The 72,089-nt window shown below is 36.3% G+C and overlaps 1 protein-coding gene across 1 annotated transcript; it reads left to right on the top strand.

Annotated features, from left to right (window-relative positions):
* The first annotated feature begins 15,547 nt into the window (after positions 1-15,547).
* CCDC102B (coiled-coil domain containing 102B) lies at positions 15,548-55,958 on the top strand. The gene is given in 6 exon segments (XM_052788593.1): positions 15,548-15,612; positions 16,597-17,125; positions 17,128-17,174; positions 19,088-19,302; positions 24,688-24,796; positions 55,110-55,958. Coding segments are annotated over 5 exon segments (1,086 nt in total). The 5' UTR covers positions 15,548-15,612; positions 16,597-16,608; the 3' UTR covers positions 55,308-55,958.
* The last annotated feature ends 16,131 nt before the right edge of the window (positions 55,959-72,089 follow it).

The raw sequence follows: 72,089 nt of genomic DNA, 5'->3' as shown, positions 1-72,089 counted from the left end.
CAAACTGCATTTGGAAGCAGCAGGTTTAGGGGAAGTCCTATGGAAAACAGATAAGTACTTTATTTGCATTTGTATTAAAATATATTTTAGTAAAATGGAGAAAAGGGAAGAAAGAATAACAACAAATCTTTGAGTAATATCGAAATCCTCAATTTAATTTTCTGTTTTTTGTTTTCCTAATGCGGATTGATGTATAACTTGTTTTCTTAGAAATTCTCTGTGTCCATCCTCTTTAATGACTGTCTGTTCTTTAGCTTCCTTGTTTCTACTTTTCACTTCTTTCTCAGCTTTGAGTCTTCCACTGTACTTAACTCAGTAAGTTACAATGGTAACTGAAAACTGAACATTAATCTCACAATTTTGTAAGGGCTGCTTTAATGTACAAGATTTTTCCTGCATTCCCAAAATAGGAGGTCTTTATTGCAGTTACAATTATGTCTGGTAACTATATAACTGATAAAATAGGTAAATTGGCTTCTAAACAACACTTTTATTGTTATTAATAGTCCATTCCATTTGTAGGGACCCTTACTGGGCTTTTCTTTTCTAAGCTGTTAGAAAACCCTTCCCATCCGCCCCCCCCCCGTGTCTTTCAATAAGGTATTAACAGGATTGTACAACAGAGATTTACTTTTTGTTTAACTGACATCACATGAAGGTGTCTCTATATATATAAACTGCATTATCTTGGTATTAATTTCTTGTTAAGGCTGCCAGAAACCATATTCTGCATTCCTTTGGAAAAGCAGGTTTCTAATCAAAGGACACTTTTGCTCCTATTCCCTTTGTAGTCTGTACAATAATCTTTCATTGACTGGTTTATTGTGAAAATGATCTTCCCTGAACAGCTTGATTATCTGCTCATGCTGATTTGAGTAATCTAGGTCTGATTTACACTGGGTTAAATGGGACAGGTTTTATGTCAAATCCATTCTTATTTAATGTCAATCACATTACTGGAGGAATACCAGGGAGGAAGTTCCATAAAAGCTCTTATTTTGATTTTTTTTTTTTAATATATTTTCAGTTGACTTGAAGGTTTCTCCATAAATTTTTTAGGTATCCATGTTGGAAAAAGAATGCCAACTTCCCTTTTGTCTGAAGGACAATATTCAAAAGAATGTATGCTGAGTAACCATTACTTATACAATTAATTTCTTATCTTCTGGTGGGACTACTCATTGGCCTACTGTGGGCATTGAGAGAATAAATAGAGGTGCTTCTCTATGCATTTAAGTGACAGCTAGGATGCAAAACATGGTACTTTGTGGATTATTTTGTGACAACTCTAGTAACTGTAGAACCATGGCTTATGTGACAATATGAATTTTTTCTTAAGTACATTTGCCTCAAAGAAGACTCAATGGAGTTGAAGTCATCACAGGACACTATCTTACAGCATTAAATCCCACAAAGGACTCCTTGAACAGTTGAAAGACATAAGATGGTGTTTAAATACTAAAATGGTTAAGGACAAGTAAGAATAATTACATATAAATGTCCAAAAAGTAATTTTTTTTTTTAAAGAATATTCTTTAAAGACTTAATTATAGAAGAAATGGCTTCTAAAACTATTCTGATAAAACTGAGTGCATCTCTGCAAAGCAGAGTTGTTAATTCGGATACTATATCTGATAACTATATCAAAGTAGTTGAACAAGCTAAAGGGACAGGCTCTGACCCAAAGAAAACAAAATATTCATGAGCATTCTTACTTGTCTACTTATGTGGGTGGGAAAAATCACTTGTTTCCAGATTAACTCTGAGTAGTGTTTTCAAGAAAAATTGTTTTGTGTCCTAATAAGCATTGGAATGTTTTACACCTTGGTGTGAAACAATGCATCGGATACCTGTGATTAATTTTCCCCATTCCCAGTGTTATGAAATTGCTTGTGAAAGTAGGTCATGTTTTGAATAGAAAAAGATCATAAATGATTTCAACTATAACAACAATATCTCGTATCCTAAAGCATACGATTTTAAGATATTGTCAAGAATTTAAAAAAATTGAACAATCTCTCAGACTATATGCAGGGATTAAAAACTTAACTTTTTCAGGGATATACCTTTACATCTTCACATACTGAAAACAAACAAAAAAAGAAACCCCCTCAGTGTTGTTTTGTTAGTGAGCAAAACCAGCCTGTAAATGAAAGTGAAGCTAACCAGTTTAAAGTCACTTTCCACCTGAGTAACACAAAAAGTTGTTAGAAATGTGGTATAAACTATAGAAGATAAACCTGTGATGATACTATACATTTAAGTGACCTCTACTGCTTGGATGGACAGGTTTTAGCATTGTGTCTGACCTAATTAGTGTTCAGTAAAGTGCTCTTCAGAATGGTTAAAGAAGTCCATCTTCAGTTGCCTTTTTCAACTTCCTTTTAAAATTGGAAGGAGCCCAGCTGGCCTAATCTATAGCCCGATCTGAAAAATGGAGGTGGGGGGAACCACAAACCCAAACAAAAACACAGATCTTTGAAGTCCACAGTGCCATTTGGGAGTAGCTGAACATCTTAAATTTTGGCTGTATCCAATAAGAACTCTACAGAGGTGCTCACAAAGAGATTAATCTGGCTTTAAAAATAAATAAATAAATAAAACATTAAATACTAGTAGAATGCTAATGTTAGCAATGGCTGGGAAAGGAACCTAACCATTGAGAACCTGACATGATACAATGGTCTTTGGTCTGAATAGTGTACTGTAAGCTTATTTGCAAGTAAGCTTTAAATATATATATATATATGTTTCAGATATCTTAGACTGATTAACAAACAGCCTGGATGAAAATGAACAGCTGAATGAAATGTTTTCAGTTTTCTTTTCTTCGACTTTAATTTACAACTGGCTTTAATGCTTGCAAATTTTAAGACTTCTAAAACCAATTATGACTGACATACTCAAAGGCAGATCTAACCTTGTGGATGATGTATGTCATGGTTATTATTCCCATACATTTTTGGAGTCTTCCCTCTTTCTGGAAAGTTCAGAGCAAAGCCATGAAAGATATTTTTTGTCATGTCAAAGGGCTGTCTGTCAGTATAAGCAAAATAGTGCATGTGTGTACTGGCTGAGCTGTGTGTCCTGTATTAACACACTGACAACTCTGATTGTGTGGAGTCTTTTGAGATTCTCTGTTATTGACTGACAACTGGTTCTGTCACAACTGAGCTGAGCAACCTGCTACCTGCTTAGCCTACTCATCTCCAGTAAAGGGGCTGTGACACCTTTAGCAATGCTGTTCATTTCAATGTGGGGTAAAAAATGTTTGTCACATTAAATACTCACTGAAACTAACTTACTCTGCTTTCTGTGCAAACAGAAGAGGAAGACTTATGCACTTGATTATTCTTTGCCTCAGCTGTGGAACTGCTGAAAAAAAAATCAGAAACCATTTTAATGGGATTAAGAGCAAATATCGTTGTGTCTGAAGAACAAGATGCCTATATGTTTTCATAAATTGCACAAAGTGTTCATTTGCATCTTTAGCCATAATTGACTGAACCAATATTAACTAACGTGAACCCTATTACTCCGAAACAATTACCTGCTTCAAGTTTGAGAACAGATTACTATTGTTCTAAAAAAATCTCTCTATGCTATTCAGGAGATGCCTATTAGATCAGACTGTTAACTGTTATGAATTAATTTGTATGAATTACCCTTGCTTAGTTTAAATACATGCTGAATTTGGCATGAATTGAAGTTATTATTCAGATTATTATTCATAGCCTGTCTTTCCTAACAGTCATACAGAGCATCATTCAGACAATAAAGGTATTCCATGGTAGATTACCAATCTCCACATAGAATCAGAATAGAGATCAGATTAGAACTCTGGTGAGTCAGCTACTTACTTAGTCTAGAAGTTCACACTGGGTTTTGTAGAACTGTTTGTAAGTATGTTACCCTGAAAAGATCTAAAACTTTGACAGTTCGCTTACCCTAATTACCTAGGAAGTTGACTTTGCCTCTTTTCTTCTTGATCATATCCTAATAAAAAGTGATAGGCAACGTCAAAGGAGAGCTAGCCAAGCAAACTTGTGTTTCAAAAGCTACAGTTAGTTAGTTAAATTGGGTTAAGCTTGTCTTGGCTTCTGCTTAATACTTAGTTCTGTTGGAGATTGTCTGGGAAAGTTGTACATTTCACACTTGCTCCCCCCGCCCCGCATGATCTGATTAAATAACTTATTTTTTCAAGTGCAGTGGCTGAGAAATGAGTATCAGTTCTACAGACTCAAATGTATTAAAAACTATGGTTGATATATTGTGAAGGTTTGTAATCAAAACATTCTTGGGGAAATGAAGTTACTGTAAATTATATTTAAAACAGTACTTCAGAGCTGCTTTTGGCCTTATGGGTTGTAAATGACAACATCTGTATGTACAAATATTTATGTTACCTATATTTAACCCCAAGGATTTGAATACAGCTTCAAATACATGTGAAGAAACATCAGCTTGTCAGTGTAAAAGATCTTGGAAGATACTGCAATGATATGTAATAACTTGTGTTAACAGTTAGACCTAAATCGCAATGAGTATATAATACTGATTCTTATCTTGAAGAAGTAGTATTCAAACTGCTTAGGGTTTATTGAAAGTGGCAGCCAAAAAAGGAGAAGAATGAAAAAAAAAAAAAAAAAAAAGAGTAGAATGTTTAGTCTTTAAATTTATTGTAATCTGTGACTACCTTCCAAGTTGTCTTCTTTATGAATGTGTATGTGTACAGTATGTATATAACCTGTATAATATTATATAAAATATATTCATGTGTTTAAAAAGAAATTGAAACAGGGAAGAGGATTTTACTTTAAAATGGAGATTTAGACATGGGGAGAAAATGGTAAAAGGAAAAACAGTATGTAGGACCACAGAGAAGTGGACCAAGTTCTCTTCTGGTGCACCCTTTCACAAACAGAATTACAGCATTTCATTTTGAGCAGGAACTTCTAAGACCACAACTGGCAACAACAATGTAAGATATGCTGTGAAAGAATTCTTGTCCTTAGTTACTGCTTTTAATTGTTGGCACCTTATGTCTTACTGTAACTTAAAAGACCAAAATCTCTTTTACCTAGGGGTGCTTTTATTCTGTGGAAAGAAAAAAAAAAATGCTCTGTTCTTAAAAGCTTTTAGCCATGCTGGTTTGACTGCTGCTGTGGTCAAATTCTCCTATTGGCACAGAAAATTTCCACTGTAGTTTACAGAAGCTATTCACACATTGAGAGAAATATATTATCTCATGGTTACAGGAATCACAGTAAAGTTAATAGTTTCAATACAAGCATCAGTCCAAATGTGAAATTTTGTGGAACTTTATGGAGTATTAAATATTTCCTGCAAGTTGCTAATTGTTGCTGTTACAGATATATCTGTTTCTGGATTATTTCCACCTGTGCTTAGAATTGACTTTCAGCCTGGGAAGTATCTGGGAATGCTTGATTTCCTCATGCACCACTTTTTTCACACACAGTGATCTGCATAGTCACGGCTTCTGTTGGCAGAACAGGTTTATGGGGATAAAGTCAAGGTTTATACACATTCTTCTTTTTTCTTTTTTCTTGTGCCTTACAGCTGTGCCATTCCACATTGCTGTATCAGTGCCCACCCCATAGTGGAAATAAGACTATTAGTTTGCTTCTAATTCAATTAGCTTAGAAAGTGAGGAAGAGAGACAGAAGAAAATTGTGTGGCATCTTATCTCTATAAGAAGCCAAGTGCATCCCTGAGAATAGTAAGTATTAGGCATGCACCATAGATCTTTTCTCAGAAAGGAAGAGAAATATCTAAAGATGAAAAAGGGTAATCTTTCATAGGGATTTGTCTTCCAGATTTTAACAATCTGGGTACCCCTCCACCACAAGAAAAAGTAAGCTATGTGAAATGTAATGTAACAGTCCTTATTTTGAGTAGTTTTGTACTGTGGTATTTATTTGGATTTAACTTTCTTAAAATTTTTCTCATACTTAACTAATTAAATCTCTGGTTTTGCATATATCCAGTGTTTGTCTTGCTAGGTGCTGCTTGGTTCTAAATTAGCCAAGTATTAAATTATTCCAAACTTCAAATACTTAAACTCATTTACAGATTCAAGCATTGTCTGGTGTGTGAGGAGTAGATGTACTTTTGAGTGTCTCTTGCTTTCTGCAAACTTATTTTAAGAACAAACCTTTTCTTTGTATATCAGCATTTCTATTCTATCTCCTGGAAACAAGAAGCAGAGACTTGCGATAAATCAAGTAGAACAGTTACCCAGCTGAATTGTATGTTGTTAATATGCAATCAGGTTTCATATCTCAAGATATTTTAAAACTGCATTTCTTTCTAGAATATTTGTGTTTGATGCATGGATGAGAGTGTGTAGACCGTGGTATCTATTACAGAAGCAATATAAATATAATCCCATAAAATGATCCAGTTCTTAGCAAATTAGAGATTTTCAAGAGTGGATTGTAGCAGTCTTAAATATGTAAGCGTTAACTGTAGCATGCTTTGTGGCTTTTTTTTTATTTCATTTTGTGTTGGTTTTTAGTTTGGAATGGAAGCAAGAAAATTCCAAGAAAACACATTACTCCCCTTGAACCATAAATTGGCAGGTGTTTTGAAGCAGATAGTCTGGGTTTACCTTTCAATCGTTATAGTGAAAATGGATTAAATGGGAATGTAGTTAAGAGAAAATCTTTCCCATATGTTACTGAATTCTTAAGGAGACACAATGTGTTTATTTTTTCTGTAACTGTGTGAGGGAATTCTGATGCTAACATGTATAATAGAATATCAAGATTTTGCTATTTAGAAGTATGTAAATAACAAATCATTACTTATAATATGCAATATTGAAAACAAAATGCCTTCCCCCCCCCCCCCCCCCCCAATCTGCTGGTGTTTTTAAAAAGTTCAAGAATAAAGTTGGTTAGAACAAAGTTCTGGAGCATGAATATGTTCACATGAAAATCAATAACTCAAGGTATTCCTATATTCTTCCTATTAAATGTTATTTACATTCTAAAATTACTTGACTTTTAAAAAGAAATTACCTGGAAGAGTTGCAGAAGTAAAAAAATGTGGATATACCATACGGTTCTTGACAACAATGCAGAACTGCTGCTTCTAAGGCAGTGTTTGTCACAAAATGGGCCTATGATGACAGTTCTCTCTACTTTACATGGTGTTTTGTGAACCATTTGGCTAAAAGTTACATATTCAGAGGTTCAAAATTTGTGGTCTTGGTTCCCCCCCCCCCCGTTTCCTGGCTGTTATGGTAATGTTATTAAAACTGGGAGAAGCAGGCAAGCACAGCTCCTCAGAAATCGCACTGCTCAGAGAATGATGGAATGGCTGAGGTTAGAGTGGACCTCTAGAGATCATAGAAATCCAGCCCCCCTACTCAGAGCAGATTACTCAGGACTTCTGTATAGCATGCCTTTGTTTCAAAAGAACTGCTGTTAGACTAGAGATTTTATTTTCTCTAAAATGGGCAGGGACCACTTCCACTTGGAATTGTAAATCTTATTTCAAAGGATTGGAGTAGGTTATGGGGAAAGATAGCAAATGAGGATAAACTGGCAATGTGACTGGTGTGGCCAGCCTGAGGGCCACTCAGGGCTACTTAATGTTTCTTTTCATGAAGTTACAAATTATATATATATATATAAAAAATATATATATACACACATATAAAATTTTTAACCCTATATATTTTCATGTGAATGCTGAAAACCTTCAGGAGAAGCAAGCTACTATTAACAATAGAAAGAATTCCTCCTCTCAAGTCAGAGAATTTTTTGTTTCTTGCTATGAATACTGGAATATTGAGGAGGCAGTATACTTTATATTGTTGTACAGTGTAAAATGCTTATTTCAGCGTTACAGTGATTGCTTTATTTTCCTTTGGTTTTTGGATAATCCTGTCTTGCTTCTGACTAAATCAGAAAAAGATTCAGCTATTTCGCAAAGTACTCCTTTCACTTAAATCCCTCTGTGGTTTATAGCCTTTCAGTCACTATCTTTAATGTGCTTGCCCTTTAACTTTTCTCCTGGGAATTTAGCTATACATGGACTGCTAACATAATAATACACTTTCTGAGGGTACTTCAGAAACGCCTTGTCTGTCACAATTATTTTATATGGTAGTAAAATGCAATTTTCCCTGCAGAGCTACCATTTTCCTGAAGTTACTTTCTGGTTTTGAACTTTTTTAGTCTTGATAGAGTAGTTTAAAATTGTTTCTGGTTTTTTTTCAGTAGAAGGCCAAGCTGAAACTTGGGTCTCTTTTTTTTTTTTTTTTTTGCCTTTTCTCTCTCTGTCATATTATTACCTCTCGTCATCTAGTGGTGATCAACTTGGAAGTGGGATCTGACTCCAGTTTTGCACAGTTTCTACTAACAAGTACGTACTTTATACTTGGTCCTACTCCTTTTACTGCATCTGGAATTTTTTTAACCTCTCCTGAGATTAATTTTATCAATTTATTTTCAAGGCAAAGGTGTTTATACCATAAGGAAGTAATGAGGAAAATAGTGATATTCAGTTTTCCGAAGACTTTATATTTGGCCAGACCTATAGGAAATGTATGAGACTTTACTCAGTACTTCTGTCTTTACTCCTTCTCAGCCAGTCTAAATATTTTGGGTATATTTTTCCCTCAGTTTTATCTTTTAGGGTTGATTTTGGGGGGGTTTTGGTTGTGGGTTTTTTGGGGGGGGGGGGGCGGGGGGGGCGGGTGATAAAACATTGAGTTTTAATCCTGTCCTTCAAGAACTTAAAAAATTAAGGAACTTTGAAATTAAGGTTTAGGCCTGACATTGTCTTATACTTCTAAAGTTTAGGCTGAGGGTAGGTTACAGAAGGAAGATGAGGTTGCATAATTTTTATCTTATGTGTCAGGACATTAATGAATTGTGTCTGTGATTTCATTTGATCTCAAAGACATGCTTAACAAACCATACTTTCTAAATTGATGCTGTGAGAAAACCTGTTTCTTTCAGGTACTTTACGGATTTTGTAACTGGACAAAAAAAAACCCCAACAAACTTACAACCCAGAAACGTTTCTCTTTGTGAAGAGAAACATAACTTTATATTTTATGGCTTTCATAGCATAAGTGCTTTTAGTTACTGGACATAAGTAGTAAATAAAGCAGGTTTTTGGAAATAAATTAGATTTGTATTGATATTTTGATATTAGAAGGAATGTAGCTAGAGAAGTGTAAGCATGGAAGAAAATGATAATGTAACTCCTAACAGGAAGTAAATAATTTGCATTGTTTGTCTCTTCAGGACATTTTTTGGCTGATTTTTTAGCGATGACACATGTAAGGAATATAATGTTTGGAAACAACATAAACAACTTAAAAATATACCATATGGTTTAAATATTGTTGTGTTTTATAGCTGTAGAAAAAAAACCCAGAATGCTCATTGGCTGTGCACTGAAAAGTCTTGAAATCACCATTCTTCTAATTTTCAGTTCTAAAATGCCAATTTTCTTGACTTGCTAACAGAGATCATGATCAGACCCAGACTGTGGAAGTATGATAATCTACATATGTTGTTATGGTCTGTTTGGATCTCTCAAATTTACAGCACAATGCACTCTGTAAATTAAACTTTATTTTATGATCTCGTTTAAAAAAATAAATAAATAAATAAAAAACCACCCAAAAAACCCTCCCCTCCAAAAAATCCTGCCCCCCCAAACATATAAAGACATCAAAACAATGGCTGAATCATCTTTATACAGACTAGTCCAACATGTGAATTCACTAATTCATTATTTCATTAGTTCATGAACTCTCTAACTCACAAGTTCTCTAATTTGTAACTTGTCTGAGCAAAATAGTTACCAAGCTGTTGGGTGAGTGTGGTCATTCTTTATCCTCCAACATGGTGTGGGTGACCCCTGTATCACACTGGCAAGCACGAAAGCCTCAGCAGTCTGGCTGCTGTTGGATCTGCTTCAAAAAACTTTAGGGGTAAACTGAGGTATTTAAACTTTTCAGCTCAGAAGTTTGGCCTATAGCATTTCCATGAGTGAGCAGATTCTGAAGAAACTGCCAGGCAGTTACTTTGCAAAGATGCAGAAGGTGATGGCTGCAGGTGACATCAGTCCCTATCTCTGCCTGTCCACTCTGTCCTATGTACGTGTTGCTCTCGCTTTGACCTAATGGTGCTGCTCCTAGCATACATCAGGCTTTAGCATGAGCTGTGTGTTCGTTGTTATCGTATTTTTACTTCTCTTTCCTCTAAACATTTTCCAGGTCATTCTGGTTACCCCTAGCTTCAGTTTCTCCTAATACTGACAACTTGTTTGCTAGGGTTTCAGTATCAAATTAATTCAATTCTTATACCAATTTCACCCCAAAAGAGTTTGAACAATATCTTTTTTAGTTCTATGTCCTATTAGTCTATAACTTTGTAGCCACGAGTCATAGGGATGGTCACTATAATCAGTACAAGTCTTATTCCATGCAGGAGTGTATATATCAGTTAAGTTCGAAAGTACATTCATTGTCATTAATTTTGAAGCTATAATCATAGGCTCTTGTCCATCATGCAATTGCATTAATTGAAGGGTACTTTTATTAAGAAGTTGTCTGGATTGTTTTTTTAAGATACACAATCAGGAACAAATGGGTATCTTAATTTTGTCCTTTTACTTGCCCAGTGATTATTAGGAGTGTTTATGAAAAAATTGCCATGTGTTATTTTCTCATTGTGTACAGTTAGTGTAAGTATTGTGGGCCACTAGTGTATGACTAGCTGCCTTACATGTCTGTAGTACCCATTTCACTCTGTCACAACCATGTACAGCTTCACATCTAGTGACACCACATATAGTTAAATTCAGGTTAACTTTAGATCTTAGGGTTAATGTAACATTATCACCTAATGTCAGTACTTGTCCTTGTGGTATTACAGATGGCATTAGGGCCTGTAACTAGTTTTAAAGGTGGGTGATGACTGATCTGCAATAATTGAGTTGTTCCATGGGCGATGTTAAAAGGCAGAACCCGTTAGGGACAAGTTTTGGGTATGTGTTCCAGTTATCAGTGTTGCTACGGTGATGTGGTAAGGCCACATATTCTGCAAAAAGAAGACACTCAGGTCTTCGACATAATCCAAACCTCAGTTATTGTTAACTCATTCCCCTTAGTGTCTACAGCATCCTGTACTCCTTTTTTCATTGTAAAAGGAGAGTCACCCAGATCACCCCTGAGGTGGATGTTTAACTGCAATCTCATTTTATGGACTTCAGGAGCGTTTTTACTTCCATTTTAGCAGGGATTTGGGCAGCTACTCATGAATCCCTTATCTTTGGTACTTCCCATGGGGGTTTGTCATTTGTGTAGCCAACCTTGCAAGTTCTCACAGATAGGATCCCCACTTACAGTATTAATAGATTCACTCGTGTGTAGCTGCTGGTTTAGTAATCTATTCCATCAGTCTACCGTTCCTTTAACTTTGAGGTTGATACAGTGGGTGGAAAATCCATTGTACAACATTTGAACCACACCAAGCTTGTACTACTTTATTCTTAAAATTTTATCCATTATAAGATTGTATTTCTCTGGGTAAGGGAAAAGTAGCAAACCACTGGCTTAAAGCAGCAACAGTTGTGAGACCAGTAGTAGCTTAGACAGGGTGCGCATTCCCTATACCACTATTTCTACTCCTGTAAGGATGTCTTTCCACTCTCCAGGTGTGCGTTCTAAGGGATCAGTATAATCTACATGCAAAGCTTCCCAAATTAGTTTACCTTCCCTGAAGTTGGTAAAATGATGGTGATGTGCTGTACCATGGTTTGTCAAAAATGGCATGAATCTACCATGTGTTTTGCCAGAGCTTTTGCCACCGTGGCATCCTCTCCTCACAGCCTGTTGAAATAAATCATATGTTCCAGTGTGTCCACGCCATCCCTGTAACCAGGTACTCATTCTGCCTCAGAGTTTTGTGCTACTTTTATTCTAGCCAAATGATCAGCTACCTGACTCTGTGTTGCCTCAGGATTTTTAGGGTTTTTGGTGACTAGATACATGTTCTGTGGATGTGTTCTTAGATTGAGCTATATCATAAATCATTTTCCAGTGTGGTGGTTTTTCCCCCATGCGTTTCTACTATTTACTTGCCAATATTTTTTCCTGATTCTCTAGCCACCAGGTGGAACCCCTAAGGGTAATGGCTTACTAGTTAAAATCAGTTTTACAATAGAAATAGGCACCCATAATTTGATGTCCTTTTCTCCACTTGATGGCTTGGTTAGTTAGCAGCCCCTTGTAAACAGTCTTCAGCGAGCTTTCAGTAAAGAGTTTTCAGGGAGTGGCAGTCAGTCATCTTCCCATAATGTGCTCATCACCCCTGCCCATCTTCGCTAAGCCTTCTTCCTTTATAGGATGTTTTGGGGTTGTGTGGCGGGGTTTTGGTAGCGGGGGAGGGGCTGCGGGGAGTGGCTCCTGTGAGAAGCTGCTGGAAGCTTCCCCGGCTCCAAGTCGGACCCGCCGCTGGCCCAGGCCGAGCCCGTCAGCGACGGCGGTAGCGCCTCTGGGAGAACAGATTTCAGGAGGGGAACCTGCAGTGAGTGGGGGGAGTGGGATGTGAGAGGAACCCCTCTGCAGATACCGGAGGTCAGTGAGGAAGGAGGGGGAGGATGGAGCGGGGAAGGAGGGGATGCCCCTGCAGCCCATGGAGGTGAGCGGGGGAGCAGATGCCCACCTGCAGTCTGTGGAGGACCCCACACCAGAGCAGGTGAATGCCCCCGAAGATGGCTGTGACTCCTTGAGAAAGCCCACGCTGGAGCAGCCTTTGACTGAAGGACTGCAGCCCATGGAAAGCACCCATGCCGGAGAAGTTCATGAAGGGACTGTCTCCTGTGGGAGGGACCCCACGCTGGAGCAGGGGATGAGCGAGGAGTCCTCCCCCTGAGGAGGAAGGAGCGGCAGAGACAACATGTGGGCATGGATGATGGTTGCACTCAATGATCTTGAAGGTCTTTTTGCACCTAAATGATTCTATGATTCTATGTGAACTGACCCCACAACCCCCATTCCCCGTCACCCTGCACTGCTGGGGGGGAGGAGGGGAGAGAAAACTGGGAGTGGAGTTGAGCTGGGAAGGAGGGAGGGGTGGGGGGGAAGAGGTTTTTTAATATTTGATTTTATTTCTCATTAACCTACTCTGATTTGATTGGCAATAAATTAAATTATTTTTTTTCCCTAAGCTGAGCCTGTCTTTTACCCATGACCATAAGCAGTGAGTGATCCCCTCCCTGTCCTTGTTTCGACCCATGAGCATTTCTTTATATTTTCTCCTCCCCATCCCACCGGGGGGGAGCAGTGAGCGGGGAGGCTTTGTGGTACTTTGTTACCAGCTGGGCTTAAACCAGGACATAGGGGTTTGCTGATTGAAGAAGTAGCTGCAGCAATATGGGAAGTTCTGACTTTCCAGTAGCACTTACAAAAGTGCTTACCAAAAAATTGTTCATTTTGTCCTATTACATTGGTAGATTATACAAAAGAAGAATTAACTGGCTTAATCTGAAGCAGACATTTTTCTGTAAAGACATAGAATCCCTTTAAAAAAAAAAAAAGTTTGGGGCTGAGGTCCTCATAATTAAGAGGCATGTAAGTAAGGATTAAGTCATGCAATTAGTAAAAGGGTGTTGAAATATTATGCTCAAGTTGCTGACCTAGCTACCGAACTCACTGAAAAAACTGAGTTCAGTCAGCAGGTATGAACATGGGGGAATGTAGTAATTCTCTCCTGGTGATTTTGTTAATTGTGCCAGCAAGGGTTAATACATTTCTCTTTGCCCACAACAACTATAGCCTGCAATAATAAATCAAGAGCTTTTCTTTTTCTTACTAGTGTTTGTGACCATTAAGTAAATAAGTAAATGTTATGATGTAATGAAATGTGGTTCAGACCTATATTCCTTGTAGTGTTTGCCAAATGTTTGCACCTGTTTTTTTTTTCTCTGAGAACTGTCCAATTCTCTCTCTCATATTGTCTCCACCTGCCTCACGATACAATGAATATTGCTTCCTATATTTTGTGCATAATTACTTTAGATTATTCAGTTAAGAAAAGCTACTCTTAAAGAGATTCTGTGTTCGTTCTCATTCCTGAATTGTAAAGAGTGGAACTGTCGGAAGGTTTCACTGGACAGAAAATCCCCACTTTCATCCAGTTTTCTAACTTTATCTTATCTTTCCTTCCAATTATCTATTAGGTAATTATGCTCACAGAGCTCCATATGCTGTGAAAGCTAGTCTGCTGCTGCAAACTCAAGCTAGCAAGTTTAAAACTAGCTGCAGACAGTGGGGTTTTTTTGTCAATTCTCAGACTTGTGAAATTTCTGTTGTTTAGAGGTCTGTGTCGAACAATATTAACACATAGCTTTCTTCTCTTAGTTATCTTTGACATACACCTTAGAAATTATTCTTATTCCCCCCTGGAACAGATTGGCAATGCTTTATAGATGAGAGTTTTCAAATTTCAGTGTAGATCTGTGACGTTTTACAGTGAATTACTTTTCTATGTCTAGCTGGGAATGCTGCATCTGTTTAATCTGGTTATTTCACTAGTTTTACTAAGAGGTAAAACTAACTAGTCAAGAACATGCAGATGCATGTGTGAGAAAGGAGAGGCTATCTTTTCAGCAGCAGTGGATTTGTGCTGGGTTACACTGGTCATAAAAATACAGCAATGGTGCAAAGCAGAAAATCCTGCTTTCATTAATGCCAATGGGAAAACACCCTTTTACTTCAGTTAAACCAGGGCTGTATGCAGAAGACCTGTGTATGTTTCACTACAAAATGAAATGGAAATTCAACAAAGTAAAAACAGTAGTGTGATTAATGTTTTTCTTGAGGTTGTTATTAAATTAATAAAATCAGCATAAGTCATGAATCATGCTTCCCACATTCTACATACTCATGTTGTCTCTTGTGTTAAAAGTAATGTTAAATTATAAGGTATTTATAGTGAGCACCTTGCTCACTAAACAAAAAAAAAAATCTAAAAGACTTCAAAGAAACAACATTTTTGTATACTTCACTTGTTTTTAGTAAGTGATAAAACTGTTAAGATAAATTGCATGGAAAAAAATCCCATGGATGAAGTAGAGCTCTGAAAAGCCTTCAGTGAATCATGGGCTCACTTAGCTTTCGTTCTTGTTATTTTTGAGAATTTGGATTCACCACTTCCTTTGTGCTTCCATGCTATTTGATTATCTGCATTGTGTACAAAGGGGACAGGGTGACACAATCTGGCTGCAAGCAATGAAATTTTTGTGCATATAGCAGGGTGAAAACAGACTACCTGACCAAAGAAAGTTTGCATGAATTTCTACATAGTGGAACACCCAGATATTTCAAAGATGTATTTTCAGTACAACAATTATGGATTCAGGTGTGAACCCTTCAGTGCTGTCCTTCTATTTGAAAAGAAAACCATTTGCACACCTAGCAGTAACAACATTTCATTCTTTGAGCAGTGCTTCTCAATAACTGTTTCAAACAGTAAATTATCCTCATTTTACAGGTGGAAATGTAAGCATGTATTGATGACTTGCTGTTTAGCTTCTGCTAAAGAGGAGACCAAAGACAAGGTCTGTTGTGCTTGTCATTAACCTACTGTATCTACTTCATCAATGTTTAAGATTATTCATGGTCAGATATCAGTTAAATGATATTTTTTACCAATATAAATATAATGTGTGTTTGTAGGTATCAGTTTGTCTTCAAGAAGTTACACTAGCTGCTGAACAAAAGTGCTGCTCAGTGGTGCTGTTCTAGCTGCTTTCCTTAAGGTTTTTTGTTGTTGTTTTGTTTGGTTGGTTTTTTTGTTTATTTTGCTTTGGTTCATTTTGGGATTTTTGTTCTTCTTTTTTTTTTTCCTCCTAAGACATTATCCCACAGACTTGACAAGAATGTTCTCAGTTTATTCCTGTTCTACAAGTCCCTATTTATTTGACTTACATTTTAAGCACTAATAAGAAAAATTACAGGGATGATTCTACAAACCAGATCTTGAATGGTTTTACAGGTTTTTATCATTTTGCAATTTGGTGGGGTTTTCTTCTTTTCAAATTAAGCAATTATATTAAAAAAAAAAAAATCCTCTTTGCTGAAGACCTTACTTGAAGGTTAAGGAACAAATAATTCTTCAATAGTAAAAAAATCTCCTTTGACTATCTTCCAGTTTAAAAATGTCCTCTTTTCACCTGAAATAAGTTTAATTTAGAGGTCTATGCAAAAATCAAAACCTTGGGCAAGCATAATGTGTGTTATTAGGTGACATCTATAGTACTTTGTTGAAAGAAGTGTGTTTCAAAAATTTTTGAGAGCACTATGACTATTTAATGATACTTAACAATTCCTATCAAGTAATAGGTACGTCTGTTTATGCTGTACTTAAAGTATTACATAAAATATATTTTAATAGCTATTTCTTGTTGATGAATCACATTTCTAAAACATCGACAGCCTTATTAAGATTATCTCATTATTATAGCAGTAGAATAAACTACTGTTTGAGGTTATTCATATAATTTAATTGAGGGAAGATAAATTATTGTCTCTGTCTTTTTTAGGATTGAAATTAGATGATGAATCAAAACATGAATTTAGGCTCTGTTCAGAAACTAATGGAAGAGATGCAGCTTTTTGGGACCCAACCAAGACAACCTTATAAATCAGCTGGAGATTGTCAACCAGGTGGCCATCTCTGTGATTTAAATCTGCCATCTCAAAGTTTCTACCCATATTCATCTCATTATCCATATATGCATATGAATTACAGCAGCGACTGGGAAATTTTTGAAGCAGTAAAAATTCGGGAACTGGAAGAAGTCAAAGACAGAGCAGCCCAAATGGAGAAGACCATGCGCTGGTGGTCTGATTGTACCGCTAACTGGAGGGAGAAATGGAGCAAAGTTAGAGGAGAAAGAAATAAAGCCCTAGAGGAAGCAAGACAATTGAGAATCAAATTAGACAGTGTTGTAAAAGAACTGAGTATGCTTAAAAAAATAAATCAAGATTTAGTGAGTGAGAAGGAAAACTTGGAAAATGTACCTGCTTGGAAAACAGAATTCAGTTGCTCAGAAATATCTTCTATTAAAAAAAACTGAGCAAACCCAAGAAGATTCCTGGGGCAGAAGATATAAAGAAGGTAAAGAATGGGGAATTTGTTTTAGTTCATGAAAAAGTGGGAAATTATGCATGTATATCTAGAAATGAGATTTTTCAAGGATTTTGACCAAAACACTACCTGATCCATTCAATAGCAAACCCACTTTTTTCACCCATCTAATATTCCTAATATAGAGAAATACAGAAAACAATTCATATCCTTCAACTATGGCTAAACATTTAAGTAACAGAGGCAGACTATTATATCCAATAACTTGGAGTATTGTTCTGACTCTGTCATATTTTAAGGTAACAGATTACCTCTGTTATCTGAATTCTCCATGTTTTGTATACTACTTTTTTTTTTTTTTTTTTTTCCCCCCACCTCCAAAAAAGCAACGTAGGTTCTTCGCTTCTAAAATAAAATAATTTAATTCTCCCTTAATGCAACTTCTAAGATCTGGGAAAAGGTAAGGCAAATTCTTCAGCAAAGTCGCAAGGGTTTTTTGTTGGTAAGAAAAGCAATTAAGCTGTTACACAGAAATAAACAATCCAGTATGGACATGGTTTAAAACAGCTCCTAGTTCTATACAAAATAACTAGTTACATTGATCAAAATGGAACTATTTCCTCATGTTTTACCAGTTTTAATTCTGTGCCTTGGCATGCATTAAATAGTCTTCATAGACAGCACCATGTAAAAACTATACTTGTTATTTGTCTGATAGATAGCAGTCATTGTAGATGTAGGAAATGTTTTTCTACATTGTAGGAAAACATGTAGGAAATTTTTTACTTCAGTTCAATGGAAATTCTCAGGATCTGAAGTCTGAATGTATTATGTTTAAAATTTTCACTCACTCTGTAATGCACATATATTACATTATATTCCTGTGAATTCTGAAAAAAAAAAAAAGCAGCCACAGTGTTAGTATTAAGAATAAATTTGCCCCCAAAATGCATGCCTTTCATATTTTTGGGCAGAGAAATGGGCCATAGGAAGGCAATGACACAAAATATATTTTAACTGTTTCTCTTTCTCCTTAGTATAAAATAATGCACTACTTGAAAACTGAAACTTTATATGTGAATGGCAAACAGTCTTACCTTCTCAGAAGCTTCTAGTATTTTCTGATGTAGATTTCAGGCATTCTTTTAAAAACTTGAACAGAGTAGTATGAAATAGGACTGCTGGTAATCTGCTAAAATGAGATTAGCTTTTAAACACAATTTGTCAGAAGTGATAAAACTTAAATGCATTTCTAAAGGAAACTATGGTTTATAAGAGATGTTCAGTCTTCCTAATAAATACATATTTTATTTTTTAATTATTTTTTTCTAATTGTTATTAGTTTTGCTTATGTTTTGTATGCAAAACTTGTATCTTCAAAATAGATATTATAGTGCTTTTAGTTTCTGAATGGGATCCAGACTGATATGTTATGCAGGTAACTTTGCTCCTTATAGAAAGGGAGCTGCTCCTTATAAGTCCATCACTTGCTTCAATGATTTACATTAGAAGTTTAAGAGTTCTTAATGTAGAGTTTCTCAATATATTATTTGTATGCATAAATTGCATTCCTGGTTTTGTTAGTTCCAGCATTCTGTCTTCACCATAGTCATAGCCAACTAATGATAACTGGAATCTATTTCTTTAGTAAAGATACATTAGAAATATTTTGGATATGAAACTTGTCATAACGGAAGGTGTGACACATCACAAAATGACAGTGATCCAATGTCGTGGTTTAACCAGGACATCCAACTACAATGACTTTTTTTTGCACATTTTATCCATATACGGTGCAACTCTATAAGATGTTACTTGTTCCTTTTTTCTCTTACATGACTTAAATGTCTGGAAGAAAGAGGCTTGATATGCCCTGCAGAAGTTATGTTAGACTTTTCCCTTCATTTATGTTTTTCTCGGATGTCATATTTTTGTTTTCTTAGGATGTAGAGATAATCAAACGCCGAAGTAATTACAATAAAAAAATCACTCCAAAGCCTCCTGATTCCTTTCCCCATGGAGTTCGCAGCATCTGTTTGGAGGAACCTAAAAAAAGTTTGGACAGTAAAACTAAGACAACAGAGAATGATTTAATACATGTTTCGGTCTTGCATTTGCATTTGGCTGAGATGCAGAAAATCTTGCAGAAGGAAAGAGAGTAAGTGCAAAATACATCCTACTGGGGAAATCTCTATTAAAAATTGAGGGGTTTAAGGCACTTTCTAAAATAAATATGGTGATATTTGCATTTATAGCTCATATGTTCTCATTTCTAAGCTTTATGAATTGCTATTTACAAGGCTTTGATAAGAATTTAGAGAGACAATTCAGCATAGCGTGTTTATTGTTTTCCTTGGCTTGTCTGTCACTTAAGTGCTTTATACAGAACAGTTTAGAATGTACAGTTAACTAAAAAATTATACTTACTAGCAATTTGGTATCAATGTAGTGGTATCTACATTATGCTCAGTTATTGGAGTGCTTTGTGCATAATAACAAATTTTCAAATACACTACCAGCAGACTTTGAAAGGGTCCAACTGCAGAATGACTAAGGCTGGTTTTGAATTAAAAGTACATGAATACAGCTGCAAAATGTTGTTAATCTTAACCTCTTCACTTCTAGTAAGGTCTATGTTAAAAGCAGATAACAGAGAGAGAATAACACACTTAGTGTATGCTTATTTTGTCATATTAAATTTACCTCGCATAAATACTAAGTGTGAGTCTGTGTTGGTAGGAATTCCTTGATGTTTTGTATAGATAATCAGTACTGAGCAAGATTGAATCACACTAAAAAAGGCTTTCCAAGGATACATGCAGTATGTGATGTATGATGGATGTAGTAGGAGACTTCAGGCACTATGTGACTGTAACTTCAAAATCAGGTGAAATTCATTAAAAAATAAAAAGAAAGAAAATTTCGCCTCCATTGCAAATACATTCAACGGTTTCAGTTCAGAGAGTCTATGATGGTAAGCTATGATGAAGAATTTCTTTCCTGTCACATTTGTTTTTTTTTTTTTTTTCCACAATTGTCCTGTAGATAGTACAGGTCTGAGTTTTAAAAAAAAAATTTAAAAAAATCAATGTAAATAAATCCTTTAAATTCCTTACTACTACTTACTGTGTTTTGTTATATGAATTACCTGTAGAAGACAGGTAATAAAGTATTATGTATTTGAATCATATTGCAGCAGATGACCAGAAGCATGTTCTATCTCATTAAAAGGATTTAGGGTTTTTGTGGAAACAAAAATACAAGAATGCCTAACTATTCCAGCTTGTCATGATATTTATATATGTGACTTGAGACTGATGCCTCACATATGCCTTTACTTCTGGTTGAATTATTTAGGGTCCTAGGTACTTAATTTTTCAACAGCAATCACAGTATACATGCATGCATATATAAAACTTCCCTTTTACAAAGGGGATAATTTTTCAACTCTTATTTTTTACTCACTTCTTAGACAAAATTTCAATAAACACTGGTTCTACCTCCTGGTTTTGGCTTGTTTGTTCACATGCCTCTCTACCTAATTTGTAACTGTACTTCAGAGAGAGATTTTGCCATTTATGCCTGGATATATACTGACTATGGTATACAGTAATAAATCTACTGGCATGCAGTAAGAACTGGGGAATGTCTACACCATGCAACGTATGGCAGTGCCAACCTCAGGCAGCAAATGCTCACAGAGGAGCGATTTTCACATAACAGTGGGCATTGGTGTAACAACTCCCTCTCTAGGTCACTTCGGGCAACATTTCCTGTGTGCAAAGATGTTCTGTAAGCAGAATATATAAAGCTTAGAAGTATGAAACAATTATTTTTGGCAATGCACACAATAAATAGCTAGGAATAATGTTACTAGGATAAGTATTAACATAGTCACCAGTCTCTTGAGACACCCTATGAGTCTTTGCTGGGCAGGCTGTCATCTGCCAGCTCAGAAAGGGTTGGTCTGCACTGCTTAGTGGAATTGGCTGATTTTGCTGAGTTTCCATCTTCAGATTTCCAGTTTTTCCTCTTAGGTTTTATACTTGTTCATGTCAGTATTTTTGCTCCTGGATCCTGGAGCTGCTAATAATGACTATCTTAACAATCTCATCCCTATTTGCATTTTTACTTTTTCTTATCTTGCATGTCTCTAGCTTAAGTACTTTCTCACAGCTTCCTCCTCACAACTTAGCAATTTTCTCAGTAAACTTGAGCCAAGGACTTACAGCTGTGCTGCATCAAAAGCAAGCTTGGATCTCAGACAGCTTGAACCCCAAGGCCAAAGGTTACCTTGGCAGTCAGTATGATCTTACTCATACAGCACAGGACTTCTCAGCAGAGTTTTCTGATTTACATGCAGTACTCCCAAACTGTGGCTGCATTCTTTCCAGAGTCAAGTTTGCTCATGCAGATCCAGTGTTTGGACCTGCCCCTAGTTACCTGACTAATCTCTCCATAAAATGTTTTGCTGCTTCACCCTGAGAGGACCTATGCTTCTTGCATTCTGTTTAGAGTCGTCTTCAGTAATGCCAATATACTCTTAAGCCATGGATTAGACTTTGCAAAATATAAAAAGAAAAGAACTCTAAAACAAAAACAATAAGTACAAAAAATAGAGCTCAAAGTTTATGTTTTGACTTTCAAAGAACTTCAGTGTTGAGTTTACAACGTAAAATCACATACCAAAATCCTCTACTAGGCACTGTGGCTCATATCAAATACACATTTGAGGTCCCATTGGCATGAGTAGGAATTAAAGACCATATGAGTTGTTCAGCACTTTAAAGAATCATTTGCCTAAAATAGCTGTCTTTAGTCATCTTTTGGATCAGTCCATTTTGAACTTAAAAGTGTTTCTTTGTTCTAAAACCAAAAGCCCACCAACTACGCTGGTAGTTGATAATGCTGAAAAGGAATTGCTTAGAGCTGGATGGGTAGACTTAGGCAATGGACACAGGAGGCTTTGTCTGAGCATCAAGCAACACATTTTTTTCTGTGAGGGTGACCAAACCCTGGCACAGGTTGCCCAGAGAGGTTACTGAGTCTGCATTCTTGGAGACATTCAAAAGCCATCTGGACATGGTCCTGAGCAGCCAGCTCTACGTGACCCTGCTTGAGCAGCAAGGTTGGACCAGATGACCTCCAGAAGTCCCTTCCAACCTCAACCATTCTGTGTAATTCTGTGATATTTTTTTTCTATGAAAAAAAAAAAAAGGTGATTACAAGATCCATTGAAAATGCTCTGATCTTGATCTTTTGTTTAAGTAATAGTAAGCTGCTTTACCCATCTCTGCTATATTCTTTCTTCCACTGTTTTCTTTATCTAAATAGTAAGCTTTATGTAGTTAGGATCATCTGTTTCATTTAGTAGCATCAGAGGGACCTGGCATCACTTAAGAGGTACTGTAACACAAAATAAAAATAGTATCTAGTAACAGTAATTTCTAGTAATAGTATCTAGTAACAACATACTGGACATTCCTCTTTTACTTTTCAGATTAGCCCATTTCTGAGGGCTTTCAATGCATTCAGTACAGTCAATAGGCTATTATTCAAGTATTAAACTGTTATCTTTCATGCTTTCACTTTCTAATGTATTAAGCCTCCTTCTTAATAATTCTTTTAGTTCCCTAATTAAGCCATGATACTGTTCCAATGAGATATCCCGTTACTTTAGAAGAAAAACTATTCAGTTGAAATACATGTCTCTAGGTTCTTTACATGTGATAGAAGTCATCTTGCTCCACTTTGCTTTGTGAGTGATGGTGTTTAGTTTATTACTATAATGTTATAGGAGCTGTAGGTGCTTACTAAGATAAGCTGTGCTGTGTGCTGTATCAATGCAGAAAAAGGAGATCCCTGGTTCAAGAACATTAGGTTTAGTTGTAAAAGAAGAGAGAACAAGAAGGTACTTCACTCAAGTGGATTGCTTCATTAATGTAGCTAACATTGCTTCCAGTACGTGAGCCAGACCAGTCAGTGGTAGCTCTTGCTACCTCTGTGCAAGCCTGCAGTATGCTGCACAGAAATGCCCCAGACAAATCACATCCATACACTTTGCTTTAATTTCTTAAAGTTAACAGTGCTGTTGTGGAAGATTAATTTTATACCAAATATTCTCAGAATGTAGTTATAGTCAGCCTGGCAATAATATCTTTAGTAAAAAGGTTGACAAACTCCATTAGCCTCAGAATAGAAAGTAACTACTCTGGCATACAACAGTTTCTTTTATTGCCAGTAATAGAATTTTCTTTTCAACTATTTCAATATTTTTCTCTTTTCTGGTATAGTAGTCCTTCATTCCTCTATTTTCACAGAATTTACATAACATAAAATTTTCATCTCCCAACATAATGACACTTGTGGTTTTACTGTTTTTTGGATTTTAGATTGCTTCAGCATCCTGACTTTATAGGCTTTATTCCTATATTGATGTTTATAGCCAATGGAATATTCCAGAATTTTAAACTGTGATTTTATTTCATAGAAATATTAGAAATATAATCTGAAAGCTTTTATTTGTAATTAAGAATTTTTTCTTTCACTTTTACTTATGTTCCAAATTCTATTTTGTTAAAAAATTGCAAAATGACACATACGCATTACACAAATATGAAATTATGAAGGAATTTAATAAAATGAAATTATGAGAAGTTCATTCTTGGCTTTGGAACTTGGATAATAGCGTTTCCTGTGAACACAGAAATGAGTTTTTAGTTGGTCTCAAAGACAAGAACATCTGTAGTGCCTCTGCTGCTTTCTGTGTCTTTCATTATTTCCTGAAAGACTGAAAATATTGTACTTGGTTAGAAGAGGGGTAAAAATAAATATCAAAGTTCGTTGTTTCAGTAATACAGTACCTTTCTCCAAGGAATCGTCATTTGCTCTTTGTGAATTGTGTATCCTAAATAATTTTCCTGAATGTAGTAATGGACTTATGCTCAAATAACATTCCAGAGGCAAACGCTTAGTGAGGGTGTAGTACCTCTGAGCTAAATAATACATTTTCCTAAAATTCTTCTAGTATTTTCTTTTAAGAGCAACTATTTTTTGAAACATGAAATATACATATTTTAATAATTTTTTTAACATCTAAAGTAGATCATCTTTCATTTCAGCACTGTCTGCATACTGTACATATTCCCCTGTATATGTGTGTTTAAAATAATCTTCTGTCTATACCCAAATAAAAGTGATACAGTATCTTTTCTCTAAGGATTTTTACTAACTCTCCATGTATTAGGTGACCTGTATCACTAACTGAAGTCTATTTCCAAATTGTCTTCAGTTTATCCTGAAATTTTATTTCATTTAGAATTTTAATTCTGTACTGCTGGATTTCCTTGTTCTCTTTGGCTATTATTCTTGATAAACCTCTTGGAATAATTATGTGATGATAATATAGGTTTTCAATAAGAATCAGGTATACAGTTGACAAAGGCAGCAAAATATAACTCAAACTATGAAAAGGAAATTCAAAGTAATTGTCTGTTGTCAACTTCAAAAAGATGTAATGCTGACTTTTAAAATATTGTTTCAGAATGAATGTATTTCTGGAAAAAGAAATGGAAAAGATAGAAAATGAATTATTTCTTTGGAAATGGAAATATGAAGAACTGAGACAAACCAAGCTGGAAAGCCTGAAACAGGTATGTTAGCAGTACATTGTTGTCACACAGAGTAAGACACAGAATCGAGACTTCTGATTTCCTGTGTCGTTCATGAGAGTAAAATCATATCTAGGGTTTATGATTGTGATAAATCAACCCTTTATCAACAATTTATCCCCGTAGCCTGGCGGGGAGGGACCTGCCGGGGGTGTGTGGAGAAGCCCAGCCCTGCGCTGTGATGGCGGCACCAGTGCTGGGGAGCTACGAGGGCAGCACTAGGGTGACCCTGTAGTCTGACAGGAAGGGACTGGCCAGAGGAGGCAGGTGCTGGTGCCCTTCTCCCCGTGTGTGGTGAGGGTGGGTGGCCCTGATGTACAGCAAGCCATGGTCGGGGTCCAGCTGGGCTTATGTTTGGGCAGAAGGAGCCCATGTGAGCTAAGGGGGTGCGTGGGGAAGCCCCGCCACCATGAGGATGTTGCCCCCGGGTTACCAAGTGGGTATAGTGGGGGTAGCAACCTGGCAAGGAGGGGGGCTGTGGCATCCTCAGAGGTGGCGGGGACATCCCAAGATCTAGTCTTTGGCCAAGGAAGGTAACTCCTGGTTAGGCAGAGCTGAGTGCCCATTCAGGTGGCACCGGGAGAGAGCTGTGTAACTGCCAGGCCCAGCGCACAGGTCCCAGGCTGAGTCTGTGGGGACCGGTGGCTTGACCGGTGGCTTGTCCAGCAGCTTGCTTGTGGGAAAGGGCTGGAAACGTGCTGATGGCAGCACGAGGTGCATCAGCAACAGTAGCGGCACACCCTGGGGCATGGTCCCCAGCACCTGCCGCTGCCACAGTAGAGACCTCGGCTCAGAGTTGCTGAGGGAGGTTGTAGGTCCCCAGGCCTTGGGCTGCAGGCAGTGCCTGGTACCTTCCCTTGAGGCTGGGGCAGTGGAAAGGAGTGCCCATGCCTACAAGAGGTGTACGCTGGTTGAGGAAATGTATTGCCCCTTTTGAGCTGCAGGAGGAAGTGAGCAGGCTGGGCAGGCTCAGAGAAGGCAAAGAGGAGATTAACAGGATCTTCACAGGGTCCCCAGAGGTAAGAAAGTCTGAATCACACAGGAGAGGCAGCCAGAGACTGCGATCAGTTGTGAGGTAAATAGTCCTATAGTAGGAAGGCTGGAAACATGATTTTCAGCAACTGGAGGATGGCTCTTTTTCCACATGCAGATCTGCGGCTGCAGAATAGGTTCAAAAGCCTTGTAGCAGAGTGGGAGAAGAAACTGGGGAGGCATCAGAGCCACTTTTAACCTGAACCATGCGTTAACATCAGGAGGAAGTAGTGAGTGACAGTAGTAGGAGACTCCCTCCTGTGGGGACAGAAACCCTTGTGTCCCCCACTTGCCTTTTTGAGGGTTATATGGCTTGCTGTGGGCTTGGATCCAGAACATTGCAGAGAGATTGCCAAGGTCTGTCCAGTCCTTAGACTACTACTGTTCCCTGCTACTTGTGCACATGGGCGCCAGCTGGAGGCATATTGGGAATGACTACACAGCTCTAGGGTTGAGGTCATGGGGGACCAGGTGTTGTCTCCTTGATCCAACAAGCTGGCCAACCTAATGAGGAGGGCTTTGAACTAGGAATGATGGGGATGGGAGATCACAGACCACAGTAAAGTGAAGAAGTGGTGGTCAGGGGTGGAAAGGTCAGGGTGCAGGTTGATAGGAGCAAGAAAGACTTCAGGAATGATAAAACAAGTTGAAGGGACACCTCTCTCAAGTGCTGGTACAGAAATGCATGCATCCTGGGAAACAAGCAGGAAGAATTAGAGCTGTATGTGGTTACAGAACTACAATATTGTTGCAGCAATTAAGATGCTGTGCCAGGTTCATGCCACTGAAGTACTGTGAAGGACTTCAGGAAAGACTGACAAGGAAGGGCTGAGAGGATGGAAGTTGCCCTCAGATCCATAAGCAGCTCAGATCTTTTGAGCTTTCCTGCAGGATGGGTAGCAGTCAGACTTATGGCTCAGGATCAGAGGAGAGGACAGTAAGAGTGACATTGTGGTGGGAGTTTGTTACAGACAACATGATGAGGAAGCAAAAAAAGTGTTTAAAGAAGTCAAGTCTCTGAGTTGTAGACCCTGGTTCTCATGGGGGACTGACTGTACAGCTGCTAGAAAGGCAACATGGCTGCTGCAATCAAAGAGATTTCTGGAGGGTTTCAGGAATAATTTCTTGCTGTAGGTATTAAATGGACCAACCAGTGGTGATGCATAGCTGGATCTGCTGTTGACTAATACGAAGGAAACTAGTTAAGGGTTTGATGATGAATAATTTCCTTGACTGTAGTAACTTTGAAACAGTGGTGTTTGTTGTCCTGAAGGAAGTGAGAAAGGAGCAGCAGAGTACAGACCCCGAACCTAAGGAAAGCAGGATGTTGGTTTAGTCAGGGAACTGTTAGGTAGGATCCCATAGAAGGCAGCTCTGACTGGTAAACAAAGGAGTTCACCAAAGCTGGCAGGTCTTGAGGTACAGGATCTTCCAAGTGCAACAAAGGTTTGTCCTAATACTCAGGAGAATAGGTAGATGTGTCAGGAGATTGATTTAGCTTAGTAGGGAACTATTAGTGGAGTTCTGATGCCAGAAAGCAATGTGCTTTTATAAAGGAGATCAGCCTTCAAAGGAGTAATTTAAGAATGTTGCCTGGTTATGTAGGAATGGTGTTAGAAAAGAAGTGTTCATTTCAATCCAAGTTCATGAGTAGAAGAATAAGAAATATTTGTGTTGCAGCTTTCAGGATTTAGCTTTCAGAACAATGGGTTGAGGACCTCTTAGATCCAATAAAACTCAAAATGTGTATCTATATAACTAAATATAGATAGAGAATTTAAAATTTCCTATAAATTTAACATCTCAGATTTGGAATAAAGCAGGAAAATTAATTAGCATTCTTTTCATGTTTTGGAAAAGATTGCAAGCAGTCTATTAAATTCCAAGTTCTAGTTACAAGTTGGTGCATATGTAAATGGAATTTCCTTCATAGATGAACATCCACAGTGACAAATTAACATCTAACTGCCATATTTGAGTTCCTTCAGATTTTAGTTCTTTTATTTTCTGCTTGCTCATTAAGTAGGATTTTATCTTGTCATACTTCTGCACAACAGTGAAGTCTAGATTTAGTTAATTGTTTTGCTTAAGAAATGTAGTCTTTATGTTTTATGGCACTGTCAGCAGGAATAGAGCAACAAGAAGTAAAAATGTGCTTAGAATTTGTTGGAGATGGATAGATTTCAATTTTTATGTATGTGCATGCATATACACGTATATATGTGTTGCTGCTTTTTCCTTGGGAACATGATGAATTGCTTTAATTGTTAACAGGAGGTGATATTTTGAGCATTCTGTTTGTCTTCTGAGATTTTTAAGACTTATACATCTAGTTTTTAAATTACAGGAAAACATTGGTCTTGATGAATCTGACTAATGTGAATGAAATTACTTACATTTGTGGGGGTTTTTTGTAAGTGAAAATTCTTCCTTTATTAAAAAACCCCAAATATTGTGTGTTGGCGATGTGTGTGAATTTCACTTACTATATATTACTGTTGAGAAGTGGATGCTGGAACACCATACAAGGTTTCTGACAGTGAAAAATTTGAAAGTGAAATAAAGGAAAGTGCAGACACATACTAGGCTAAGCATGGAACCTGATTCGTACACACACTTGCAATATTAAATCACAAAGGAATTTCTAGATTAATAACAGATTAATCATTACCTCTGGATTATTTTCATATCCTTGACTAAGTGTTTTTGGTTTCAGTCATGCATAAATTAATCTGCTATTTCCTTTGGTAGATCATCTGACAGTCCCACTGGGAATGTGGAAAAAAATACTTAGCGTGCAAGTGACAATGCCACTGTAAGTTAAACCATTTTTAGGAATAGTTAGCTCTGCTAGCCTTTTGGAAGTTTGAGAGATTTTGTGTAATGTAGAAGCTTCACAGCTGCTGAGATTTGAGTATCAGCGCTCCCAGTAACTAATTACTTTCTGTTAAAAGATGAGTACTCACTCATCTTGGAACAAATTAAGTATGGAAAGCCTAGATGACCTTGATAATCATCTGTCCTGGTTTTGGCTACGATAGAGTTAATTTTCTTTCTAGTAGCTGGTACAGTGCAGTTTTGGGTTCAGTATGACAAGAATGTTGATAACACACTGGTGGTTTCAGTTGTTGCTAAGTAGTGTTTAGACTAAGAAGTCAAGGATTTTTCAGCTTCTCATGCCCAGCCAGTGAGAAAACTGGAGGGGCACAAGCAGTTGGGAGGGGACACAGCCAGGGCAGCTGGCCCAAAGTGGCCAAAGGGGTATTCCATACCATGTGATGTCATGCCCAGTATATAAACTGTAGAGAGTGGGGCTGGCAGGGATCGCTGCTCGGGAACTAACTGGGCATCAGTTGGCGGGTTGTGAGCAATTGCATTGTGCATCACTTGTTTTGTATATTCCAATTCTTTTATTATTTTTATCATTATCATTATTATTTTCTCCCTTTCTGTCCTGTTAAACTGTCTTTATCTCAACCCACGAGTTTTACTTTTTTTTCTAGTTCTCTCCCCCACCCCACAGAGTGGGGCAGGAGTGAGCGAGCGGCTGCCTGGTGCCTAGTTGCTGTCTGGGGTTAAACCACGACACACATGATTTTCCCCTAAAATGATGCATTCTGCATCAATTTGGAAATTGTAAATGAGTTTTCAATGTATTGAGTTAACAAAAAGGTAGTAAAGTGGCAATTTATGTTTATAGTAACTATGAGTGCTATATGTGGCTTTGTGTGACACAGCATTGAACTTGACCTGTTTGGGGTTATAAATTAGACCATTTTAACAGATACAACAGGAAGTTGGGTTTAGTGTTGAAATTGATCATTTATTTTTCTGTTATAAAAAATCTGCTCTCCCATTAAATAGTAAAATAAGAAGTTAATCTTAACGCTAAGAAGCTTATTGTTCAAATCTTGATTGATGTTTGACAGCACTCTTTCTTTATTTGCAAGCAGTCAAATGTCATCTGTTTTTACTGCACACAATTTGTCTGTTTCTCTAAGGACACTTAGAAGTCCTCGTTCATTTAGCTTTCTCTGGTCTTTCCTTAATTTAAAGTATTCTTTCATTATAACACTTTCAAACTAAGTACTAATTGGATATTCTTCTTAAAGATTACCTCCTCACTACAGGTTAGGGCTTAAATTTTACCTTACTTGGCTGACTAGATAGTGAAAATTGTGTCTTGGCTTTCTTTAGAGAGCTAGTGAATTAAGGCTTTGTGTCTGCCAAATATTTTTCTAGGAGAAATGAGGAATGGAAGTGGAGTGTCCTGTCCTTCCACTTTGTGTTTATTGCAGGAAAAATGTATTGTACTATCTGGAGCCCATCTTACAAATTACTGTGAATTTGTGGCCTAACAATGCTATCAGTATCAGAGATTGTTAGATATGTTTGGGGCTTTTGAAGTGACCTATTTGTGAGTTTGTTACACAATATTCAGTCCATAAGATCACATCTTAAACTGAGATTTATTTGACATTTCTTAGCTGTCAAAAACATTTTTGTATGTACAAAATACATTTAATAAGCTTCAGTTCTCTTTCTAGAAGAGCTTGTAGCTCTCAGTGGGATAATAAATCAATATTTCCTATGCCTTTCTTTTCACATGTATTACAACTAACCTATTAACAACACTTTGTTATTCTTAAAAAGGGGGAAGCAATTGCTCAGGATAAAATTATACTTGCATTATTGTTGTGTTTGCATGAGAATCCACAGAAGGGCAAAGATCAAGCCTGTAAAACCATTGAATAAATAAAAGGTGTTGATATTAGATATGTATTTTTTAAAGTAATCTTTGTAGGAAAAACTAGGAATCTTTAAGTTCTCTGAAGAACATGAAAATTTTGACATCAGTGACATTCCTGGTTCAATGTCCCTGGAAATGGGCTATCTAATTTTGTCAGATATGACTTAGTTTACAGATCAATTAACTGAGAGTCTGAAAAAAATACAGAAAATTGTACCTGAGTCTGATTAGTTAGGTCTTTGGACTCTTCATAAAACAGAGCAAATCCTTGGTGTGTTGCCCTGACATTTGTAAACACAGAATTACAGTTAGCAAGACTGTTAAAGTTTTAGGTTTTAGAATGTTCGTTTAATCTTATAACATGCACAACAAAACATTCTTGTTTAAACTCTTTGCAAGTCTTCCTCAGCATTTTATATCTGTCTTTATCGTTCTGAAGGACATGTTTTTCTGGTGGTTTAAACATTAAATACGGATGGAATATTTACAAAGCAATTTTACATTATACTGAAAACTGAAAAAATGCACATACTGCTACATTCCACTGGTGTGCACTGTAGACTTACAAATACTACTATAGGCAGTGACTTCTGAGTTGTTTAAAATAATTTTCTGCTATCTGAAGTACAGAATGTGCCCTTACTCTACATTGTCTAGTATGTTGGTAATTAATGAGGGAAATTCATATTCCAGTTTGTGGGATATGAGGCAAAAATTACACTAATTGGTACTTAAAGCCTATTGGAACACCAGTATCAAAAGAAGTATCCTTAGATGAAAACAAGCACAGGCTAAATTAGCATTTTGTATCTTAGGCAGAGACATTTCTGTTCTTCCTCTTTTTTGTACAGAGTTGGAAGTAAATCACGAATGCTGCTGATTTCTCACTAAAGCCAATGAAATATCTTTAAAAATCTTTTAAAACAAATGTTTTCTGTTCTCTCTCTCAGTATATAGATGTTTTACACTGTATATTATGGCAAGCTATGCATAGGTACATTACTTTCTTTAAAAGAACAGTAACTGTTCTCTACCTGTCGTTTCCCAGGTAGAGGAAACTCCACTGAGGCGAGTCAGGCTTCTGGATAAATCAAGTCTTCTACTCTCACTGTAGGCATTTAAATGCTGTTTAAAATGGAACAGCCTTTTTGGAGACTCAGGTTGTTAACAGCTAGTTCTTGTTAAAGATTCTGCATGATTTCTACCTTTTCCAGAAATCTTTCTTCTGAAATTACCTTATAGCATGAAGATGCTGCAGAGCTGCTTTACCTATAATTGCTGTTTTCATTCACTTAGTATATGCATGAATTAGAAATAGTGATATTCTGATAACCTTACAGGAAATATAGACACCTGTAGTAAGACCATCTATTCTGTCCCATACTCTTTGCTTGACCCCAAAAATGCCTTCTGATTGTCCCCTGAATCCTGCAGAAAACATAATTATTATCAGATGTAAAACAGGAGCCTTAATGGCTATAATGGCTACTGTGAATTGGTCTGTTTAATTCTTACCTAAGATGCACAGAAACATTGCATACTATGCATAGCTATCACAGGATTAAAATGATGTCCCCAAAATTAAATTTGTGATGATTTTATATACTATAGAATAGCCAGTAGTCTGTTTTAGTGTGCTAAAGGAGTCTTTATAAAGTTTGATAAGAGAATCCTCAAGGCTGAGTTTTAAAATATCATTAGGCAATTTTCTGAAAACATCATCTGAATTATTTGAGAACTCAAATGACTTTATAGAGTGGAAACTCAGTGCAGTTCATTTTCCTGTGGTAAAATCTCATTATTTTTAGACTGGGTCTAGAATTTGGAGTGTTCCTTACTAGGCTCAATCCTTCATTTGTCTGAGAGGCTGGTGTGATTTTCAGACTGAATGAAATGGGATGATGATGTTACCATGCATCTGATTCATGGTTTGATAAAAGTACTTAAAAAATTACTTAGATATACAAGTTTGGTTTTTTTCCCTGCCTAAATTACAATAGCTTACAGGTAGTTTGAGAGTAAGGAAAGAATTCTGGAACGTTGCTTAAGCAAGAATTCTTGTAGAGCCTTAACTATTCTTGCTGCTGTTTTCATAAAACAGGTACTAGTTCAAATTTAGTGTTATCTCTAGAAATTATGTACTTAATGTGAATGTTTTTACTGTCCAACACAAAGTATAGTTTGTGATGGTGCATAATGTCAAGGTTCCATCTGATTGCCTCTTTTCCTACAAATGTAATTTGGAAAGTGCTGGAAAAATAGTTTCATTGACTTTTTCCCCATACTGGCTTCTAACAAGATATTTAAACTGTATTGAGTTGTACTTGCCAGTATTTCCTGGGTCTTCCTTACATGTTTGGCAATGAAAATACAAACCAAGACAAGGACTTTTTTTATTTAAGGACATTCTGTTACAACTGAAAGATGAAAACTCATATTTATTTCTGTGAGAAAATATGTTTAGAAGAAACATATGTGTGCATACTGACACATATCTGTGCATACTCATTTTCTGTGAAAGGAATATCATGCTAAAGCTGCATCATTTGTACAGGTTTGTTTTGCCTGTTGGTCTGCCACTGGCAGAAAGTATAACCTGGTGAGGAAATGTTTTGAAGACAAGGGAGGAATATGCACACATGCACACTTATATATATGTGTGTATATATGTTTGTGTGTTTATATACAGGAAGCAATCTTTGTCCTAGAGGTCAGCATTGCATTTTTAACAAAAACAGTTTTTCATAGCTTAGACTGACAACCCCAAAATGATGACAAAGTTACTTCTTAATAATGTATTAGTGTGGTCCGTTCACTACATAGTTCTGTATCAGAAATCAATTTTTTGCAGTGTATAGTTTAAAAAAAAAATCACCCCAAAAAGCTTTATTAAATATGTTTAAATATCCTGAATTTGCCTTTCCTGAATTTTGGTATTCACTTAGTTTCTTGTTTAAGTAAATATTTCTGCTAGTAAGCTTACTTGTTATGCATTCACATAAAATCAACTTGTGCTAAAATAAGCTGTTTCTTTTTTTAAAAAAGCCCACTGATAAATTAAATGTAACAACTGGTAGAATGTACAAAATTGAATTTAATGTCTGACATGTTAAAGACATTGAATTAAAGTTATAAGGATTTTGTACTTGATGATGTCGTTGCTTTTTTTTATCCTTATCCAGATAAGGATAGTAATGTGTCACTTAAAAAATAAAAACCTAATTTGGGCGGAGGTTTGTTTGGAAAAATAGCCTTAGATCATTCTCTCTCTTAGTTTTTGAAAATAAAATGCTCTTTTTTAGACATGACAAATATTTGGTCTTCCTACTAAAAAAAAAAAAAAAAAAGGCTTTATTTTCTTGGAAAAAAAGGAAAACCCAAACAAATTCCTATCTCAGATTTTTTTAATTTTAAGTTATTTTTTCTTTCCCCCCATGGAAAGTAACCCTGTCACCTTGCAAGCTCTTGTCATAATAAGAAATGCATATGTGGAACCTTATTTATCCAGGATCTAACACCTTTGTACTTATGAACAGTTTCCATTGTGGACTCAGCAGGACTGTTAGGAATCACTGCTTATGTTGAGTCACAAGTCTATGCAAGCGTTGAAGGCCTGTGAAATCCATTGCTGTGTAGTAATCTAGAGTTTCAGGTTTACTGTATGGTAAATGGATTAAGTAATTTTTTTGCATGCCTTTGAAGGGAAAACATGTGAGGAACTGGAATGAAGTTTCTTGTTTCTAAAGGTTCTTGTCATGTTCTATGAAATAAAGAAGGTGCCTAAACATTTAGTGTTAGAATTAATGTAGCTTCATGCCTGCCATCTAGGATATAGTTATATTCATACAACTTTCAGGATAGTTAGGTAATTTTGCTTTCCAACTTATGTGTGAGGAATAAAAAGTCAGTTTTACTGTTTCACTGTGGCTGCTGAAATGGAATTTTCTTTTTGACTCAGCTATAGCATATACAAGAAAGCTGTATTGCTTCCTGAACAAAGAAGTAGTACTTTCATGGGAGGTAGGAAAGAAAGAGAGCCAGCCATGCTTTTTTTTTTTTCTTTTCCTTTTTTTCCTCTTTCTTTTTTCTTTGTAATGTGTAATAGGAATTTTCCTTTTTGGTCTTCATGCTTAAAGAGAACTGTCTGGCACTGAAGTAGGTGCCTCTGCACTGAAGCATTATATTTTCAGATTACTTTCAAACAAAGGATTCAATCTTAGGAAAAATTAATGAGTGCTTTGTTTGGATACAGTCACAAAACTTTTCTTGTTTACATCAGTGGAGTACTGCAAATATGCAGCAAGTATGCAAATATGCTCTTTGAGCAAGAGCATAAGTGATATCCTGAAATCAATGAGAAATCTGCTGATGTCAAAGAACTTTGGATTAGTTCCTAATTTAAACTGTGTAGTAACAGGTGATTAAAAACTGTGCCAGAAGATTCTTCAGGGACCTTTGTAACTTCAAAATACCAAGATAATGTGTTACTATAGGTATGGTTCAGATAAAACAGAAGAGGTGTCATGTAAATGGTACTGGAAACAGTAGAACTATTTCTACAGGCACTTGCCACCAGACCGTAGCGCTATAGAAATTATCTTGTGTAATTGCTTATCTAGATCAAGTGACTAAAGCTGTATATTTCAGGTGCATATGCTGAAAGGAGAGCTGTGCGGAGACAATGCTGTCTACCATATTTAACTGAAGTCTAAGCAACACAACACTTTAAAATTTCTTTGAACAAAGTCAGCTTCTGCATTTCTTGAATCCTGTTGAACTTTCAGTTCAGAAGAGAAAATAAGCTCAAATACTGGCTTAATCTGTCCCTTTTAGCATAGGCTGTTGTATAACGAGAACACTCACTGCACCAGAACGTGGCAAATTTTGGAATCTGGTGTATAAAGTAAATTACCTGCACTTGAAGTAACATTGATATAATAGTCTGGTATTCATCAAGCAACTTTGATGCAATATTGATTTTCCTGAGAATTTAATGTTATGTCCAATCAGACTTGCAAATTTTTATTAAGTATGTTGGTATGGATTGTTTTGCCTACAGGAAAGTAATGATTACAAATTCTAGTGTGGTTTCACACTATTAAGTATTCTAGTAATCTAAGATGTATTTATTTTTAGAGATCTACAATTACAGCAAACATCCTATTCCCAGCACCGCTCAATTATTAATCTGCAAAGAAGTCAACAATCTTCATCTGTAAGATAAGTGATCTTGCATAGTTCCTAACTTAAATGTAGAGTGCTTTGACTGTTGCTGATGGTTTTGAAGTATTGTTGGTATGATTCATTAGCAGTTACATCGAAAAATGTACTGTAAACTGAGATAATTTTACTTAGTATTTTCTTTTCCTGTCTATCAGTTGTCATTCTTGTTACATCTTTAATATTATTAATTTAATAATTTCTAGTAAGTTGGATTGAACGATGTTCTGATCTGCAGCACATCATACTGATACAGTCTAGGAAATTCTTGAGACTGATGACAATCTGAACTTGCTTTGAGTGCTTCCAATCGTGCTGACCACTATTGATTTACTGTTTTCTTACAGTTCCTTATTTGTCTACACATTTGGCTCAATTCAGCAATATAACGTCAGGATGGAAGGTAGGCTTAGAAATCGGTTGGCAGCAGGGAGGTGTTGACCTTCTGTATGGCAAATAAAACTTCAAAAATATATTAAAAAAAAACAAAAGAGAGAGAGATTACCCATTGCACTGTTTACTTTTTTTTTTCCCCACCAGGTGATTTTCTGCATGCCTACATTCATCTTCTTGTGACAAATCCCTGTATTTTTTTTAATAAGGGTTATCATTTTCATTTTACAGTGCTTATTAGAATGGCTCATAGCTTATTTTAGTCCCTGAATTAGTTACTAATAATAACTAATAGTGTTGCTAAACACACAGCAATAGATAAGAACTTGAAGCAAAGTGAGGCAGGCTGTTATAGTCTGGACTACTATTACATTTGTATGCTGTTTATTGGTAAAAATCCCAAATTTTTAAATTATCTTTGGTAAATTATAGATAAATTATCAGTGTTCTGAGAGTTAAGACTAAAAATTTAATCAGTCATACTTTTCCATAGAACAGAAACTTAATTTTACTTCCAATACAGTCTGTGTATGTATTTCTACTCATAGGCATACAAACTGACAAATCTGTTCTTTATCTTGACGTTGGAAAAGATTTGCATTAGTCAGGCTCAGCTTTCTAAGGGCGTAGTCTGTGTTCCTTATTTTGGGAAGAAGTTTGTTGTATTAGGTTTGGGGAGGAAAAAAACCAAAAAGCCACACACCCCCACCCCACCCCCAGTTCTCTCCCCCTGATAAGAGCACTAATAACAAGTAAACTGACTTCAGATCATAAAAACTCTTAAACTTGTTGCAATACTGAAGTTGCCCATACTTAGATGAAAAGGGAAATAAGCAAAGTTAATAAAAGGTTTCAAGTGTCATTTAAAAAAAAAAAAATGTTCTCAGCAGAGGTCTATTATACCTTCTTTCGAAATATAAACCAAAATGTCTAGTATTCAACCTTTAAGCACACTGGGAACTAGTGAGTAGTCTTTCTTTTTTTTTTTTTTTCCATAAAGCCAAGATGTCACTAAGGCAAATTAAGGGATGAAAGCTTATGCTTAGCTTCAGATCTTTTTGGTTAAGAATGCCCCAAACCAGCTGCCCTTTTGAGATTTCAAATTAAATTAGGAGAAATAATTGCTATAATCCCTATGCCTAAAACAATCTTTGCCATTTACTTAAGTTTTTTAACACAGTTTGTTTAATCTATTACCACCATCACCCCTGCTGTGTTCTGTCATAATACAATCAACTGCAAGAAAAGCATGCTACTGTTTGTAAAGGAAACGAACAAAACCCTTTTGGTATGAATATTGAGAGCTCCAGTTTTCCCTTGCTTGGTAGTGAGACATAAATATTAAGGTGTGATTTTTATTTTTATTTTTTTAAAGAAATTAATTTCAGATACATTTCCTAGACCAGTTGATTTTTAGTTAACATGGGAATTTTTACTTGTTTATTCCCTCGATATTCAACCTCTCCATGCATAGTAGCAAAAGCAACTATGCACTTGTTAGCACATTGGAGTTCTCACTCTCCAGATGAATGATGGCTCGTCAAGATTTGAGAGTTTGGTTGACATGTGTCCCTTATAAATTTCAAGCAGTATTCTCCAAGGGATTAGTTGAAATGTGAATTCTTTCCTTGACTGAGATTAGAGAACACTTTACATTCACCTAAACCACTGTATAATGTTCATTTAGATTAATCTCAGTTGGAAGTATAATTATTTTGTTCAGCTCTAGGCAGAAAAGGAAATGCAGTTTGAGAATTAAGTCATGTTAATCCCATCTCAAATATCACTTGCATTTAGGAATATAGCAAATGGGCATGTTGTACATGCCATTTTTTGTAAGGTTATGCCTACCTAGGCACCAATATTTTGCTAAACATAACAGAAAATTGATAATTTGAAGAGCTTGCAGTAAAAAGGATGTTAGAAAAAGATGCCCAGTACCTCCAAAGGAGTTTAGATTCAGTCTCTGTTTCTAATGATGGGAAGCACCTGAGTCTGAGGGGGTGTCGTGGTTTAACCCCAGCCAGCAACTAAACACCACGCAGCCGCTCACTCACTCCCCCCCACCCAGTGGGATGGGGGAGAAAATCGGGAGAAGAAGCAAAACCCGTGGGTTGAGATAAGAACGGTTTAATAGAACAGAAAAGAAGAAACTAATAATGATAATGATAACACTAATAAAATGACAACAGCAATAATGAAAGGATTGGAATGTACAAATGATACGCAGTGCAATTGCTCACCACCCGCCGACCGACACCCAGCCAGTCCCCCGAGCGGCGAATCCCTGCCCCCCACTTCCCCGTTTCTGTACTGGATGGGACGTCACATGGTATGGAATACACCGTTGGCCAGTTTGGGTCAGGTGCCCTGGCTGTGTCCTGTGCCAACTTCTTGTGCCCCTCCAGCTTTCTCACTGGCTGGGCATGAGAAGCTGAAAAATCCTTGACATTAGTCTAAACACTACTGAGCAACAACTGAAAACATCAGTGTTATCAACATTCTTCGCTCTGAACTCAAAACATAGCACTGTACCAGCTACTAGGAAGACAGTTAACTCTATCCCAGCTGAAACCAGGACAGGGGGTTTGTCATTATTCAAAAAACAACCTTGAAGTCAAAGGCTGTTTAAAGGATGCCCAATATTAAAGTTATGAATATATAGTTGCTGAATTCTGTTGGAACCAAGTTTTCAGCTTTTGTTTCTGCAGTCAGGAATTACTCTGAGGGTCACTCTCTTCAGATTTGTACAAAGAGGAACAAAAAGAGTTTGACTTATAAGCAATTTCAAGGAACTGGGAAACCCTTAGAAGTGGCTAATATGAAGAAGTAGGCTAGAATGCATCCCAAGTAGCAAGTTGATATTGGATAGTCTGAAAGACTATAGCAAACGGGGACTTTCTTAAGCCATGTAATAAATTTGCAGAGTTAAATTACTGAAGTATGCTAGCGTAGCATCTTTTTGGCACAGCCGAGTAAAGCCAATATGACCTTTGATGTAGTTGTTGGTACATTTTATACCATGAGCATTACTTTTAAAATACAGCAAAGCCATAGAAGTAGGAGGGCAATATTTCTGAACAGTGTCGAAAATAAGAAACACAGAGCAGGCGAGGTTGCAAGTGATACTGACAGAAGTTCTGGAGGTGAGGTTCTTTGTCCCAGTCTGAGCCAGAAGCTCGGGTTAGGGTTGAGCAAAAGAGAAAGCTTAAAGGTGTTGTTAGAGTGGGGCTGGAATTAGGGGGCCCAGGGAAAGTTAGGACAGCCAAGAGATCCGTACTGCAAGGGCCTTCATGGTGTCAGCCAGAGGTGAAGGTCTTAGTCCCAGTCAGAGCTGGAAAATAACGTTAGGGTTGAGTAAAAGAGAAAGCCTAGTAATGTCATTGATGTTGGGGGTGGAGTGAAGAAAAAAAAAATATAGAATATTAAATAAAATTTGAATGTAAGTTAGCAGCATGCCTTTGGGGCGAAGAGTTGTAATGGTATCCTGGGCCACATTTGGAGGAGCACTGCGAGCAGGCTGAGGGAAGTCATCCTTACCCTCTGCTCAGCACTGGTGAGGCTACATCTGGAGTGCTGGGTCCAGTTCTGGGCTCCCCAGTACAGGAAAGACATGGACATACTGGAAAGAGTCCAGAAGAGGGCCGCAGAGATGACGAAGGGACTGGAGCATCTGTCATATGAGGGAAGGCTGAGAGACCTGGAGAAAAGAAGGCTCAGGGGTCTCTTAAGAATGTTTGTAAATACCTGAAGGGAAGGTGTAGAGAAGATGGAGTCAGGCTCTTTGCAGTGGTGCCCAGTGACGGGATCAGAAGCAGCGGTCACAAACCGAAACACAGGAGCTTCCCTCTGAACATCAAGAAACACCTTTATACTGTGAGGTTGACCAATCACTGGCACAGGTTTCCCAGAGAAGTTGCAGAGTCTCCCACCTTGGAGATATTCAAAAGCCATCTGGACATGGTCCTGGGCAACTGGCTCTGGGTGGTGCTGCCTGAGCCAGGGTGTTTGGACAAAATGACTTCTAGATGTCCCTTCCAACCTCAACCGTTCTGTGATTCTAGGATACTACTTGCAGAATGAAAAGGAGGAGATGGGGAATAGCTATTGGTAAGATATCCTTCACTTTTTCTTCAAGTAATAAAATCTTTCAGTACGTCTACTGTTGCCTATAATGTAATATAGCTATAAGGTCAACTGATGTGTCTGCATAAAATTATATATGTGTATATAGGTTGCGTATACGTAAAATGATAAAATCTGAGTATTTTCTTCTAAATAGTATAAGGAACAATGACTTGATGGACCATTTATTATTAGTAATTTAATTATAATTAAATTTTTTCAGTAAGTAAATAGGTCTCACTTGATGTGTTCATCTTATGGGGGAAGAGAGGAAAATTTCAGAATGTTTCCCAGTATCTTGACAGATAGGATATTTGTAACTGAGAGATATTATTAAACCAGCCTAAAAGAAGTAAAACATTATGTTAAATTTGTCAAAATGTAGGAGGAACAGGACTCAGACATCCTGTAGAGATTTCTTATCTTTTTTCTAATTTAGAAATACAGATTTTCAATTTTTTTGTGGGGTATTCATTCTATCTAAGATGCAGCAAACAGCAAGCAGCAAACCTCCCTCTGACAAGTCGCATCAGCAGATGGATGTCCCATTCCCTGCAGCAGGGAGTCTCCTATTGCTATTATTCACCGCTTCCTTCTAGTGATCCTGGGTGGCTCAGGCTCACCCACCAGAGAGGCTTCTCATCAACTGCAAGGCCAGTGAACCTTTTCTGAAAGTGCAGGTTACCAAGTTGGGCATAAACCTTCTTCCTAGTGTGAGAAGTCACTAGCTTCCAGCCTTCATCATCATGGGAGTTTCCACTTTCCAGCTTCATAGGCATAGGCTCTTCCTGCCCCTCCCCTACAGCTGACGGTTCAGGCTCTTGAAGCTGCAAGGTCTCAGAGACGATCTAGTCCATCTGTTTCTCATGCTGTCTGATGCTGTGCAGTCTGGTGGCCTCTTCCCGCAGGTCCTTCACAAGGAAGCACAGCCACAGCTGTGGCAGCTACACACCTCCTGCAGGCTAGGAGACCATGTGCTCTGCGAGAGGCTCAAGGGACTCCCTGCAGCCTGACACTGCAGAGCTACATCCTCCTTCTGAAGCCCTGTCTGGGTCCAAGATTCTGACAGTGAAGGGACAGTTATTTCAGTGGCTCCTTATGTGGCAGCAGCAGTACCCACCAGTACCTCAGAGGGTTCCAAAGAGTCCCCCAGTGATCCCTGAGAAAATGCCCAGAAACTCAAGGAGCGACTTAAACCAGAACACTTTCAACTTCAACCTGGAGAATGTACTCACAGTGATTATTTCATCTAGGCTACTTAGAAACTCAGTGATTATTAATAAAATTCAGGAATAGTTTATTTTATTTTGAGGTATGTATATATGTATGGCCTTCTACATTTTTGACTGCAAATAGGCGTACGAGAGCTCCCCAACCAGGAATGGTGGTAAAATATTGAAATATTTATATTGGCAAATATGAGCTGCATTGAGAATGAAGACAGATGATGCTGATGTTCTGTTTTATTTTGCAAGGTAGATGATATTCATGCTTAGTATTTACTATTTTTATTATTTTTGCTGATTGAATTTCCCCATAGAAAATGCATTAGTGCTCATAATAATCAAGTGTACTTTTTTTATATATATGTGACCAAGGAATCAGTTTTTTCTGCACTTCTCTCAGCTGAAACACACTTTACTGATAAGAAAAATGACAGGTGTTTGTGTGGATTGGTAATGTATGAGGTTTGCATCTTGAACTACAGATTGCTGAGTTCTCTTCTGAAAGATAATAAAGTACATGGTTCATTTTTCATGTGCATTAGTAATTTAGTTGATCAGGACCTGTGGACATGTTTGATATATTGCCTGGCTATAAAAATGAATAAAGCTTTTATATATTTGTTCTCTTTAGACTGTGGGTGAAAGCCCCTCAGTTTCCAAGACAGCCTACAAATGGTTTACCATTTGGCTTATATTTCAATAGAACTGTTTTCTTATGTAAGATGACTTCAGTATTCTTGTCTGAAAAAATTCTTTATTGTTATGTAGCTATTAGAACACGTGTCATCATCCCTTTTCCCCTGGATACATTCAGTAAAACAAAGGACAAGAGATGTGCAATTTTTCCATATAGTGTGAGTGTGAATGTTAATTTCAGTATTTCAAGAATACATGCCTTAATTTGCTTTTTTTAATATATATATCTATATGAGAAAGTAAACAACAACAAAAAAAACATTGAATGGGAACTTTTGTTGTTTGGTGAGGGGGTTTTGTTTGGTTTGGTTTGAATTTAAATTATGATTGATATCTCCTTTTGATACCACTTAGTCTTCTGGAAAGTTGATTTTCATATTAGTTTAGGGGTAAGTGCACAGGTGCTTTGCATAAATTCCTTGTTAATCTGTAGCTTCTGATTATGTACGCTAATGATTTGGCAGCAGCACTTCATAAAGCTTATTTATTTCATTAAAAAAAGCATATTATTGTTGTATTTGAAAAATGCCTTCTGTTGATACCACACTGTTTCGTGTACAGTTTATTGCTATACAGATCACCAGCTATTACAAGAAAGACTAAAGAGATACAATCAGAATTACAAGGACTCTGAATCCTTGTGGCAGAATTTCTTTCTTTATTTATTTATTGTTAAAAAAGAGTAATATATTTCAGGATACTATCCTTCAGACTTTTATAAGTAGAGCTGTAGAATTAAGGACCACAGCTTTATGTGACTACTGTGTCTTGAAGAGATTGTAGATGCTTTCCAGTGGATCTGGTTTTGTCAAGGCTCATTGGGTTTAGCTGCAAAATGAAATATACTTGTAGCAAGTCTCTTTAATCATTAATTGTAATTATTTAAACACTGTAGTGTATTGTCTATGTAAGATGTATTTTCAGTTTCTGATAGGACAACCTTTCAGTCAATCTGTTTACCACCAAGTTTTGGGCACTGGCAAGTATTGTTATTGTAGACCCTTTTTTGGCCTGAAGATAGTACAAATGCAGACAGACTTCTTTCTCCTGCAGGTGTAACTAAGGCAGATTTTTTTGTCTTAATTTTATTTGGTGGATGTAGATTTCAGAGAGAAACCAACTACTTCCCTTCAGTTTTAAATCCTAAACTCTAATTATCGGCTAGGTCATAGTTTACCTGACAGATTTACTCTTCTTCTCCATCAACAGTAAAATTGGGGGGGGGCAGGTGGGGATACAGAATTTTTTGTTTACTTAACGTTATACTAAATCAGGAGGAATCTGAGATAGTAGGGCTCTAAGGGGGATCATGTAATTATGTAAATATGAAAATAGACATTATGTGGGAGAAGACAGCTAAAATAGCACAAGATGTATCGGAAAAGATAATCATACTCTTACTTGTTTTTAAATATTCATTCAAACATTCATACTTTTCTGGCAAACCTACAAGAATGTCTGCTTGACAGAATTGTCCTTGCATCTTATGGCTATCAGATATTTATTTATAGCATGTGTTTGTATATCTTTATTCTAACAGTCCTTTCCAGTTCTAATTGGTTTTCTAGATAGTTTTTGCAATAGCTTGTTATTCACATATGAAAATGTGAAATAACTAAGTAGTACTGTACAACTTGGTAGACACTGAGAGTTTGGATATTCCTGTAGTCTCAATCTTTTTATGAATTGTCATTACAGTGAAGAAGGCTAGCATACAGCAAGAAGCTTTCAGTATTTGTTTAGTCATCTTCCTTATCTTTTCCACCTGAAAAATATAAATATCTCTTTTGTTTAAAATAAGATAAAATCCCTTCATAATTTTCCACTAAAAATGAGTGCATGATGTGTTGGTGTTCTCTTTACTGATCTCAACAGTTTAGATAGGTAAAAGTAGTTACTCTGAAGTTTTTAATTATTTTCGGGTAATTGGTGAAAGTAGAATTTTGGACAAGCATTATGAATAACTTTCTCTGATACTCATTGACAGAATTTTTTTTTTCCTTGAACGCATAGTAGATTCTCCTGAACAGCAGGTGGTTGATGTTAAACAATTCTTCATGTGAATTCATTGTTTGAAGTGGGGCTCCACCAGTTACATTACAGTCCATGCAGATGTACATGTTAGCCATGAATGAAGCAAACATCATCTGAAATGTCAGGACTGTCGTGTCCTGATATGCATGTTAATGTGGACTGTTAAAGCTGCATTAAAGATTATTTAAAATGGGCACCATTCCTAGTTTTTTAGTGAAGATGGTAAGTTTATTTTAATGTAATACATAGTCCATATCAACTTGAACTTAAAAGAAACTGATGAAAGCAGTGCCACAATCAACATGGAAAGAAAGATCTGTGAGATCAAGGGTAATGTTCCCCACCTCACTCCCAGCATTTTCTTTTCTTGAACTTATTTATGGCTCTCTGCATATATTATTCGTGATTGTTGTAAAGTTTCAGCCTTTAGGTTTTTTATGTATCTATGGACAACTTATATTCCTGCATAAATCACTTGCGGTAAATTAGTCATACACACAAAAGTTTTCTCTGTGTGTAGATGGGGAAGAGGAAAACAAATGCCAGCAAATCAGCGACTTTTCTTTTAATGTCAACATAGTGCAATGATATCAGCTTGCAGCAGACTTAAACATTTGAGCAGTACCAGAAGGAAGAAATATTTGATTACTAAACATGCTGGTACTCAGATACATGCATTGTTATGAATATAAGCATTCATTAAAAAGTTCAATTTGTTGCAGGGCTTGGTGTCTCTAGATATTGTCAGGCACAATAACATTTATCATGCTTTCAGTATAGTTTCTGATGGACTAAATGGTGTTCTTGCCAGACTTGCTCACAATAAGAGAAAAAGCAGAGTAAATTTATTTTTTCCTATATTAAATATTGAAGTACTTGTCAAATAAAAAGGTAGCCAACATTTGTCTTCCCTTTCCTGTGGAAGGAGTGCTACGGATTCTGGTAGACTTTGATTACTTCTTTTAGATGAAAAAGGAAAAGAATTCTAGAAACAGTCACATACATACAGTGTAAATAATAATTGCAAAACTGCCTAGTGTCACACATGGTGAGTAATAGTCTTGCTTGCCAGCAAACATCACATCTGTGCACAGCAGTGCTGGGCTTGGAAGCAGGCAGACCTTAAGAGCTTTTGCAGTTGTCACCAAGCTCTTATAGCCTTCTAGCAGTAGAATTCTCAGAACAAATAAAATAAATTTAAAACCCTCAAACTTCCAAACAAAATAAAGGGTATATTGCAGGTAATGAAGATTCTAGAAAATATTTCCTATCTGCTTGGACATGGCAGTCTTGCTTACGTGAAGTCTGTCTTCCTCTTACACTTTTCCCAAAGGGAGGTATGCAGTGGAATGAAGCCATTGTCATCTTCCAAGTTCTCTAGACACTTCTGATCTAAAACCAAAAGGGATTTCAGAGAATCAGATCCAGCAATCTAACTGATCTCTTCTGCTTGTATATAACATCTCTTTGAAGATGCTTCTGCCTGTATCAGGTTTTTCCTGATCTTCCAGTACAGACGTTTTTTTCTTCTCCCAGTTGTGCTGAGAGAGTATCTTCAACAGTTTGATACCATTCCTTTTAGACCATTGATAAAAGAGCTTCAGACCCAGTATTACAACTATCTTACAAATTGTAACTATGTTTCACAATGCACTCTTATTGAAGAAAGGTGATGCTTCTGCTTGATGGTAGACTCCTCAGGCAGAGCTTGGTTTTTAATTCATTTGATCCAATCTACCTAGGTGCCATATTTAAGGAAATTGCACTTTTGCCATTCCTTCTAGCAGCTGCAACACATTCAATGCTTTAGAAGTTGAAGACATCTCATAAATAAACAAAATTACCACTGTGAAATGGCAGATTCCCTGTCCTTGCATTTCTTGTCAATGTGCAATAACTTGGAAGATGCTTAGTAAAACTGCATAACTGTCAAGTTCTTGGCTCTCGCTTTGAAAAGGAGAGCTAGTATTCCTGTCTGAGTTACAGAAAAGGAACATTTGCTTCAGAAACAAAGAGCTTGCTTTGCTGAGTTTTGTAAGTAACTGCAGGGAAAAGATCTGTAAGAGTCAAATTCACTAATTTCTTTATGAATCTATGGTTATTTCAATAGGTTTTCTTTTTTAGGAGCGTGACATGATCCTTAATTCATAATCAACCTGTGACTTATTAAACTTTCAGTTTAATTTGTCTCTTGCTTTCAGTTTGTAGAATAATTCGCAGTATAGATGAGTGGAAATGACCTCCAAGCACAATATAGTGAGGATATCAAGAATCTTGAAAATGTGTATTTATTCATCCTGTTTTAAAACCCCAAAAAGCCCTGTGCAGTCATTTAAAGCACAAAAAAAAGCATATTAATTTTAAATTTTCATTTTTGATCTATGCAAGCTGAAACAGATGTTTTACAGGTATTTGAGTGAGGTTGCCAGAGGTTTCTTTTTATTAGTTTAAACAGGAATTCCTGCCTCTACGGGTCACAAGTCTGTAGGCCATATTTGGCTTATATGTAGATTATTAGTTTGAAGACAGATAGCGTTAGAACTTAATGTTTTGGTGGGGTTGACTAAGGTTCAGATTGTAAATAAACAAATGAAACTTCTGTTTTCAGTCATTTCTGCTGTGGAAAAGGCCTTGCATGTCATGTGAAGCATCATGTATGGAAAACTTTCATGTAAGATGTTTGGAGAATTTTTCTCAGAAAATGTGGTTGTTAAAAAGTGCCAGTTTTGGAAAAGAAAAACCTTTTGCAGAGAGAATTTCTGGTTGAATTTCTTGTTTCTTATATCATTGTCAGTCATATGAGTTTGTTATCATTGTCAGTCAGTTCATATCAAAACTACAGCTTTTTACCATAATGCTTGTGCTCTGTCCATCTCTATTTTAAAGGCTTCCCTTAGAAAGCTGGAGGTCATAACTCTCTAAGTACACTTTCCTCCCTTTTTCCCAAGTTTTATAGGAAGCTAACAAAAGTTTGTGCTAAAACCAAATTGCTGCTTTCTTAATCCCCTTTTCTCCCAGGGAGTGTGTGGAAAAATTTTCCATTTTCCACCTGAAATAATATTGACTGTTATATCTCTTCTTCGTCATACTTCTTTTTGCTGTCATTAGTCCCATTAAAAACAGGCAGGCAGTTTAATTGTTGTCCTCCATCCTACTCTGTCTTCCCTTGACTAAAGGGAAGGAGAAAAAAACTTGTTTTGATAAAACTTTTTGAGCCTCAAACCACTATTGTGCTGCCTTAAACTGAAGTAGAGTTAAGATTTTCCTGCTAATGAACTGTACCAGGAGGATTTCCTTTTTCTGTGTCTGTTTTTTCTCAGGGCTCTGTCTTTAATATTAGTCATAAAATGGTGTAGGTTAGCTCTAAGACGTAATTAACCAGTTTCAAAAGGTCAGTACACTGTACTTCATTTCCACCATTCACCTTAGCAATTATCCACTTCACTGACGGTACCTTGACCTCACTCTATGCTTCCACCATTATTCTGGTCTTCCTATTGAAAACTTAAATTCAGTGCAAGTTTGTGGAGATATTTTCTGGAGAGAAAATATTCACATTTCAAGGGAAAATGAAACATCCTGAGGTTTTTTTTCACACATTGCACATTGTTTCATAAGCTTTCAATTCCTTTATAAATCAGAACCTGTAGCTCTACCTGAGAACATCTAAAATTCTTATTCTCTGTACACATATGGCAATGTATATTTTCTGTGGAAAACAAACTGTGAAATTCTTTTCACTGAAGATGTGAGATAGGTATCACTGCTATTCGATCAATTTGCATTTTTGATTGAAGTTTCGGTAATAAATTTCAAAATTAAACATAAGTATTCCTGACCCTGTGAAATGTTTTTGTGTGAAAAGTGAAAGGAGATAGACTTTAAGGCAGCAATAGATTCATTTAAAGGATCTGGGTTTTTTATGTAATGAAGGATGGAAAAAAATTTTTAAAAATGCCAGGTTCCCTTTAAAGAAACACAGGAACATGTCTATGTGTATACACATATACGTGCATGTATGTATTTTATATACACGTATATGCCCACAAAAATTTCATTAGGTCAGTTCCAAACAGCTAACGCTTTTTGAACGTTTGCCTTGCGTTGCATTTTCAATAGCATCTGGCTCAACTTCCTTGGTGAGAGAAGTTCATCTAGCTGCTTTCCTCATCTTGCTGTATCAGGCCTCACAACACTTGTTTTCTCTGGCGGTGTAGTGGAGAGGAAAGCAGGTCTGCACAAGCTACTTGCACAATGGATGAGGTTCAGCCTTTTGAAACTGTGTAGCATGGGGTAGATCGAAAGATGCCAGGGGTGCATTCAGGCTCAGTGAGGGGGAATGGGTCCATCTCAGAGCAGCTCTAGTTGTACAGTTATGAAACAGTCTGCAGAGCCCATGAGCATATGTAACTACTCTTTTTTTCTCTTCTTTTTTTTTTTTTTTTTAAGTGAAAAAGTTACTTTCTCAAATGGCAGGGAGCTCCTAATTGGAAAATAAGTTTGGTAAGCTTTTTCAATTCAAAAAACAAACAACATTCCAAGTCTTGTTTCTAGAAAGAAATGGATCCCTGAAGCTTATTTTGTTTTCTTTTGCTTTCTTTAAATGAGAGGAATACATTCTCAAAAATCTGAGTTAACACCTAGCATTGCCTTTAGTCATTGCATTTAATCTTTTCCAGAATTTAAAGCACCAAGTTATAAAAAGACCCTTCTTACAACATCTCAAAGAGGGATGAGCAGGCTTGGGTGTGTTCCGAAAGACCATAAACCTGCAAGATATTTTGCACAAAATTACATTGAAGAGATCATGAAATACTTAATTTTGCTTGTTCTTCCTAACTTAATTCCAGACCTGATTTTTTTTTGCTTTGCTTTAGTGTCCCTACTCATTTTGGAAGAATGACTTGAATGATAGAGAAGCAACTTTCCAAAGTGTTTAAGTTTGTTTTATAGGAATGTACCTTCATCTCTTACATAAAAATAAAACTCCTAGAAGTTAGAAAAATTTCAATTAGAAAAACAGTAGTGCAATTCTTGAATGGGACATTACTGCTGTGAATATCTGTTTTTCACCTCTGAAGTAAGGTAAACAAGCAAGAGAATATAACATTGCAATTTCTAACTCACTTTAAAAAAAAAAAAAAAGTAAAATTAACCCAACTTTCTTTTTTTTATGGATCTAAATGCACCACTAAAAGCTGTAATAATACTGTACTTTCACAGTAGGCCTTTGTAGTGAACATACTGTTGCTTCTATCATGAGCAACCATTAAGCCATTAAGATGTTTTAATTCCTAATTAAATTAAGAGGGTGAAGCTAATTCATGGAACAAGTGGCTGAACTTGCATAGGAAATACTTCTCACCTGATACATGCAGTACCCATACTGCTTAAAGAGTTGAGTTGCTTAAATTGTTTTGAAAATATGACCAAGTAACAATTGATAACTAAAACTGGATTCATGTATGTCATTGGAAAAATATTGTAAACAGCAAATATTTTTTCTTTGTTTGAATTTTTATTCTGCAAATATCAACATGTATCTTTACACATGCTCATTATTCTGCATGCCAGAAGTATCCTGCTTAAAGATTGTAATGACTTGATTAGATTATCTATTAATACAGAATAAAAAAATTCAGAAAAAGTAATGTAAAATAATATTCTTTAATTCTCAATTAAAATAAACGTGTGCATCCTTCTTTACTTTAGGAAGATTAGCAAAGGTGTTACCAACAAGTACTTGGTCAGTAATTTTCAGTTTTCATATATAAAAAAAAAAAGGTAAATTCTCCTTCATGGTCTTTTTAATAGCAATATTTCAGTTTTCCACTAAATGAGTCAAAATATAAGAATTATTACAATATAATAAATATTATATGTAATTTATAAGTTTAATAGAATTAATTTTATTTGGTTCAAGATAAAATATGTTGAAAAATTCATATAGAAGGATGAGACTGGTCAGTTCAGGAACACCTGTGTTCCTCATAAAACAATAGGTGTATCAAAACTGTTTTCTGCAATCTGTATTACATAGATACGAACCTTTCCTGTCTGTTTTAAATGCAAATGTTTGCAACATAGCTCTGTCAAGGGTGAGGTCTGGAATATTCAGGTTAAAAGCAGCCCTGAGGCAAAGAGAGACTTCCCTCTGCTGAGTCTTCTTTCAGCTCTTTACAACAGCTCCCATCAGCTATCTGGCCTTGAGCGCCTCCAGCTGAACTCCTGGAGCTGGAACGGCCCTGACAGGGGTTTTGGGGTGTGAGTGGGATTGGGAATGCATTGCACAGGTGTGAGAGACAAATTCTGTCTACTCAAAAGAAGGTGTATCTTTTTAGCTGGGAGTGACAAAATTACATGTGATGACTCTGTGAAGTTGGTGTTCTGACCTGGAAACTGAAAGTTGGGATCTGGCACCTCACTTTTTTTCACATGTTCTTTACCAAAGACGAAAAAGAGAGCAAATACGTCCTATGAGAGCATTATATGAAAAGTGGTATTTGGAATAAGCATAAGGTATAGTTTTGGAGAGCTTTAATGCATAACAAACCAACCCTGATTACTAACACTCTGAAAATTAGTATTTCAGAAAATATGAGTTCTAGTACTTTGCTAGACAACAATTTATAATAAAATCAATTATTCCAAAATTGTCTATTCATGATTTTGTACAAGTTAGTATTTTTTTCTGACTTTATTATGGAGTTCTTCATCTATATGGTATATTAAATATTTAAATTTATCATTATTGGACCTTGTAGACATCTTGGGTGCAATGAATTGAAATTTTACAGACAGTGAGATAAGTAAATTTATCTTTGACTCAGATCTTGGTTTGGTAATCATCTCGTGCTTAATTGCCTGACTGAAATTCAACCTTGGATGGCTTTGTGATTTCTCTCTACTTGAAGTCTGCCAAAAATGAATTGGTATTGATTAGTGTCATAGGTGTGAAAAGGTGAACTTTCAGGCTTAGAATTTGAGTTGTGTCTTTTGGCAGATGCTTTGCAAGAACATAGGGCTTTCTTGTGTTCCAGATCTTTCATGGGTACTTGTAAGACGTTATGCCTGCATATTATGCCTGCATTTTTATTTAGAAAATATACAGGTTTTGTGATTGTAGTTCAGTAGATGGTAATTGAACAACTATAAATCTGCACAATTTGGGGGGGGGGGGATAAAAAAGATTTGGTGCTAAATAGAGGTATGTCATCCCTTCATTTCCAGTTGTTGTACAGAAATTCAGTGGATAGAGTTTAAAGACCTCATTAGAAACATGTGAGCATCTAACACTTTCTCGTGCATTGGAGTTAACATCTTGTACTCTATCATCAGTGGGCAGACCATGCCAAAAAATATCAACCCCAAAAACAAGGGTATAAAATTATCTTTCCCTGATTCCCTGTTTAATCTCAGTACAGATGTTTATCACATTCTAAGGAATTTAGCTTGGTAAAAAGCCTCTAAAGAGTGTGAGGTAACATGAATGTAAAATATAGGCTTTTCACTCTGTTGTGTTTTACCCAGATGGTCCATACCCCCTAAAACTAGTAGTTTTGTAGCTGTGTAAAGTCTTTTCATGCAAGAAAAATTCCATAATGTAAAAACAACTGCTGAATAGCATAGTTGTTTAATAAGTTAAAATTAGTTCCCAGTTAGTCTCCAAATATGATACAGAGTGTCAAAGGAATATATTCCTTTCTTACTTGCTAGTTTGCCTAATCTTAGATCAAAGGCCCATTTCACTTTTAAGAACTGTTTCAGAGTTGTCTCTAAATAATACCCTCCAACAGTGTATTACGACGTGAAGACTGGCCAAGGTTTTAAGAATTCTGTTGGTGTGTGTGGAGGGTTGCTCATTTGTTGTTCTTGTGTTTGCTTTGTTAAAGGGAGCAAATAATCCATGATGAGAAGGAACAGCCTGAGGAATTGTCTTTTGCTGGTGGAATAAAATGCCTTTAAACATAATCCATTCAGTTTTTAACTCTTTGACAGTTGACTTTTCTAAGTGAAGTAGTTGGTATTCATTGTCTGTATTTAGAATCATAGAGTATCTCAAGTTGGAAGAGACCCATAAGGATCGAGTCCAACTCCCTGCTCCTCGCAGGACTACCTAAAACTAAATCGTATGACTAAAAGCATCGTCCACATGCTCCTTGAACTCTGACAGGCTTGGTGCTGTGACCACTTCCCTGGGGAGCCTGTTCCAGTGACCGACGACCCTCTCAGTGAAGAACCTTTTCCTAATGTCCAATCTGAACTTCCCCTGACTCAGCTTCACGCCATTTCCTTGTGTCCTGTCACTGGTCACCAGAGAGAGGAGATCAGCACCTCCCCCTTGAGGAAGTTGTAGTCTGCCATGAGGTCACCCCTCAGCCTTCTCTCCTCCAAGCTGAACAAGCCAGGTGACCTCACCTGCTCCTCAGAAGTCTTGCCCTCAAGACCTCTGACCATCTTGGCTGCCCTCCTCTGGACACACTCTGATAGTTTGATGTCGTTCTTATTTTGAGGCACCCCAAAGTGCACACAGTACTTGAGGTAAGGCTGCACCAGTGCAGTGTAGAGTGGGACAATCACCTCCCTCGACCGGCCAGCTATACTGTGCTTGATGCACCCTAGGACATGGTTAGCCCTTTTGGATCTCAGGGCACATTGTTGACTCATATGCAGCTTGCCATCAACCCAGACCCCCAGATCTCTTTCCATGGGCCTGCTCTCCAGCCTCTCATCCCCCAGTTTGTACATATAACCAGGGTTACCCCGTCCCAAGTGCAGAATCTGGCACTTGCTCTTGTTAAATTTCATATGGTTGGTGATTGCCATACATTATGTGAATTGGCTTAGAATTGGAATTTAGAGATGGCTCTAATTAATTTGCTAATTAAGCATTTTCTTGTAATGTCTTAGTTCTTTTGTCCTTGATTTCCTATTTATTCCAAGGAATATACTTTAGTATTTAGATGCAACTTTAGCTCATGAAGTGTCCATACCTAAATAATATAAGCCTTTGGAAATTATGGACCTCATTTTCAAATGGATAAACTTATGGTTGGGGTCTGATTTATACATGGAAGCTGTTTGAAACATCAGCACTGCTGTTTGTCTTTTATCGTTCTTCATCATGAGAGGATGAAGCTTGTGGAGAAAAAAAGCACTTGGTCGTCTTTTTTTTTCTTTCTTTCTTTTTTTTTTCTCCTTCCCCCTACTTGGTCTTCTGGGGAATCCTCTAGTTTATCATATATAGAATATTAGCTAGAGGAATATCTGGAAAAATATTATCATTGTTAGTAAACAATCACTTGTTATTTTCCATTGAATATGATTTTTGTCCTTACCAGAGAGACTCAAAAAGCATTTCTAGTTTCCTCTGAAAATCTGAATGAGCCTCTTTAACTTTATAGGGTATCTAATTGTTTCTATTTGTTCAGAAATAAGGTGGGAACAGACAAGTTTACTATTTGATTTAGCTAGATAATCACATTGTTACAATTCACAGGGTCTGAATTATGTTTTTCTGATGCTGTAATGCCTCATTCTCTTTGCTTTAGGTTCAGTAGCTTTTCATTATTTGCCAGAAATTGATTTTAAAATAAAAGTAACCAATATCTGAAAAAGTACACCTTCCTAGACCTTTCTAAAACCTTGTTGATACAGATATCCTGTTTCTTCAATGAAATGCCCTGCACTGTTGTCAGTCTCTACTTTCATCAAATAACCAATTTTAGGTTTCACAGAACTGAAGATTGTAAAGTTCTTAAAATTTTGACTTTTATGTATTAGTATTTCTCTTCTTTTTTTCATCTAAGTTGAAAGATCTGGAACCTTTCATTTTCACAGTTTTTAATCTATCTTAATCTCCTTTAATCTTCTTATAAGTACCAGTTAATATTAACTTGTTAATAGTAAGTACTTGTCAATAATAATCTGTTAAATATCTGTCAGTACCTGATAAGTACCTGTTTTGTGCTATAAAAATACATTCATTTTATCAATTTTTCTTTTGAAATCTGAGGAGCATTTTGTACATTCTTGGCAAAGCCTGTGTCTAGTTGTCTCTGAGGGGGAAATAAAATCAGTTGTTAGGTAATTACTTTATAGGACTTAGTAACATGACTTTTTGTTGATATGCGTAATTCCTCCTGTATGTGGATTAGATAAATGGATTCAGAAAGATGGGTTATCCTAAATTAAGGTTACAACATTGGCCATAAAAGATAATATTTCCCTTAAGGCTATTAATTGTGACCTCAAGAAACAGAGTAGTCTGAAAACTTAAAAATCTTTCATCTGGTCATTAGGATAGCAGTTTCTACTACTGAAGACATACTTTAGAACTTCTTCTGTTTAATGAATATTCATTATAGTCCTTCTAAAGTGTAAACAGACTATAACTAAAAATATGCTCTTTGGGGGAATAAAAAGTGAACTTTGACACTGTCAGACCAAATATCAGTCTCAATTTTATTTAAAACAAAGTCTTTTGTTTTGGTTTGGTTTTAATACTGTTGTTCCATAAATAGCAGGGAGAGAAATAAGTTTTGGTTACCAGTTACTATATTAAAGTATTAGCTATGCTTTAGGTAAAGGTACAATTAATGAAAAATTGACTCTTTTGGTCTTTTTCTTTCCAAATTGAAGTACTTAACATAATGAAACATGGAAAACTTATATCTTGGACTGATTTCTAAGATGCCCACCTTACGCTGAGGTGAGGCCATTAGCCTCACCCGGTAAATAACAAGGTTTTTTAATCATATTATTCCTCTTTCTTTTTCTCTCTTTTGGTTGCTCTTTCTCCCACCATAACCCTTCCCAGCTGGAAAGACTGCAGTTTGAGAATACCTCTGAATGGGGAAAGAGAGAGAGACTTGAAGCAGGAAAGCAAAGTTTGGAAGAAGAGAACAGAAGATTGAAGTTGCAGGTAAAAGAAATTCAGGGACTTCTGGAGATGAAAAATAAAGCAACACTAACTAAATTGAATTGTGATCATCAAAATGCACAAATAAGCTGCTAATTAAAAATAAGGTATGTTCATTGCTTAGTTCGATTACTTGGAGAGCATTCCCTGAAAGAATTACTGTTTCATAATGTCAAAATGTGCCCCTAAAACAAGGGTTGTGCAATACAGAACAGCCCTGCCTGCATCTCAGACCCGGACAGTTAGAACTCAGTGACTTTGAATTTCTGTAGGGTACAGAAACAGAAAGAAATATCTTTTTTATTTTTAAAAGGAGCAGGGAGAAATGACAAGTCTGACAAGATGAGGGAGCAAAAGTGAAGACTGGGAGTAACAGACGAGATTAAGTAAGCTTTGGTAGCTATAGAGTCCTGATGAAGGTCAAAGCAAAAAAAGCTGTGAGACCAATCATTCCTCTGTCTTGCTGAATATTGAATCACTTCTCAGGGAAGAGAGAACTGAAGGAAGAGCCTTATTTCTTAATTTTTTATTCCTCTAAAGTTCTGTTCTTTTAAACCTTATTGTACTGCTAAAAATGATGTGATAAATTACTCAGAGACTCTTAGCTGTGGATATTTCCTTTATTTTATGGTTTTCCATGCCAATAATTAAGTGGTAATCCAGAAGGCTCTCACTTTCATTGAGACTCTGAAGGCTGTACAAGAGCAATCAAAAAACCCACCAACTCAATCAATCAGTAAATATACATACTTGATGTTACAAGTTGGGCAACACGAAACAGTTAACATTCTTATTTGCTCAAATAACAAATAATTTATTGTCATTTATATGCATTTACTCTTGAATAATGGCAATCTGAGTAACTAGGACTGGATTTAGGGTATAGTTACAATAAGTAATTTCTCTTGGGAAAGATTGAGAGAGAGGTTCTGTACTTGGGGTCTGCTTTTAAATGTAATGATACGATTTTTCTATATTTTTGTGATGGCTCGGGAGCAGCAAATTACAATTCACACATATAGCTTACCTTTATAAAATATCTTGCATAACAAACACCTGTTCTGGATTTTCCTTTACTAGTATTTATTTTATCATACCACATCGTATCATACCACATCGTATCATACCACATTGTATCAGCATTTTCATGATTTTTTTGTAATGCAAGTAATTTGTGGTTGGAGATGTGGCCAGAAAGATGCTCATCTGCTAAGGCATGTTACTGTATTCCAAATACCTTTTAGTTATATGGCTGTCCTGGGTGGGTTGGTTGGTTGTTTGTTTTTTAAAATGTTGCTTGCAGAGAATACTAGACATGTGTGATCAACTCTGTTAGTATCACAACACTAACTGACACAACTTCACAAACTTTAACAAAGTCAAAAGGCTGAGATGGAGCTCAGTCATCTCTCTTTCCTTCTCATAAAAGTGAATATCCCTGCAGTGTTTGCCTTTTCCTAGCTGATGATTTTAGGATAAGATTGTCTTCAAAACTGTTGATTATCAGTTTAAAGGAGAAAATTAAAAAATGTATTTTAGTGTCAGCTGAAACTATGTAATCTGTCATCTGTTGGATTGGTAACAGTTATCATCCAAAGATTAGGGTGAAAACTGATTTGTTTGCAGCTGTTTCTATCTCTGATTTACAAGAACTGCAAATCATGGAATCACAAAACAAATCAGGGTGGAATGGACTTCAGGAGATCTTCAGTCCAACCTCCTGCTCAAAGCAAGGTCAGCTCTGAGGTCAGACCAAGTTGCTCAAGGCTTTGTCCAGTGGGGTCTCAAAAACCTCCAGGACTGCACAAACTCTCTGGGCAGCATGTTTGTGATCAGTTGACCCCAGCTGGCAGGTAAGCTCCCACCCAGTCCTCATTCACCTCCCCAGCAGTGGGATGGAGGAGAGAATTGGAAAGGCAAAATTGAGAAAAAACTCATGGGTTGAGATAAAGACAGTTTAATAAGTGAAGGGGGGGGGGAAGGTGATGCAAAACCAATCACACACCACCAGCAGACTGATGCCCAGCCAGAGTCCAAGCAACAGCTACTTTGGAAAAACCACCACCCCTCTGTTGTTGCAAGGGACTCTTCCTTCCCAGGTGCAGGACTTTGTCATTGCTGAATTTCACAAGGTACCTGTTGGCCCCTTTCTTCAACTTGGTGACAGAACTTCTTGATTGGAGCATGCCATCTACAGGCAAGGATATTGCCTCTGCCTGTCCCAGCTTTAGGGGGAGATAGAATGGCCTTGATGGGAGCATTTTCCCTCAGAGCTGTGAATAGAGGCATCTGCTGTGCCAGGAGTAGTTTCTCCATTGTGGGCTGGGAACCTTGCCCTGTGGTGCATCACCACCAAGGTTGAACAGTCTTGTAGTCTTCAGCAGCATTTCCTGCCAAAACTCCTTGCCAGGGCCTGCCATAGTATCCTAAAGCATACTTGCTCATGGTACCCAGGGCTCCTGGCCTGTGGCTGCAGGCAGAGAAAATGGTACCACCACAGTCTTCTGTGAAACCAAACACCCACTGACAACATGAGTAGAATTAAAGGTCAACAGTATTAGAGGAAAGAAGGACTGTGGTGAATCCTTAATGCCACAATGAACCCTATTCACAGCAGCAAAAAGTTAGTAAGATAGAAAGAGCCTTATGAGAACAAATACTCTAGCAATGAGTTCACCTCCAAATCAGTCATGGCACTGGAGACCTGGCCAGCCACATGTGGAGAAGATAGTGGCTTGTGGAGTTAGTTAGCATATTTTTTAACCTTGCTGCTGACATTAAATGAAAAACAGGGGTTAAGGAAGGAGAGAGTGGCTTTTTCAAGGATTCCAGCCTAACTCAATTTATATCTTAGATGGAACCTGTCTATTCCTATGTAGAGACATCCTAATGTCACTGTTGAACCTTTCTAATTTCTGAGACTGTCTCTATCTAATTTCATCTAGTACTATCAAAAACCTGAAAAGAATGGCTTTGACTTCTGATTCAGGAGTTTTTTTTTCTGGGATAGTAGCTTGGGTTAGAAGAGTACAGAAGGATGATTTCTGTAAAATATGGGTGTTGGTTAGATGTTTAGGTTAGCAAAGGGAATCATATACAAGATTGAAACCACAGCGCGCTCAGGATCTTTTGCATCTTAATCTGAATTATTAGGGCTTTATTTAGTGAGTAGACAAAAGGGATATGGGTAATGTGTTATGGAATGAATTCCAGAGCAAAACACAGTTGCCTAACACCCTAGCTTCTCCAAAACCTGTATTTGTGAGATGATTTGGGAGATCTATTGTAGTTTAGAAAAATATATAGTGTTATTAATTGATGTATGGCTGATTCATACATTTAAAGGGTAGAAACAATGACAACATTTTTTCTTTAATAACAGTTTTAGTAAGATTAAACATGGTATCAAAATACAGAAGTGAAGTCCTTACATCCTTGTCTAAACGGTTTTATGTTGACACTTAGTTATCTTGCTCTTTAATAGGTATACATTCACAGAATATAGAATATGTGCAATCTCTTGCCACTTACGGTAGTAAATCGTGAAGATTGAAGTTCTGAACACAAAAGTTAATATTATGTTTTGCACAAAATGTGAGTCCTTAATCTCTTATTCTTAGCTGGCAGTATGTTGGTTTAAAAAGTTTCCATATGCAGTTTTTGAAAGGTTAACTTCTGTTGTACGAGATGAGCAGAATTGATGAAACAATTGAGATCAGACATTGTTACTATGCGATTTTATCGATAGTACTTCTTGGAATAGAGAATACTGTTTAAATTAATAGCTTTATTATTTGACAAATAGCATGGCAACAAATATTAAATGGATCTAACTGGTTCATCTAGGAAGGGATAAAACGAAGGAAAAGACCCCTTGTTGATGGTATAGATCAATACCCAAAACATGCTGTTTATGGAAAGATATTTTCTATTTCATCTGTGAGTATGACCTTGAAAGAAACTTCTAAATTAATTTTAGGGAATAATAACTGTTCTTCTATATTATCTCTAATTATTATGGTAAAGATCTGGTTATTGAATATTTGATTCATTGAATATGTTTTGTAGTGGACTTGTACAGATTTAAGTGTAGAATATTAAACTATGGAGCTTGTGGATGCATAGACTAAATTTTTTTTTTTTAAAGTTTAATTTCCCTCTTTAATATGATAAGGTTATAATGTTGTTAGGAAAAAATTCCATAAATTTTAAAGGTGGAATGATGGACAACATGTATTTTTAAGATGAAACCTTTTTACCTTAACATTACCTAGCGAGATGGGTTTAAAATCATCAACACTTTGTTTGATTTTTCAGAAGTAGGAAGCACTCAAATTTTTAGGCAATAACTTAAGAAATTGTCTATATTGGGTTTACATGGCAAGGTTTTGGTAGCAGGGGGACTGCAGGGATGGCCTCTGTGAGAAGAGATCAGGAGCTGCCCCATGCCAGACACAACTGGTTCCAACTGGCTCCAAAAGGAGCCCACCACTAGCCAAAGCTGATCCCATCAGTGGTGCTGGTGGCACCTCTGTGAAAACACACTTAAGATACACTAAAAATGCTAAGCAGCAGTGTGTGATAGGGAGGAGTGAGGAAAAAATGTGAAAGAAACTGCTCTGCAGGGCCAGAGAAGGAAGGGGACCCAGAGCAGAAATTCCCCTGCAACCTGTGAAGACCATGGTGAAGCAGGTTGTCACCCTGCCACCCATGGAGGACCCCACACCAGAGCAAGTGGACATGCCATGAAGGAAGGTGCAGCATGTGGAGAGCACATGCAAGAGCAGGCTCCTGGCAGGAGTTGCAGCCCATGGGGGACTCGTGCTGGGCCAATTCTTGAAGAATTGTGGCCTGTGGGAAGGACCCACTCTGGAGCAGTTCATGGAGGACTGTATCCCATGGGAGGGATGCCCTGCTGGAGCAGGGAAACAGTGTGGGGAGGAAGGAGAAGCAGAGAGGAGCTGTTATGGACTTGACCCATAACCCACCATTCGCCATCTGTGCATAGAGGGAAGAGATAGAGGAATTGGAAGTAAAGGAATGAAGTTGAGACTGTGAAGAAGGGTGAGAGAGAAGGAACATGTTCTTAGTTTCATCTTTGTTTCTCACCATCCTACTCTATTTTTAATTGGCAATAAATTTAATTTTCCCCAAGTCAAGTCTATTTTTCTCATGAGGGTAATTTATCTCAACCCATGAGCCTTTCCATCTTATTTTCTCCCCTATCCTGTAGAGGAGAGGGGGTGAGAGAGCAGCTTGGTGGGCATCTGGAATCCAGCCAAGGCCATCCCACCACTGTGTTAGAGGTGGGTGTGTTCCTCACGTTTCATAGGCAAAAATTAATCTTTACGATAGCAACTTAAATGAGATTGGTTTTCTTCATATTTTTAAAATAGAGGGACAATATCCACTCTCTCCTTTTCCTTAGACAAAAGATGTGAAAGGGGTATTTCTTCCTCCTAATTACAAAATGAGATATTTGATGATGGTTTTCTTATATGGCAGAAACTAGTTACCTTGCTGTAGTTATAAGGTCTTTGTAATTTCACAAAATCGGTGTGTAAACTTTAATTTTTGTGAATGCAAAATTTTGATATGGGAATAGTTGTAATGTGAATGACGTGCTTCCTAACTTTAATTAAAAAACACCAGTAAAGGCTGTGAGACTAAATTACTGCTCCCTAAATCTATTTTTTTAGTTGAATAAGAAAACAAAGTTAAATCGTTCCTTTTTTAATATCTAGAAAAATCAAATTAACAAAAATTTCAAAACAAAAATTCTCTCTTTCTGTACATCTCTAAGGAAGACGTTATAACACGCTTGTACTCACTTCCAGATTTATTATCAAGATAGTATCTTTTTCTTCCTTTCTCTATAGATTAAGCAACTGTTTCAAACAAACTACCAAAGTACATATACTGTGATCTGTCTTGGTATGCAATTGTATGGCAAAGATTTCAAAGTGATTGAAGTATTGGGTGGATTAACTGAAGGAAAGAAACACTGTAAATTCATGGAAATAATGGCTACATACTTGATTCTCAAGAAAAAGAACTAAAAATACCACAGTTTTTAAACTTTCAGCATCATAAGGTGCTGTTTCTTCATGATTCAGGGAAAAATATTATCAGCTATTTTTCATCTTTAGTTAGGAACAGACTGTTTTTTAAAGATCGCTGTGTATATTAGACCTCTTTGTTTCTAGTGCCTTCTGGATTTTAAAAGATTACCACTACTTGTGTGTAAACCCTTTGGATGAGAAGCTGTTGCATCAGATCACACCTTAGTAACACACATTTTATATGGTATATAAAACACATATATTACTTTTTTTTTTAAGAAAGCGAAATCTCAGTTACAGTTTTGGCAACTGAAGTATTAAATGCTTTTCTCTTTTTGCTAAGAAAAATAATATAAAATATTCATTACAGGCAGCTGAAAAGAGAGTTCATACTGTACTTTATTCTTCCCAGAAAGATTTAGATCATTTTAAAGTTTATTCAATTTTATTTGTTCCAACTGTTTACTATTTACTTGAATGTAGATGTACTGGGTCTGGCTGGGATGGAGTTAACTTTCCTCAAAGCAGCCCGTGCAGTGCTGTGCTTTGTACTTGTGGCTAGAACAGGGTTGATCACGCACCAATGTTTTGGCTCTTGCTGAGCAGTGCTTGCACAGCATCAAGGCTTTCTCTCCAACCTCCCATGCAAAGGCCAGTAGACTAGGGGTGGGCAAGAGGTTTGGATGGGAAACAACCAGGACAACTGACCCAAACTGATCAAAGGGACATTCTATACCATATGATGTTGTGCTCAGCAATAAAAGCAAAGAGAACTGGGTGGGGGGGGTGCATTTGTTTTTAAGGTGTTTGTCTTCTGAAGCAACTTCTGTGTGTAGTGAGGCCCCACTTCCCAGAAGCTGGCTGGACATCGCCCGCTGGTGGGAAGCAGAGAATGCATCTCTGTTTATGAGTTGGGGTTTTCGGGGGTTTGGGTTTTTTTTTTTTGCTTTGCTTCCACATGCTGCCTTTGTTTTTTGGTTTTTCTTTATTAAACTGCCTTTAGCTTGACCCATGAGGCTTCTCATCTTATTTTCTCTCCCGTCCTGCTGAGCTGGTAAAGAGTGGCTTGGTGGGCACCTGGCACCTAGCCAAGGTTAACTCGCCACAATAGAACGGTTTTAATGAGAGACAGCCTTATTACTCTAAGCTCCACAGAAACTTATCACAAATTATTGACTAGAACCGTATTTACAAGTACAGTTGTGAAATAAAATTTAAGAAGTGGTTGAGAAAAATAAATGGAACGAGATAAGGTGACAAATGCTGCAGCTGCATTAACAGACTGTAACATTTTGGTTCAAAGAAGTAATGAGGCTTTAAGGAAGATGCCCTCATCATCCCCCCTTGAACTGGTATTGCTTTAGTTCAGAGTGATTTTGTGCACACTTAATTCCTTCCGAAGGAAACTATGTGGGAAGCTCTGCTTCAGATATTCATGGTCCAAGCCCTAAGGGAGTGGACAGAGCTGGACCACTGACAGTTTTTGGGATGGCCTCATACTGCACGTGGATTAAGGGCCATAGGAGCAGGCAAAACCTAGGCTCTTGTGTTTGTGCACGGGCCTCAGCACCTGCTGCTGTAGCCTGCTTTTCCACTTCTGCTGTGCTCATTTACTGGTGTGAATAAAGCCAAATACAAAAGGAGATGCAAATTGCTTCCTTGTCAACAGTGATCACAGTAGATAGTGATCTGTCTGCCCACTATCTGAATGCTGTGATCTGCCAGAGGTGTTTTGAGGAGGCAGCACAGTACAGAGGAGGAATTTTATAATTTGCCTGGATAATGTGAGAGAAGTTTTTAATAGTAAGGGCTTATACTAATTGCCATGTGTTTCATTCCTGGTTTTGTGTCACAGATCTCTTGAATTGAGTTTTTAATATATTTTTTACTCTTTATCAGAACAAAACTCGAGAGAAGACATAATTATGGTATCATTGTTAAACACTTTGATACTTGACCTAGCACTGTTCATCCAATGGAGAATTATCTTTGTTTCAATGCAAACCTCTGGGGCTGGTTATTGTGATGGTAAAGCAGTACTGGCTGCAGAATTTGCTCCTTTAGCAGATTTTTAAAACACAATATGTTTTGTCAGAATTACCACTTGGGATACAGGGGGTTTTTATATGATTTTTTTGCTAATTACTTTTCTGGTGAAATGCTTATTTTAATTTCTTAGAAAACCTGCTAAAGTGTAGAGCTAAAAACAAATAAAAAGAAAGTTTTACAGATGTGTTCATTTCCTCTAGCAAATTATGCTGATGTTTAATAATAGCAAAGAAAAAAATTACTGGATTGCAAACTGTCATGGATCAACACTCAGCACTTTTTACTTTCCTCACCAAATTGTTTCCGGTTTCAAAAATAATTAGTTCAGAATTATTGACAAGCAGAAGCTGAAGGTCAAAGACCAGATTTAAAAATGAATCTGTCATTTGCATGTGACTAGTGGCATAACATTAAGAGCATTAGTATGCTTCAAATTTTTGATTTAAGTTTAGTATTTTATCTCCTATTTTCTAACTTCTTGAATGGGCCTGTAAATTGTAGTGATAAAATTTTGAAAGATTGTATATAAATTTTGAATTACACATTTTATAGCAATGATAAAAACAGAAAAAGTATAGGTTTTGCTGACGTGTGTATAATCAGCTATTCTATATTGTATTTTTTCTTAATTAGGGCAAGGGTTTGATTTGACTTAAAAGTACGTATTTAGTATTGTCCTTCAACTTTCATAAAGCATGAATATTTTAATATGATAATTTACTAAGGGATATATTCTAATCATAAAATAATAGAAGGTCTAGTTTGTGGCAGACTGAATGCAGTTAAATGCCAGTTACCTCTTTTATTTTGGCAGAGTAGCATGAGGGTATTTGCATGACATCAGAACGAAAGCTCCTCTAGCCCTGTATCCCATTTCTGACATTGACCAAAAATGAATGTGTATGGAAGACTTACTAAGGGGAGCACAAGAATACTTTCCCAGGGCACTGTCATGGCTTGTTCACAATTTGTGGCTTAGAATGTTCCAGAATGAGAGTGGTGTTTTTCAACTCTAATACTTCTTCCTGAAATATCTCTTCTGTGAATTTTTTCAATTATTTTTTTGAACACATGTAAACTTTTAACATTCGCTATGGTCTGTTATGAAAAATTATAAATTTAGCTGTACATTGGGTGAAGTATTTGCACTGTTTGCTTTAAATCTACACCTGCAATTTCATTATATTGAAATAGAAAATGAATTCAGTTCCCTTTTCCTTCACTCGATCTACCCTAGGATCCTATACGGCAATTCTGTTTGGATTTTTTTCCCCTCCGACTCAAGTATCATATACCAGCAATTCCTTACCATCAATCGCTTATTATTTCTCTGAATTTCCAGTTCCAAAAGAATATAATTGGGGAGTGGGGTGTGTCCACCCAACAGTAAAAAGAAATACACTATTGAAGATGTTAATGTATGACTGGAATAATTATATTTTCTGTTATGCTTAACATGCTTTCCCTAATAACTCTTAATCTTCTGTTTAGTTTTTTACTGCTATTGCACAATATTTTTTAAAAAATCCTTTTATAAGTGTAAGATCTCATTTTGAGTGATAATAGTAAACTCAGAGCTGTACCTCTATCAGTAAAATCAGAACTGTGTTTTGATTGCAATTACTTTATATTTTTTCTATTTCATCACTAAGTATGGAAAGCCTTACTACTTTTAATCCCCTGGTATTTTTGTTTCTGTTTGTATTTACCCAGCTTCCTAAATAATTTTGATTTTTCTGTGGCAAAAGCCAAGAATGGTTCCCTTTGGGTGTCTACAGATATGATCTTCCTACAGCATGGAAACTGGTCGTTTATTCCTCTCTTCTTGTCCCTTCTCCCTTATCTTTTCCTGATTTAATAACTAGGTATTCCAGTATGTGAGGGCCTTTTCTTTTTCCAAGTCAGCTACGTTTCTGTAAGAATCATTGTGGAAGGCCTTTGTTAAATGCCTTTTGAACACCTGCCTGACCTCTGACCGAGCAGAGTCAATTTATTGATTCATTCAGAAAACTGAAAGAGATTTGTAAGACCTACGTTTTCTTGCACAAAAATTGTTTTGATTCTTCTTCAATATATTATATTTGTCCATGTGTGATCTTATTTGTAATTAAGAATGTAAGTTTTCCTGTTACAGGTATTAGGTCTTCCTTTTTTTTTGATCCCCTCTTGAAGCATTTCAAAAATTGTTGTTATGCTAGCTGTCTTCTAGGCCTTCTGAATTCTTTAATGACTGGTATCTGGTCCCAGGGTTTTTCAACTACCCGTCTTGTCTGTCTGTTTCATGACAATGTTCAATTTGAGACAGATCTTATGATGTAGCCAATGTATAATATATGAGCACAGGATTATTTCCATGCTTCTCCTATGTGAATATAGAGGAAATTCAAGGAGCTCTCTTGCTTCCTTCATTTTTCATCTTGATTGTGTAATGGTCAACAGACCATCAGGTTTCTTGCTGTTGATTTGTTAGAAAAAGGATTAATAATAGTTTTTATAACTTCTGCAAGTTGTTCCTCATATCCTATTTGGCCTGCCTTACTATATCTTTACAAAAAGACTGCCAGAGGTAACTCAGCTGAATGTTTTATTTAGATGGTTATGTCATTAATTTCCTTCTCATTAATAAATTTATTTCAGAAGTAAATCCTTAATGAGTGTGTATGTGGCAAAAGTTGTGATAGCTGGCCTCATTCTAGTGTTTGAGTGTTTATCTGAAACATTAATAAAATGATTAGGTAAAAATTATTTACGTAAAAAGTAACTAGGGTAACTTTTAAAAAGTAGAAATAAATCAGATATTTTAGCATGTTTGTACATGTGATGGTCCAATTCTCTTTAAAAAAAAAAAAAAAAAAAAAGAAAAAGCAGACTGGGGTTAAAAAATAAAAAATGGGTACTCTTCAAGAGTACTCTGACAAAAGACACGGTGTAACTTTCCATATTGAAAAGTATTGAAATATATTCCAGTGATGTTATAATCTATGGAGACACAAATACTGTAGTATAGAATGTTTCTTAAATTTTGCCATTGAAGGACTAAAGGATGGCAGTGAATTAACACTCTTTGAGATACATGTTCCATTTTATTAAACTTTTAAGCTTTATTCATCTTAATGTCTTTTTTCATGCCTGGGTAATAAGGTTTAATTTAAGAAGAACTCTAGGTAATGTAAATGTTTTTGTGTATTGTTCTGAAGCATAAAAGAAAAAGTTCTATGAAGGATCAATTTAAAAGAGGTCCAATTTGCTACATCTGTAATGGGATTCTGGACAAATGTAGTAGCTGTAACAGTTACAAATTGTCTTCTACTTCATATGTGTTTTATTCAGTAAAAATAAAGTGTGTTGTTCTGATACAGCAAAGAGAAAACCATACAATAAAATGTGAGTACCTAATGTACAGTGTCCATGATGTAACTCTCTTACAGACTTTCAAAGTTGTTTATAATAGTGCCATTGGTTCATAGTAGATAATGGATGGTATCTGATTTTTTTATAATGTGGTTTACTGTAACCTCAGGGTATTTGTCATAATATTGTGGAAACTCTTGTAGAAAAATGAGGAGAAAGTAATTTGTCCATATTTATCTATGAGGAAATACCAGTGTTATGGGCTTATATAGCAGTGTCCTTTTGTCATTTCTACATTTGTGGCTGTATGTGGCTGCATCTTTGTCTTAAAACAATAAACCCCAGTGTTTCTGCACTGCTTTCTTCCTATTAATGCAAATGTATTTGTAGCCCTACATGTATATGAAATCACTTCTGTCATGTATATTCATAAGTACTGTAGAGGAAAAAAAATTTTGGCAATATTTTGCATCAGAATTTATTCAAATTCATTTGAAGTGATAGTGGCGATATTCAAGAAACTGATAAACCACTATGCTTTCACTCCACTGGAGACACTCCAAAATCACTAGACTATAACTCAAGATATTGATCTAAGGAGGAGAGGTATGAGTTTCTGAGGTTTTGGGGGCATTGTTTGTTTGTTTGTTTAAACAAACAAATTGTAAAGAAATTGGAAATCCCAACTAAGCTAGTGCCATTCATCATTCTGTATAAAAATAAAAAACTATGAGACAACAAACTCATAAATCAAGTCTGCCATATGCAAACCCAATGGATGTTAGGTTCAATGCTATTCCAATTACTGTTAATTAATGAAAAATATTTTAATATTTTTGAATACCTAGGAGTTTGCTTTACTAGTATTTCTGTAACTACATTATACTCAGTTACTTCATAGCAGTGCATAACGCTTTCATGTGGCCTTCAATTGCTTAAGAAGATATTCTAAAGAATGAGGATTTATTGTTATAATGAAAGAATAAATAAGTATGGTCCTGATGTAAGGCAAACAGCATTAACTAGTCTGTGGTACTAGAAATACTTTAGCAATGGAACTATAATTTTTTAAAGACCTTTGTGAATCTGTTACTACTTTGCAGGGGAGTAGTGAAAATCTGAACTGATGACCATAGTGCTTTGGAAACAATTGTTTTTGGAACAGGAGACTTAAATTTGGAAAAAAAATGAGTTAAAGAAAAGATGTTACATTTTTTAAATGTGCAAAAAAAAAATCCCACATTTCTCAAAAAAACTTAATTTGACCCTATTCGTCTCTTCTGTTTTCAAAATGTTCTACAAAAAACTTGTACCTTATAAACTGTTAAGTTTGTTTCCATCAAGAAATAATGAATGCTTCAATAATGTTGAAAAATTGTGGTGTTAACACTAAGAGATGAAGTATATTGAAGATATTTAAAAGCCTTGAATACTTATAGTTTTATTTGATGAATTTATGCATTCTCTGAAGTACGAAGAAATAAATGTTAATGAAGTTGATATGTCCTGACACTATTGTGACTACAGTTTACTAATCTGTAACTAATTGATTAGGTAACAAAGGATTAGAAATCATATGTTTTTAATTTCCAGGCCCATTTTTCACTATACTAGTTATTTCTTATCCAAGAACAATTTGTTCTCATGTGTTTTCCAAGTGCTTATTTCTTCTGAAATGTTACAGGTCATGAAATTCAGCTTATAATTTATTTATAAGGAATTTATTACTAGTGACCCAAATCTATGATGACAACTCACAAGAGGTTTTCAAGACCTTTCAGAGTGTGTGGTGCTTACTAGCTTCTAAATGCACATAGGTTAATTTCATTGAACAGTGGATGCAACCTGCACAGAAATGTTAAATGAAATGCTCCAGGATATTCCTATATTGAATTTCACAAGAACAAATCAGGCTTGTAAGTGTGAAGCAGAAGTTTTGCTCTCTGGAATGCTGAAGGTCATATGCCAATCAAACACAAATTGTGAAAACCGGAGTTTATGAGGAGCAGTGACTAGAAATGTTTCAAATCCCATTTATTCCTCCTGCAGAGAAAAAGATTGTTTTTCTTCTTAATGAAAACAAGATTTGTCTCTAAACCTTGGATATGATTCCCTAACTTGTATATAGTACTGTAGAATATTCAAATATGTTCTATATCATCTTCTATAATTTTCTGAATATCTCTGTTCATCCCATGCGTTTGTGTTCTGCCCATTATAAAAATGTGTTCACATACTGAAGTAATAAATTCAATTGATGAAAAAAACCCAATACATCTATAATCAAAACAATGCAATACTAAAGTATTTGGAAAGGTGTTTGGTGTTCAGTACTGTAAGCTAAGACTTAACTTGTTCTTTATATTCTCTAAACTGTTATATGTTTAAACACAACGTGTTTTCTTTATCCTGAAAAGGATATAAAAAAATAAAGAAATGATGTTAGGATCACTTGTAATTACAAAACTTCTATAAATGGTCATACAAAGCTAGACACAGTAAAAATTAAGTTTGACTTATGTGGGGCTTCTTGCTTTGATCCAAGAATAGGAAAATGGAATTATGCTTTAAAGTAACAAGGCCTTAAAAAAAACAAAACAAAAAAACCCCTAACCTGTAAACCTGGTTGGCCTGAAAGCATATTCCAAACTGCAACTGGGCTGTTTTATCAAAATGAAAGAGTTGTAAGTTGGTGTGTTGGAAATGTATATTGTATTTCAAATATACTTTTTTTGTTGTTGTTAGGATTGTTCCTAAACAGAAGGTAAAAAATAATCAAATAGCTTTTCTGAACATGAAAGAGACATGAGAAGTACAAAACTTTGGGATATTTTTTTTTACCTAAAACATTTAATATGAATGACAGAGAAAGCAATTGATAAAATATAGCCTTGTTACATACTCCTTATTAGTATATATGGTTTGTTTTTATATAAAAATATATATTTAAATATAAATATAAACAAGCATGTTTTGTAGTGTCAGAGAATCCTAGGAAAAGTGTGAATCATCCAATTCATGTCATGTTCCAAAACTCAGGTACATTGATATGAATTCACTGTCTTACAGCTCCAAGCAATAAATCAGCATAATAGTAGAATCATTCATCAGAAATGCTTGACAGATACTATTTATGAACTCTGAAACAGATATTGTGCATTTTTTTTATTCTATGTGGTGCATATTTCTTTTAACAGAAGAATTATTATAAATTCTGATATTCAGGATCTGAAATAAAATGAGTGCTCTGGGTATAGACTAGTAAATTGTCATTTTGGACTAGTGAGAGTAGGCTGATTGATAAAGTCCAGCTTGGATGTGTGTGGAGGTTGGAGTATTTCATACCCATCTTTGAACTGCAGACAAAATCATAAGGCTTTGTATTTTTCTTATTCTTAAACAGTGCTGCGGGGCTAAGGAATTTCTCTTGCGCTAGAGTGTTTGTTCAGTTTGGCTCTAGAGAAATAGGATCTGTGTTTTATAAAATCAGACAAATTGATTTAGAAATGTCACCAGTGATATGGTGGCATTTTCTAATATATCCCAAGGTAAATATACCCTTTCACTCAAAATTTTCGTTGTTGAAATTATGTGGCTGGATAGCCTGTTTCTTATTTGGAGTCTTTATTATTTAAATGATATTAAAAAATCATTGGATATGCAAGCAGATTTACCTTTTTAGAGACATTTAGCCATGAATTATCTTTCATTATGCCAGATAATAATGGGTAATATGAAGTATTTGAACATAAATATGCTGTAAACAATCTCCAGAGACAAAAAAAACTGATTTATCAGTATTATTTTCAAGATACTTTGTGTTAAGATCATCAGCATCTGTGTGCTATGATTATACTTCATTTCAAACGAAATATTTGTCTATATTCCCTACTTAAAACATAAGAAACATCATTAATATTATTCTCTTTCTAAAATAAAAGATATATTTCAACATGCTCACTGAACAAGGCTTTGGTAACACCATAGTTGATGTTAGTGGTTTGGTTTTAGGGTAGTCTAGAGAATACAGAGAATGGAGAATACTCCATTTTTATAAATGTAGTTATTACCTAGCTACTGGGCCTTCTCAAGAAATAAAGAATACAGAGTAGTCTGCTGTCTTGCATGACCTGAAATAGCCATAGATTGTTGATGCTGAGTGTCAAATTGAAGATTATCCAGTGTCCTACCTATCTCATTTACACAAGCAAAATACATTGTTTATTATTGATTCAAGTTTTTAAAAATTTCCATTTTTCTATGTCTGTTATGGTCCTCACTGAATTAGCATATTCACATTTTTTTGGGCCAGTGGTAACCATAACATTGTGTCAGTCACTTTATCCAGACTTTAAACATTTTTATTATTTTGCTTCTCAAGATCACTGATTTCCACTATTTATACATATGGTAGTAAGCCTGTCATTAGCATGGTAGGAAATGGTTGAGCAGAAGTTGAATGGCTGATCAAAGAATTCCCACTGGGGAGGGGAAAAATGGACCTTGTTAGACAAGGCAAAGAGGAATTTTTGGTATGAGAAACATATACGGGAAATGGTAGGAAAGCATGCATACCAACTAGAAACTTTTATGAAATGGTGCTAGCTTTCTATGTATAGCCTTCAGAGACCAAGAAGAATGCTGTAAGACTTCCATCTTTAAACTTTTTGTCTTTTTCCATGTATTGTGTCCTCTTACTCTTTTACCCTAGCCTACTGCTAAACCAGACATAATTCCCTTGATGACATTAGCAAAAGTTGAGAGGAAAATTATGCTGCTTTAGAATAGTCCTCGGGTAAATTGCTCAAGAGAGCTGTCATAAGTGCCTTACTGGTTTCGTAGCACATGCATTAGAAGTACCTTCTTGGTGATCTGAGGAAAGAGTAATGCTACATACTTCCTTTTTCAAGATCGGAAATAACAATATTATCCTGCAAGAAGGCTTTAGATGTGCTCTGAAAATTGCTTATTGTGAAGTCTTTCCACCACACTGTACTAACTCAATGGCTTCTAGGAACATATCAAAATTATACAGATCTTTCTTTTTTTTTTATTTAATCCTTTGAGCCGGGTAGCAATTCTGTGTGGTTACTGCAGAGATCTGTTGTTCATAAAAAAAACCCAAATCCTCCCCCCCTAAAAAAAAGCCTAACCACACTACCAATGTTTTTGTATTGCTGTGAGGTGGGCAGCTCTCAGTCTACAAATATAGTTAAGTACAGTAGATCAGTAAGACAGAAAAGTTTAACTAGAAAGTATGAATAAGATATTATATTATGCTAATATAATGTCCTAATGTGTATTTAGAATGGCTGTATGACATTGTCTGCACAAGTCAGTAAGATAATCTAGATGGGAAGGTTGCTTTTAACTTTTCCATGTGTGTTAAATGGGCAGCAGCTGCATGGAATTAGTA

The sequence above is a fragment of the Harpia harpyja genome, chromosome 5 (assembly GCF_026419915.1).
Source record: "Harpia harpyja isolate bHarHar1 chromosome 5, bHarHar1 primary haplotype, whole genome shotgun sequence".
Taxonomy (NCBI): Eukaryota; Metazoa; Chordata; class Aves; order Accipitriformes; family Accipitridae; genus Harpia; species Harpia harpyja.
The sequence above is the reverse complement of the archived record's forward strand: the minus strand, read 5'-3'. Positions and strand labels throughout refer to the sequence as shown.